General features: G+C 44.4%; 1 protein-coding gene across 1 annotated transcript; it reads left to right on the top strand.

Annotated features, from left to right (window-relative positions):
- Nucleotides 1-13,650: 13,650 nt before the first annotated feature.
- LOC143984233 (uncharacterized) lies at nucleotides 13,651-53,295 on the top strand. The gene is made up of 5 exons (XM_077484517.1): nucleotides 13,651-13,808; nucleotides 21,879-22,214; nucleotides 26,111-26,242; nucleotides 34,524-34,558; nucleotides 52,717-53,295. The coding sequence occupies exons 1-5, from the start codon at nucleotides 13,739-13,741 to the stop codon at nucleotides 52,882-52,884; spliced, it is 741 nt and encodes a 246-aa protein (XP_077340643.1). The 5' UTR covers nucleotides 13,651-13,738; the 3' UTR covers nucleotides 52,885-53,295.
- The last annotated feature ends 18,794 nt before the right edge of the window (nucleotides 53,296-72,089 follow it).

The following is a 72,089-nucleotide window of genomic DNA, read 5'->3' as shown; positions in this document are numbered from 1 at the left end:
CACAGATGGGCATGGGTGGGCATGGATAGGCGGCACAGGTGGGCACTGATAGGCGGCACAGGTGGGCACTGATAGGCGGCACAGGTGGGCACTCATAGGCGGCACAGGTGGGCACTCATAGGCGGCAATGGTGTTATACTATAGTAATGGATGCCAATCAGTGCCAAACAATAATGCATGCCAATCAGTGATGCCCATTGTGGGCACTGATTGGCATCCATTATGGGCACTGATTGTCATCCATTGTGCTGACTGGCATCCCTGGTGGTCTAGGCAGGATTACCTTTTCCCTGGTGGTCTGGTGGCGTCCCTGGTGGTCCAGTGTGGGCATCCTCGGGGGGGCTGTGCTGATAATTGATCAGCACAGACCCCCCCTGTCAGAGGAGCAGCCGATCGGCTCTCCTCTACTTGCGTCTGACAAACGCGAGTGAGGGAAAGCCGATCACCGGCTCTTCCCATTTACACTGTGATCAGCCGTGATTGGACACGGCTGATCACGTGGTAAAGAGTCTCCGTCGGAGACTCTTTACCGAGATCGTAGTTGCCGGGTGTCAGACTGAAACCCCGCAACAACGATCGCCGCGATGCGCGCCCCTGGGGGCGCGGAGCGGCTCATAATCCTGATCACGTCATATGACGTCCGGTCAGGATTATGCAACCACTTTGCAGCCGTCAATTGCCTATAGGGCGGGCGGCAAGTGGTTAAACTACGTAGAGGGTTCTTTACTGTAAGAGTGGCAAAGGTGTGGAATTCCCTTCCACAGGCGGTGGTCTCAGCGGGGGGCATCGATAATTTCAAGAAACTATTAGATAAGCACCTGAACGACCGCAACATACAGGGATATACAATGTAATACTGACATATAATCACACACATAGGTTGGACTTGATGGACTTGTGTCTTTTTTCAACCTCACTATGTAACTATGTTACCATGTACAGTGGAGCCTCGGTTATCGAGCATTTTAAAAGATGAGCAACATTTTTTTTTTATTATTCTGACTGGGTTTGCGAGTGTTGTCTTGCAAAACGAGCAGAATTCAGGCTAATGGGGTGTGCAGTACCGCATTTGGCCAGAGGTGCAGGGGGCGTCGGACACACACGGAACGGTTCGGAGCCATTTGGAAATACTCTGAATACCCAGAAATACTCGGAAATACTCCATTCCCGAGGCTTTCAGAGTTCAGCCGAGCTGTCTCCGAGTATTTCCGAGGCTCTCCGATGCACCCCCAGCTCTGGTCACATGCGGTATTGCATGCAATATGAGTCAATGTGGAACAAATTCTCTTAGTTTCCATTGACTTCTATGGGGAAACTCCCTTTGATATGCGAGTGTTTTGGATTACAAGCTTTCTCCTGGAACGGATTATGCAAATAATCCAAGGTTCCACTGTATTGTGTCGAGTGTGTATCAGAGGTGCAATGGGTTAATGCTGTGCTTTCTTAAATTTTTTCAGTGGTGACACCCTTTAAAGACACGCAAAACCTTGAGAATCCTCAATCCAATCTATATTATTTATCAACAGGAAACCTGAGCCTGCCGCAATGCACACAACCTGAGCCAGCCGCTCCCGCCCCCTCCACAGCCCAGTGCTTCAGAAGACGGGCAGAGCAGAGAGTGGTGACTGATAGTCGCCGGCTCTCTGCTCAAGGAGCTGTGAGAACCAAGCGATCGTGGTGCTTGATCGCTCAGTTCTCAATGTTAGCGCCGGCGGAGGACAGATGCAGCATTGGACTGATAATGCATCCACCAAATATGATTCTGAAAAGAAAAAAAAAATCCATACTTCTCTTTTAATAGAAGCAAATTAACTTTTGCATTGCTACTAGTGACCAGCAGATGTCAGTAGTAAACCACCCCTGAATTTTGATCCTACCGTTTGCAAATATTTTCTGACATCATTAGTAAATATTGCATCCCAGCCAAAATCAACTCACAGTCTAAGACAGCTTTTTTTATTCTTTGTACCACAGAGGAACCTTTGACGTAATTTTCGGATCTCAGTGATCCCCCAATAATATTATTAGACCTACAGCTCATGGTACAATACATTAGTGGGCTCAGTAGGCTGTAGAGAGCTTTGAATAAATTCATGAATAATGGTCATTTGTACAAGTGACTCCTTGTAATGCCCCGTACACACGGTCGGAAATTCCGATGAAAAAAGTCAGATCGGATTATGTTGTCGGAAAATCCGATCGTGTGTGGGCTCTATCTGACTTTTTCTGTCGGATTTTCCGACGCACAAAGTTTGAGAGCTGGATCTAAAATTTTCCGACAACAAAATCCGATCGCATAAATTCCAATCGTGTGTAGACAATTCCGACAGACAAAGTGCCACGCATGCTCAGAATAAACGAAGAGACGAAAGCTATTGGCTACTGGCCTGTTTATAGTCCCCACGTACGTGTTTGACGTCACCTCAGAACGATCGGATTTTCCGCCAACTTTGTGCGACTGTGTGTATGCAACACAAGACAATGGATTTTGTGGTCGGAATGTCCGACCGTGTGTACAAGGCATTAGAAGTGCAGAAGTGACTCCTAACAATCGTGGTCATTGTAGAGGTGGACACATATACGTGGTAATTGTAGAGGTGACATCTTGCATTGGTGGTTAATGTATAAGTAACTCCATACATTAGTGGCCACCATAGAGTGACCTTTTATAATGGTGTCAATGTAGACGTAACCCCTTATATTGGTGGTCACTGTAGATGTGACCCCTTACATTTGTGGTCATTGTAGATGTGACCCTTACATTTGTGGTCATTTTAGATGTGACCCTTACATTGGTGGTCACTGTAGATGTGACCCCTTACATTGGTGGTCACTGTAGATGTGACCCTTACATTGGTGGTCACTGTAGATGTGACCCCTTACATTGGTGGTCACTGTAGATATGACCCCTTACATTGGTGGTCACCGTAGATGTGACCCCTATGCTCTCGGAGCTCACAGCTCCTTCTACTGGCCTTGTCAAATGACGCCCGCAGCAGGGATCTCCCATCCTGGGCGGGCGTCATAAGACATCCTCGGCTTCCTGACCATCTAGGGGGCGTGTGCCCACCACGTCACTCAGGAGCCGTTGCGTGTGGCAGATGGCTGCAATGTCCACCGGGCACCCACGATTGCCGGTTATACAGAGCAGGGACATGTAAACACACAGATCCACGTCCTGTCAGGGGAGTGGAGACCGATCGTTTGTTCCCAGTACAGAGGAACACCGATCAGTCTCCTCTCCTTGTGAGTCCCATCCCCCCAGAGTTAGAACCACTCCCTAGGTAACACATTTAACCCCTTGATCACCCCCTAGTGTTAACCTCTTCCCTGCCAGTGACATCTATACAGTAATCAGTGCATTTTCATAGCATGTGTCCGATATTTCCGCCACAATGTCACAGTCACGATAAAAGTCGCAAATCACTGCCATTACTAGTAAAAAGAAATAATAATAATAAAAATGCCATTAATATATCCCCTATTTTGTAGACGCTATAACCTTTGCGCAAACCAATCATTATACGCTTATTGAGATTTTTTTTACCAAAAATATGTAGAAGAAAATGTATCGGACTAAACTGAGGGAAAAAAAAAATGTGGATATTTATTATAGCAAAAAGTAAAAAATATAGTTTTTTTCAAACTTGTCATTCTTCTTTTGTTCATAGCGCAAGAAATAAAAACCACAGAGGTGACCAAATACCACCAAAAGAAAGCTCTATTTGCGGGGGAAAAAAATATGAAATTCATTTTGGGTACAGTGTTGCATGACCGCGCAATTGTCATTCAAAATGCGACAGCGCTGAAAAATGAAAATTGGCCTGGGCAGGAAGGGGGTGAAAATGCCTTGAATTGAAGTGGTTAATTACTGAAGAGGGCACAACGGCCGTGGGACTATAACAGCCAGCGGACCAACAACATTGCATGATTGAACACAATAATAAAAATACCTAACGATTTTGCAATAAACATGATGGATTTAATAAAGACGTAACTGGAGGACATGCTAAGAGGGAAAAGTGTTATTTATAACAGCCATAAAGGCAAGGTTATAGTTAATGTAGAGGACTAATATAACTTTAGTTTAATTAACAACAAAGGATCAAAAAAAAGGGGGGAGGGGTAAGAGAAGAGGGGAAGGGGAAAAAAGGAGGAGATAGGGAAAAAAAGAGAAAGACATGTACGCAGCCGAATAGCAGAGTAGGCGTAGGACATACATGACAGGGTGTAAGTAGCTTACGATAACAAGGGGTAAAGAAAGGGAAGAAAAAGAAGTTTAGGTCTTACCGGATTGGTAGCCGAGGCAGTAGGGGAGGAGTGTAGTTGGTGACCAAGGAAGGGTCGAGCAAAGGTCAGCAGTTTTGGAAGGAGAAGCGAGGTGAGAAGTTCCCGCCCCCCCGCCAGCCCTAGGGTTTTTTGACGGTACATAAGGGTAGTGGCTATGGGAGGTAAGCGGCGTTGTGGTCTTTGACGACAAGGAATAAAATTTAGGAGGTATTGATTAAATGGTGGGACCCATTTCAGGTGTGGAGTCCTCCCGGTGGTCTGGTTGAAGTATAGACTACTGGGTAACAAAATTTGCTGGGGTCTGTGGTCAGTTAGTGGTCCCCGAGGCAATTTTTGGCGGCTGGGGACAGATACTAACTTAAAGGTATTACAGACCAAAAAAGTTTGAAGATGGGGTCGTCAGGGACTGGCAACAAAAGGTATTGGGATTGGAGCTGGAAAGGTTTGTTGTAAATAAAGTTTTTGGTTTTATTGAGTTTTTTAGTTATTTATTGTTAATAAAAGGCAGAACGGGCCATTTACATCCAGCAGGTGTCAGTGTCATTATTAATAATAAGTGTAAAGTCGGTGAACATGTTTGTTTGGGGTAGTAAGGTATCTGACTGCCCTAGTCAAGGAAAATCAAGTAAATTGCATCCAGGGAATTTGTTATGAGGTAGGTGTGAAAGCATCATCAAAACATACTATTTATATATTACTTACTATACAAGTAAAAGAAACACCCCCAAATGACGTTCAATCCATAACAATGTATGTACCTCAATTTCTTCATGTATCCCCCCCGGCATAAGGGTATTAAACAAGTATATCCAATATGTCTCTTGTTGGCACAATCGTTTGAAACATTCGGCCAAGGGTAGACTGGCAGGGATGACCTCTAGGACCCAGACTGTTAGGCCGACTGTTGAATTATGATGATGTTGTAAGAAATGTCTAGGGACACTGTGGTCGTCCTGACCTTTTTCAATGAACGTTTTATGTTAATGGAAACGTTAACGCTGGGTTCAGGTCATTCAACCTACATACAGTAGCCAGGGCCGTCTTTAATATTGATTGGATCCTGGGCAAAAATTTTCTTAGGGCCCCCCTCCCCCTATGCAATTTCGCTCTCCACCTTCTCTGAGACATACAATAAATAGCAGCTAGACTTAAAATCAGTTTACTGTATCAGATCAGGCAGCGATTGCGATTGGTTGCCAGAGGTTACAGCATATCATTACCGCTCACTGACTGGTGGCTAGAGGTTACAGCACTCCTTAAGGCTCACTGATTAGTTGCTAGAGGTTACAGCACATGATTTCTGCTTTTTGATTGGCTGCTAGAGATTACTGTACAGTAATACTGCTCACTGGTTGCTATAGGTTACAGCACATCATCTCCTCACTGCAGGGGGGCATGATATACATATGAATACTGTAGGGTTGCCACCTGTCCAGGATTCACCCGGACAGTTCGGGTTTGGGTTCATGTGTCCGGGTTTCAGACTGTCTGAAACCCGGACACATTATTTAGACTGGACTATGGCTTTTCAGCAGGATTGCTGGCAGTGGTTGTCTCAGCTGAGAGAGTGTCTGTTACACTCTTTCACAGCCCCTAAAGCCAGCACTAACAAACCTCCCCCCCCCAAACACATACAGATGGGAGAGGAGAGAGGGCTCGATCTGCACCTCTTCCACTCTTTCACCCCACCTCTACCCCTCTGTGTCTGCTCACACACCAATCCCCGGCGATGTGCCTCAGAAAGGGAAAGTGGGAGCTGGAAATTTGAAGTCCAGCAGCCTCAGATCCAGCTGGTGCTGACTGCTAAGGGGTGAGTGGGCTCACCATCCATCCATCCCTGTCTGTGACTGAAGTCTCCCCTCTTCTCTCTCTTGCCTCTGAGTAAGTACAGTAAGGCAAATTAGGGTTCTCAGAGCACCCTTACATCAGAGTTCTCCTTTACACCAGTGGCCTTAGTGTTTCCCCTTACATTAGAGTCCTCTTCGTACATCAGAGTTCTCAGTGTTCACCCTTAAATCAGGGTTCCCAGTGCATCCCTTATGTTAGAAGCCCCAGAGGTCTCCCTTACATCTGAGTCTGCAGAGTCCCCCCTTACAGTGAAAGGGAACTCTGCGAGTTCAGATGTAAAAGGGGAACTCTGTGGACTCCGATGTAAAGGGGGACTCTTGTTATTAACTTCATATGATTAGAAATGTTATTTAGTAGCAAAATATATGTATAATTTATACAAAAAAATTCTGTGCACCACAAAAGTGTTTGGTTTTGACTTGAAGAAAAAGGTGGCAACCCTAGAATACTGCCTTTATTTACATATCAATTCAGTTGGCCTCAGCTATTTACATATGCATGTCACTCCAATTTACATATGAATGTCGCTTATTTACATGTAAACACAGGGTCTGCAGGTGAGTCATCTGTACACAACAATAGGGCAGAGCTGGGCAGCATTAGTAGCAGGACTTCACACTGAGATATCAGGACACAGCACAGGACTAAAACTTCAAGGGACAAGTGAATTTAAACTGGGATAGTTGGCAAGTATGAGGCAGCTGCTTTGGGCCCCACAACAATTACAGGGCCCAGGGCAGCTGCCCCTTTTGTCCTGCCTTAAAGACGGCCCTGACAGTAGCCCACAAGGGCATGTGAGGTAGTACATCACAAATTCACTAGAGCAATTACAGAATTCCCTGAAGGTATATGTTTTCCCTTTTGCAGTAAAACTTTTCTGGCCATGCTCAATGAATGAGCAGATTAGGCACAATCTTTTTTTTTTGCACTGAAACATGCCAATAAGTGGGATTAGAGGGATTTTTTAATTGCTTCAATAACAGGCACTTAGACACTCTCCTGCCCAAGCCAATTTTCAGCTTTCAGCGCTGTAGCAATTTGAATGACAATTGCGCGGTCATGCTACACTGTACCCAAACAAGTTTTTTTTTATCATTTTGTTCCCATAAATAGAGCTTTATTTTGGTGGTATTTGATCACCTCTGAGATTTTTATTTTTTGCGCAACAAATAAAAAAAGGCTGAAAATTTAAAAAAAAAACAAGTCAATGACGGGCACTGATATGGCTGCACTGACGGGCACTGATAAGGCGGTACTAATGGGCACGGATGAGATGGCACCAATGAGGTGGTATTGATGAGGTGGCACTGATGGGCACTGATGATGGGCACTGATAGGCGGCACTGATGGGCACTGATAGGTGGCACTGGTATGCAGCACTGATGGGCACTCATAGGCAGCACTGATGGCACTCATAGGTGGCACTGATGGGTACTTATGGGTGGCACTGATGGGTACTTATAGGTAGCACTGATAGGCGGCATGGATGGGCACTGATAGGTGGGCACTGATAGGTGGCACTGCTGGACACTGGTGGGTGGCACTGATGACACTGATGGGTGACATTGCTGGGCATCACTGTTTTTATTTTGGTACATGATGGTGCCAGTCAGTGCTTCACTGATAAACACTCCCTGTCAGGAGAGCCTCTCTTCTACTCGCGTCTGTCAGACGCGAGTGAGGAAAGCCGATCACCGGCTTTTCCTTTTTACATAGTGATCAGCTGTGATTGGACACGGCTGATCACGTGGTAAAGAGCCTCCGCCGGAGGCTCTTTACCGAGATCGGTGGAGCTGTGTGTCAGACTGCCCCCACGGGCATGGTCATATGACGCCAAGTCAGGATAACAGAACCACTTCCCGGACGTCAATTTGCTATTGACCGGGCAGGAAGTGGTTAACATAGGTGTAAAACTTTTTGATTTTACTGGGTGCAACTTTACTCTTAATATTTATGGCTTTTGGGTGAGTGATTGTTGCAGAAAAGGATCTTTTCGTACTATAGACCTATGTCAGGACAGAATAGTCTCAATTTTTTCATATTGACTATGGTACCGGGTGGTGAACTGGTGGTTGAATAGCACTGGATTTAACAGACTTATGAGAAGGTCTGTTGTTACATTGCTGAAAGGCCTCGGAGACAAGGGATGGGGGATACCTTTTGTACCTTTTTGGTAGGAAGTTCACCCTGTGTTAGGTAGTCAGGGTCTCTGGTGCAGTTGTTACGGATCCTAAGGAATTGTCTTTTTGGGATATTCCTTATCCAACTAGGGTGATGGCAATTGGCAACTATAATAGTAGATAAAGGAATTCCCAGAGGTCGGTTTGACAAAGTCTTTGCCATGTATATGTTGACCATGGTGACATAACTCTGGATCCAAATTGGCTAAGCTGTCTGGATCAGTAAAGGATAATCCTAGGGAATTGAGATTGAAATGTCTGACAAAGGATTCAAAAAAGAACAAAACAAAACAAGTGTTCTGTACAATACAATTCATGTCCCCTTATCTTGCTTATTTACTTTATCGTTCCTCCTATCTTCCCTCCCCACCTCTATCCCAATCTATACCCTAACCCCCCCCCCCCCCCCCCCCAACCTCCCCGGTGTTTGTTGGCCCTTCCTCCCCTATTTATTCTACTAGTGCCTGGATGTAGGTTTCAGTCCTTTTGAATGATCTCCATTTTTTCCATGTTGCCCAATATCTGTTCATTTGGTTATTCTCCATTTTGATTAAATATTCCATATTGTTGATGTGTTCAATTCTCTGTACCCATTCTCTGATAGGAGGTTTTTTAACTTGTAACCAGTTTGTAGGTATCAGAGCTTTTGCCGCATTAAGCAAAAAAGGTACCAACATGTTTATTTTTTTTTGTGGGTTGCTACTTTTTTCTTCTACTCATAGAACAAACATTTCCACGGGCAACATGGTATTTTTTCCCCTGTTATTATTTCTATATAGGCTAAGATCTTCTGCCAGTATAGCTTTATCTCTGGACATTCCCACCATATGTAGAATGTTGTTCCAGGTGATTTACACTCCCTCCAACAGTACATAGATCTAGAGGGATCTATTCTATGCAGTCTATCCGGAGTCAAATGCCATCTCATCATGCACTTGTAATTCCCCTCCCTAGACGTTGTATCTGACACCTGTCTATATACTGTCTCCATCATCTGCCTCTCATCTATTTTGATACCCATATCCAGTTCCCATTTTCCTATAGCTGGTATACCATCTTGTGCCTCGATTTCCGCCAGGATTTCATGTACTCTTGACATACAGTGCTTTACTTTTACTTTAGAATTACATAACTTTTCTATGGGTGTTAATGTGTTCTCATCTCTTATGGGTTTTGGAATTGAATTAACAAAATGTTGAATCTGTAAATACTCCCACTCCTTTAAATTTTGCCAACAGTGCTTCTTAATTATATCTTGTTTTAACATCAAGTCACCGCCTAAGGTGATATATTTTAATTGTATATTTCCAGTTGTTTACCTAATTGTGTGCCCTTTCCTGGAATAAAAAAGTTTGTGCCCTCAAGTGGAATTAGTGGAGAGTTATATATCCATTTATTTCTCCGGTGTAGTGCATCCCATATTTTAATGTTGTTACCGTGATTTCGTGAACTTTATTACTACCTATTCTAAATTTTGGCGGGATCCAGATCATTTTTATTAATTGTGTGCCTGTTAGTGCTTCTTCCATTTTTACCCATTTCTTTTCAGTGTCCACATTTGCCCATTCCACCATTCTCGCCAGCGTGATTGCACTATAGTATCTATAAATGTCTGGTAGTGCCATCCCGCCATTTTTTTTTTCCTAATTAATATATTGTACTTTATCCTTGGTTTTTTATTTTGCCATATAAATTTAAAAAAAAGTGTTTTTATTATTTTAAAGAAGCTATTTGAAATATTAATTGGAAGCATTTGGAGTTTATAGGTGATTTTAATGATGTTAATTCTGCCCGTCCATGAGATTGATCCCTTTCTTATGTTCCTTAACACTGTTTTGATTTCATTTACTAATGGGATGTAATTCGCTTGATATAGGTCCTGGACCGTCTTTGTTATTTTTATACCTAAGTATGTTAATTCTTTTTTTTCCCATGTAAAGGGGTATTCTTGTTGTAATGACATCTCTTCCTCATTATCTAAGCCTATATTCAATATAACTGTTTTTATAGGGTTTATTTTTAAATTTGAGAGAGCACCATATTCTTTTATTTCTTTTATTAAGCTAGGTAAGGACAATCTCGGTTTAGTTATATATAGGAGTATGTCGTCCGCATAAGCTGCCACTTTATGATCTTCTCCCCCCATCTTAACCCCACTTATATTTACATTATTTCGAATCTTTGCCAAAAATGGTTCCAGGGCAATCACGTATAGCAGGGGCGAAAGTGGGCAACCCTGCCTTGTCCCATTTAGCATTTCAAACACGGATGACATACTCCCATTCATCCCCCACTCTGGCTGTTGGTTGTGCATATAGATTATTTATCCACTTCAGCATCCTTGGGCCTAAGCCTATGTTCCCGGAGAGATTCTATTATAAAACACCAATCTATTCTATCGAAAGCCTTTTCGGCATCGATAGAGATCAATACCATTGGGGGTTTATTTTCCCTATCTTTACCTATAAGAAGCAGAGTCCTCAAACTGTTGTCTCGCCCCTCCCTTCCTGGGATGAATCCAACCTGGTCCCTGTTAATTAATTCCGGCATCAGATTTTTTATTCTTGTTGCTAATACCTTCGCGTATAGCTTTGTGTCAGTATTCAACAAAGCTATATGCCGGTAATTGGAGTAGATGGATTCATCCTTACCTGGTTTTGGTATTACTGTTATATTTGCCAGTAAGGCCTCTTTCCTCATACTCTCCTCTTCGCCCCAAGCTATTCCAGTATTTGCATAGCTCAGGGACCAGTTGATGTTTAAATTTCTTGTAATACCTAATTGTGAAGCCATCTGGGCCTGGGCTTTTCCCGTTTGGTGTTTCTTTTATTGCTTTATATATTTCATCTGGCCTAATTGGTTCCTCTAAACTTTTAGCCATTTCTTCTGTTATTTTAGGTAGTTCTATTTCACTTAGATATTCCTGAATTTTAGTTTTCCTATTCTCCTTTTGTGCCCCTGACTCGTTGCTTCTTATTGAATATAAGGCTTTATAGTATGTTTTAAAGGCCTCTGCTATCTCTGACGTTCTAAATTTCACTACCCCGTGTTCGTCCTTAATCTTTTCAATATAATTTAAGGCTTTTTTTTTCCTGTGCTATTCTTGCCAGATGTTTCCCCGTCTTATTCGCCCACAGATATCTTTCTTTAGCTACGTTTTTATACACACTTCTAAGTTTTTGTTCTATCAAATCATTTAGTTGTGTATGTTTTTGAATGATCTCCTTATATATCTTTTTATCTAAATATCTCTTATGTTTTTGTTCTAACTCGTAAAGTGCTTTTTTTAAGAAATAATTGTGTTTTAAGCAAAAATGTGTGGCCTTCAAGATGAACTGGGCCTGCCCCGTATTGATCAAAGGGTCTTCTGTTGAAAATGTTCTACTACCTTGAGGACTACTTTATGGGATATGTAGGTGTACAGAGATGTAACCTCAAGGGACAACCAAGTATATGTGGGTTCCCACTGATATGATGACATTTCCAAAAGGTGTGTGCTGTCCCTGATCTAGGACGGTAGGTTTTGGGCAAGGGGTTGAAGAAATTGATCTAAATACATAGAAAAACTGCTGGTAACACTTTCCATGGAGGCCACAATCAGTCGGCCCAGTGGAGTGGTTTGATCTTTATGGATTTTGGGCAACTGTTAAAAATATGGTGTTTTGCAAAAATCCATTTTGAGAAAGGATAATTCTGCTTGGGATATAATATCTTCATTAAAGGCCCGATCGGCCAGGGAAGCAGCTAGTGGGATATATTTGGGGAGCCACAGTGTCTCTAGACATTTCTTACTAACATTCTGGGTCCTAGAGGCCATCCTTGCCAGTCTACCCTTGGCCGAATGTTTCAAACAATTGTGCCAACAAGAGACATATTGGATATACTTGCTTATGCCGGGGGGGATAAATGAAAAAAAAGGAGGTACATACATTGTTATAATTAGTTTGCTTAAATATCAGTTATATCATATACCTCTGGTATTAATACAATTGTTTTTCATTTTTCAGTGGACCCTTGCGGTCTTCAATTGGAATTGAATTTGGATTGAATGTCATTTGGGGGTGTTTTTTTTTTACTTGTATAGTAAGTAATATATAAATAGTATCTTTTGATGATGCTTTCAGTTACCTCATAACAAATTCCCCTTCCCCTCTTCTCTTCCCCCTCCCCCTTCCCATCCCTCTTTCCTATTTTTTGTTTGTTAATTAAACTAATTTTATATTAGTCCTCTACATTAACTATAACCTTGCTTTTTTGGCTGTTATAAATAACAGTTTTTCTCTTAGCATGTCCTCCGGTTACATGTTTTTATTAATCCATCATGTTTATTGTAAAATTGTTATATATTTTTATCATTGTGTTCAATTATGCAACGTTGTTGGCCCGCTGGCCGTTGTAGTCCCATGGCTGCGGACGTTGTGCTCTCCTTTGTAGAAGTGCCCCCTTACATTGATGCTCATTGTAGAAGTGACTCCTTACATTGATGCTCATTGTAGAAGTGCCCCCTTACATTGATGCTCATTGTAGAAGTGACTCCTTACATTGGTGGTCATTGAAGAGGTTACCCCTTACACTGGTGATCCATGTAGAAGTGACTGATTACATTGATGGTCAAAATAGACATGTCCCTTACATTAATGTGATAATTGTAGAAGTGCCCCCTTATATTGGTGGTCACTATAGAGGTGATCCCTTACACTGTTGGTCCATATAGAAGTGACTTCTTACATTGGTGGTCATTGTAGAGGTTACCGCTTACACGGGTGGTCCATATAAAAGTGACCCTTTGCATTGGTGGTCAATATAGACATGTTCTTTACATTGGTGGTCATTGTAGAAGTCCCCCCTTATATTGGTGGTCATTGTAGAAGTGCCCCCTTATATTGGTGGTCATTGTAGAAGTGCCCCCTTATATTTGTGGGCAATGTAAATGTGACCCCTTACATTGGTGGTTAATGTGGACATGAACCCCTTACATTTGTGGTCAGAGACGTGTCCTCTTACCTTGGTGGTCAATGTTGACTCCTTCAATTGATTTTTTTTTTTGCTATACCAAATGATCCCTGAGCCTTACAGCATTCCAGGCACAGTCTCATTAGAAGCTTTGGGTTCACACTTGTTAGCACCCACCAGAATTACCTACCAGGACCATAGGTGTTTTTTTCATGACGTAGATTAGCTGCAGATGATAAGGTACATAAATAATCCTTATAAGCTGCAGAGAGATGATGGCCTCCTGTTGTCAGTAGAAGCAGAAGTACATTTTAAGTTATATATTTTTAAAGTTACAGAAGTGAAAAGAGAACTTATGTCTGTAGGTTAATTTTCTTTGCAAAAGTCTCAAAGTCTGTCACGGCACCCTGAAGACAAGTCCTCAAATAAGAGATTTAAACATAACGGACACTTGTTGGACATAGGCCATGAACCTGAAAGAAGTTTTCTTCATTTATGCTTTCTCACCTTTGACCTTCGCTATAAGCCATGGGATCAGTAAGTATACATTTGTAAGTCTTGTGTTCACTGTCACTTTTAAAAGACCAGCAAACCATATTTGCGGGCTAGTAATAAAATTCACCAGGCAATTGAAGGACATTACTGAAAAAGAACATAACAACATAACATGAATAACAGTAATGTACACCTATCGTGGTGCAACCTGTGGAGTGGATATACTCCAGACTTGGGCAGCTATGGCTGCTGAGTAGGGTGGGGGGAGAAAACAACTGTGTTATTCTGACCTGAGTTTCCAGGGATTAGGCTAGAAATCAGGCCAATCAGGCTCAGGTTAAGTATGAGATTTAGTATTTTTGCAGTAACTTTTTTCCATTCCCTCTCTATGAGACTTGGGCTACTGGTGGGTTTTCCCTGTCTGGGTCAGGGAGGCTGTCCTACTCTTTTAACAGGGCAATCCCTTTTTCCAGAGAAGTAATGAAGTGGGTATGGTTGTCTTTGGTGATGGTTAGTTTCGTGGGGTAGCCCCATCTGTAGGCAATTTTATGGTTTCTGAGAACTTTTAGTCACTGTGGTCAGGTCTTTCCTTTTTTGGAGCGTGTACTGTGACAGGTCAGCATAGAATTGCAGATGCTGGTACTGTGAAGGAATTTGATTGTGTTTTTACATGAGTGACATTAAACGTTTTTTCACATGGAAAAAGTGTAGTCGGAGGATTATATCCCTTAAAGTGTCATTTGAACATATATTCGTTTTATTCAGCCCTTTTAAAGATACTGAAATGGTCTACACCAAAATTTTTTCTAAATAATTTGTATTTTTTTCCATCATTTTTTAAGGAGCATTCCTGCAGGCCTTACTTTTCTATTTTTCATCTGCACAGCTTACACCTAGGACACACAGAATAGAGGGACATGGGAAAGAATGTTAGATTTGATAAGGTTTTATATACCGTATTTATCTGCGTATAACACACACTTTTTTCCCCTTAAAATTAAGGGGAAAATCATGGGGGCGTGTTATACGCCAATCCTCCAACATTTTGGAGCCTCTGGATGGCTTTCAGCCACCTTCGGCCCTTCTCGGCGGCTTTTGGCCACCTTCGGCCCTTCTCTGCGGTTTTCGGTCGCCTTTGGCACTTTCTCTGCAGCTTTCGGCCGCCTTTGGCCCTTCTCGACCGAAGGAGGCCAAAAGCCGACGAGAACGGCCAACGGCTGAGAACTACCGAGCGCCGCCAAGATACACAGGACATCTCGGCGGCGCCATTTTTAAAAATAAAAGCTGCAAATAAAATTGACAAGGCTGAAATTTACACTGACAAGGGTACAGCGATAGACAGGCTGCATGACAAGGCTGCAATGATGGACAAGGCTGCATGACAAAGCTGCATATGACACTGACAAGGGTGCAATGATGGACAAGGCTGCATGACAAGGCTGCAGATGGACACTGATAAGGCTGCATTGATGGGCATTTAAATGTAAGTTTTTTTTCCTTAATCTTCCCTCCTAAAAGTTTGTTTCCTTAAAATTCTCTCCTAAACTTGGGGTGCGTGTTATACTCCGATAAATATGGTATATATATATATATATATATATATATATATATATATATTATTATATTTATATTTATATTAGGGCTGTTACCGATTAAAATTTTCGTGTTCGATTAATAGTTTTTTTTTTAATCGATTAATCGACTAATTTTGATTAATTATAACGCACATACAGATCCAACTACTTTTAGCTGATCTCCTTGCATTGCAACTTTGCATTAGTCAGTGGTAAATGTGGTATACACTATACATAATCAACCAAAACTGGTTTGTTTCCACAATCCATGACTTCACACAAATACGTTTTAAATTCAAACTGTAGCACTGACGTAAGTAATTTTTTTTTCCACAGTAGCGTGACAATCCCTCCACCTCCAGTCTAACTAATCACTCTCACCTTATGGCATGGACCCCTGTGCAAACAGGTGGTCATGCAAGCGAGTATCAAAAGGGTTAACACTGACCATAAACTTCTCTCACGTCTCCTTAGATCTCAGCAAGGACAGGTAGAAAGAAAGATCTAAGTGCTCACCGCTTATTGTATAAGATTAGTATAAGATTACATTTTTGTGTTCAAACATAAACTACTCACATAAAGATAATAAAAACACAGCATGTAAAGCCAACAATTGTGTTAGTTCCGTAGGGCAGCAGCGGGTGACGTCATGTGTAGCTCCTCCACGTACGTGTTACGTTCAATCAGAACTTCGCAATGTCACCGGACTCCTCCCCCTTCCCCTCGTTAGCAGATGGAGGCACTTGGGGAATGGGGGAGGAGTCCAGTGATATAGATGTCCGTGACTTCACCAGATCTCTGACGGAACTCCCTGAAGACCTGGAAACATATTTATCTATATATCTGTGTGTATATATATATATATATATATATATATATATTTATCTTTATATATAAATTGAAAGGATGTATGACAGTCTATCCCAACGAAGCAGGTAATACAAAAAATATGTGGATGAAAAATAATCAACTTTCCTGCAAAAATTTGTAGAATCACATAGGTGTCAGCTACAGGGATGTGATACATATGGATATACAGTATAATGATGCACGTGTTCTGCATTTATGGTTGCTGTAAACTATTTTTTTAGCCCAGATTAAAAGGAGTTTATTTTTGAACAAATCTGTCATCTATTTTCTCATATAGCACTTCAACATTGAAAATATATACACAGTTAAAAATCCACTTATTCCCAACAAGAGTCACATAGAATTCTGAAAAAATGCTCATTACTACCTAAAATGTAAAACAATCTTCCAGATTTTTTTTTAAATGGTGTTCCTGATGCATTTCCTGGGGTAAAGTCTACTTCTTGCGGGAAAATAATGATACACAAGAATGTTACTATCCTTTAGTTTGATCTCCTTCAAGGCAACACAAATGTTCTACAACAACCATTCTCATCCAGGAATCTGTGGGCCCCAGGTTTTCTAAGAGGTATGGCTGATTGACCTCCCACCTGATGGTGTCTGAATAGTTTTGGGTCAAACTCCACTTGACAGAACTAGCGGCTTGGCCCCAATGATCTTCTTAGCTGTGTGAAAGGGTGGGATTCTTACCACCACTATAAAGGGGGTCCTCTTTCCTCTGACCACCAATGTAGGGGCATTGTTTTAAGGTTTCCTATAGGGGAAACAAGTTGAAAAAGGCTGTTCTCTTTTAAGATATAAGGGCTATCACCCCAAGTACTGGTTGAAAAAATACTTGTGGGTATAGTCAGTGAGTTTCTTTGTATTATTTCTTCATGGTCTACGTAAATTGGGCAATGATAGGCGTGTGTCCTTTGTCTACATAATTTGTATTTAGAGGTGTCCCTTTTCTCATCTTCAATTGGTGGGAAGTATGGACATGCTTCTAGATTGTTTAAAAAAAAGGCCCCATTTCCGCAAATATTGTCTGCTTATAACCTAAGACTGTCTTATATTTGGATGGAAATTTTAGAACCAAATCTCAATGTTCATCTTTTCTACTGAATGGTCCCATTTTTTGATCAGATGAACAGACCCCAATATAAAATGCTTCAACTACCGAAAGTGTCTTAATACATTAAAGTGGAATTACAGTCAAATACTAACTAAGCCTAAACTTACCCCCACCCCCATTCTATGTCTATTCTATCTATTTTGCGAAAGGAAACATCTGTATACTTATTCTGAGGCCGCTCTGGTTCAGTCACATAATCAGGTCTCAATGCTGGCTTCAGTGTAGAGGAGGGACAGACGTCAACAGATGCCCCATAGTAAGCCTATGTATGATGTCATCACCCAGGCTCTGCAGCTGTTGTCTGTGATCTCTTCTCTACCCTGTTGAAGAGCTTATATGACCGTATGGGATCTCCCTCAGCATAGGGAAGTATTGACTCCGTTCTTTTACAGGGTAGTTAGAATAAGCTTAGAATGGGGGTGGGAGTTGGTTTAGGCTTTGTTAGTATTTGACTATACTTCCACTTTAAGGTATATATTTATCAATGTTTTCACCTGACTTTCACCCGAGATTCGTACATTTATTCCCAAAGGATTCAGTCAGAAAAAATGTAAATCTTGAGAGAAAGTGTGTGAACATTGGGTGAAATCCCCAAAACATACCCCTACGTGTTTCATCCAACATCTAAATGACTGTATTTGTTATTTTAACGATTGTCAATATAATGGAAAGGAAGGTGACACAAAAATTGTGGGTTTCACTGATAATTTTTTTGCTAAATAATTCTTCATAGTCCATAGAATTGAGGGCATGGCAAGAGTGTGTTCTTTGTCCACATACTTTGTGCTAATAACTGTCCCCATCTCAGAAATGCAGGGGTTATGTCTGCCCAAAAAAGGCAAAGGCAAAGTGTGTATTTTGGTGACGGGCACACTTTAAATTAAGAGCATGTTCTATTTATTCTATCTACTGTGGGTGATGTGAGTAGCATTGCAAATTTCGAAAAACACCTACATGACAAGGAGTAATGCCCCAAATAGGCCACATATGAAAGGTGTTCCTGTTAAGAAATATATATGAGAATTTCAGATTATTGTAAGTAACCTACATTGACAAGTAATGACGTGACCACAAAGCACAAAGCAGAATCGAGGTCTGGCATTATCTGATGTAGTCTGTACTATCTACAATATAATCAATGAAACCATACAAGTAAAAAAGAACGTGGAAAATCTAGGTGCTTTTAGCATACCCTAAAGCCCTTTTTTTATCATTTTTTACTGAAACTTTTTTTTGTTTTTTTTTATTGAAAACATTATATACAAAAATATAATACCAGGAGAAGTACAGATATGCAATAACAGTCCCAATGGCTACAGAGTGCCCACATGGGCCATCTGCCAATTGTATCATACTAAAGGTTAACATGTGTTCACTGTAACTTACTGTGGTAAGCGAGACAAAAAACAGATCACAGATACAAACAAACAATCTCACATCTCTTTCTCTCTTCCCAATAAGAAAGATACAGATTTCCGCCTATATAGATATGGTCAGGGGCATATAATTGCAAGCTAAATCACCTTTTGGAGGAGCCCAAAAGAAGAATTACAACATTAAATAGATTGCTGATGGGGAAATTCCATATGTCCTAATTATTATTGGCTCACCAATATCTAAGCCTGGTTACCTTAGCTGATTTCATACTATAGGGATGTGATTACTATGACCATTTAGGAACATGTGCTATCTTCCTCAAAAGGTAATACTACTTTTTCTTATATTTGGTCATTACTTACCCACTAGTTCTGTATAAACTACAGCCAAAACTGGAATAAGGTAGTCTTGTCTCGTGGCTGCTTAATGCATGTACCTGGTTTGATCAGCGTGCCAAGCCACAAAGAGACCGGAGACTCCTTGGCCAAAAGGCATCTATAGCTAAGTATTCCTGTTACATTTTACAATATTATTACATTTGTTATCTTTATCTGTTATGATTTAATTAAATGTTATATACAGTTTGATTTTACCTGCAAGTCTTTGCTCATCTCGAAAAACCCCAAAAATGGAAACTATCACCTAACTGTGAAAAAAATATTACTGAGATATACCGTATTTTTCGGACTATAAGACGCACTTTTTCCCCCCAGGAATATGGGGGAAAATGTCCCTGCGTCTTATGGTGCGAATATACGATAAGCACCTCCCCTCACCGCCGCTGGCACTGCCCCCTGCCACTGCTCGTATTGCCTCCCGCTGCCGCCACTGGAAGAGAAGCAGGAGAGCAGGGGACAAACTTCTAAACCCCCCGTGGGCGCCGGGCGTTGCTCCTACGAACGATGGCCAGGGAGGAGGAGGGCGGACCAAGGACAGGAGGAATAAGCAGGCCGCTGGGATAACATGCAAGGCAATGGTCACTCTGCATTTTCTATGGTAATGGTCACTCTGCTTTTTCTATGGTAATGGTCACTCTGCATTTTCTATGATAATGGTCACTCTGCATTTTCTATGATAATGGTCACTCTGCATTTTCTATGATAATGGTCACTCTGCATTTTCTATGGTAATGGTCACTCTGCATTTTCTATGGCAATGGTCACTCTGCATTTCATGGGCACTGGAGAATATTTTAGTACACCATTTGGTTCAGAATATTTTTTTTTTCTGGTTTTCAACCTCTAAAACCTAGGTGCGTCTTATGGTCAGGTGCGTCTTATGGAGCGAAAAATATGGTAGGTAGATAAGCAACCTGAGATAAATAAGCATCCAGCCACGGCTGCCATATCTTAGTAAATGTTTTTGGGCAGGCCCAGCCCATGTAAATTAGTCTATAATTAGGGAGATCAGAGTTGACTAGACAGCAAACGTAGTGCATAGTAGGTTGGATTGACTTCTTCTAGTACAATAAAATGACTTTCTGGGCATAAAAGAAAAGTAAATGAAACAAGGAGTGGCTGTATGTATGGGAAAATTCTTCTGGAGTATTTGGTTTGGGAAATCCAGACAGGATTCTAGTAGGGCGTGGAAGTCAAACCAAAAGTCCAAAATAAGTGTATTAGGTTTGCAGATACTTTTCCACATCTCAGGCAACAACCTTGGGCTATGGAGCTCACTTTAGAAAATGTTGGAGGGGTATGGGAGCATAGAACAGTTAAAACCTCTGTCATGCGTGTCCTATTGAGAACATTTCCCTTTACTTCCTGCTTGTAGATACAACACAAAATCTCTCCAAAATCAAAGAAATCTTGGACATTTGTTACAAAAACAAATGTCCCCGTTGAAAGATCTTCCCTCTATTTCTGTTCTGGTAAAACTCATCATTTTGGACTATTTATCACTCTCAGTCCTGGTGACATTGTTCATCAAGACGAATAGAAGACACATGGCAGTGTTCAGGCTCAGGCATGAGAACAGCATTCTAGGAGTAGGGGGGTAAGGTCACATGCCCCTCAATAGCCAGAACCCCTGGCAATTTCCCAAAGGTTCAGATGGAACAACCGGGCGGTGAGAAAATGAAATAAAGGTGAGTATCAGTGAGTAGGGTAAGGAGACCAGATTTTTAAAATGAAATCCGTGGACATATTTCTTTTTTATTGGCGCATATTTTCCTCAAATTATATATGCAGTCAGAAGTTTAGTGTGGGTTGTCAGCGCCCGGGACAAGGCAAGAAATGTGCTCCCCACCAGACATTTAGCACTCCCTGAGGCCCTTCCACTAGTACAGTAGTACTGAGCAACTTGATTCCTACACTGACCTACCTGCCCACTGAACTAACCTACCTGGTTTCTTACCCTGACCACTACACTGACCTACCTTATCCCTACACTGGCCTACCTTATCCCTACATTGACCGACCTCATTCCTACACTGACCACTACACTAACCTACCTGATTCCTACACTGACCTACCCGATTCCTATACTGACTACTACACTGACCTACATGAGTTCTATACTGACCACTACACTGACCTACCTGATTCCTGCACTACTCACACCCCCCCCTACATGAAAAGCATAGATTGGTTGATTTTGCTCACCTCTCCATGGCCTCCATGATAATCTATCAGAGCAGGGCTCTCCCCAGCACCAGGTACTGTTCCGAACACCCAGCTGCTCCTCAGTATCCCCTGCCAAGAGCTTCTCCAATAGCCACTGTATGCTCTTCACTGCTCCTCCCCTCCGCTGTTCTCACACACACACGGGCCACCCTCACCAGAGGGATCATGGGGGACAGGCTAGACTACAGGAGTCCCTGGGCAGGGGGGGCAACACAGCACACTTGGGGGGGCACAGTAATGATTGTGCACCCCCCCCAAATGTTTCACCCAGGGCGAGAGTAACAGATGTCCCCCCTCCATACCACTGCAATCCGGGGACAAATCCGGGGACAGACTGGCTCCGAGGACAGTGTCCCTCAATCCGGGGACTGTCCCTTGAAACCGGGGATGTCTGGTCACCCTAGAGTAGGGGCTGGTTTTATCAAGACAGCCTGCCCACTATATGGTGGCCCTAGATATGCAGTTATAGCTGGACCTGCATGCATAATCCAACAGTCTTACAATGGCATTTGCTCAGCTTCTCTTAACCTCTATGAACTGCTTTTAATTCCAGGCAATGGAACTTCTTGTATGTCTGCTGTAAACAGCTCAACAACAGTACAATATAATACTACAGCTACACAGCCATTTACACTGAGATGTCCGGTACAGCTTTGCACCAACACACTCCCCAATATCACCTGGTGTAAGGTGAACAAAGAAAACATCTGTGACCCGGTGACAGCTGGGCCAAGGATCTCCCCAGACCAGGAACAGCGAGAAAAAGAAAACTACACTGTTTACATTCTGAAGTTCTACTCCACGCAGATAGATGACTCTGGATTGTACAAATGTTTGGAGGTTCATCAAGAGCAACAAATTGTGAGAGTGATCAAGGTCAGGGTATTCGGTAAGTTCCGTTTTCTAACAAAAATGTTTTACCAGAGTTTCTTTGAAGTAAATCTACATTCTATTTCAATTAGTTTTTTTCATATATATCAGCAAAGCGTGGACATTTATGGAAAAGGATGAATACCGATAGTAGCAGGGAGTGCAAAATGCATGACAGTGTAGTGGTGGTTAGTCTGCATAAGTGCAGTGGTGGGGAGTGCACATGGATGCAGTGGTGGGGAGTACACTGTTGGAAGGACAACAGCATGTAATGTAAAGTTGCTTTATAATGTGAACTATATACTATTAGAGATGGACGAACTTCCGACGGGACGTTTCGCGAACGTGAACCGCGAAAGCGGGCAAAAGTTTGCGAACCGCAAAGTTCGCAGCGGACCCCATTGACTTCAATGGCAGGCAAACTTTAAAAACCTACAGGTCATATTTCCAGGCACAAAATACTTACTAGCTGTGCACACATAGTCCCACCACATGGCCACTGACATAACACATGTATGAAGTGAATCTGGGATCGGCAACTACAAGCATTCTTTTTTTATCCGTGAAATTTTCACAATTCAGGACTCAGGAGCGCATGAAGGCAATGGAGGAGAGGAAAGGTCAGGGTAGGCTATGAAGAGGGTGCAGGAGATGATCACCAGCACCATGATATAGAGCACTGACACCAGCACCGTGATAAAGTGCACTGACACCAGCACCGTGATAGAGTGTACTGACACCAGCACCTTAATAGAGTGCACTGACACCAGCACCGTGATATAGAGCACTGACACCAGCACCGTGATAGAGTGCACTGACACCAGCACCATGATATAGAGCAATGACAACAGCACCGTGATATAGAGCACTGACACCAGCACCGTGATAGAGTGCACTGACACCAGCACCGTGATAGAGTGAACTGACACCAGCACCGTGATATAGAGCACTGACACCAGCACCGTGATAGAGTGCACTGACACCAGCACCGTGATAGAGTACACTGACACCAGCACCGTGATAGAGTGCACTGACACCAGCACCGTGATGGGGTGCACTGACACCAGCACCATGATATAGAGCAATGACAACAGCACCGTGATATAGAGCACTGACACCAGCACCGTGATAGAGTGCACTGACACCAGCACCGTGATAGAGTGAACTGACACCAGCACCGTGATATAGAGCACTGACACCAGCACCGTGATAGAGTGCACTGACACCAGCACCGTGATAGAGTGCACTGACACCAGCACCGTAATAGAGTACACTGACACCAGCACCGTGATAGAGTGCACTGACACCAGCACCGTGAAGGGGTACACTGACACCAGCACCGTGATAGAGTGCACTGACACCAGCACTGTGATATAGAGCACTTACACCAGCACCGTGATAGAGTGCACTGACACCAGCACCGTGATAGAGTGCACTGACACCAGCACCGTGATAGAGTACACTGACACCAGCACCGTGATAGATTGCACTGACACCAGCACCATGATATAGAGCACTGACACCAGCCCTGTGATATAGAGCACTGACACCAGCAGTCAGTCTGATCCAATGCCAAGAGTGGCTGTGCATTGGAAATGTCTTGATATGGATCGGAAAATAATTCCTGTGACTCAAGCGGAAGGTATATTGTGGTGGTGGTGGTGGTAGTGTCTATGGGGGTGCACACAGCAGAGAGTGAAGAAGAGGGTGCAGATTGAGAGAATGAGGAGGGTGCAGAAGAGTAAGGCTGAGTGAGCCACTCAACCAAGTCTGGTGCGTCCTTTGACGTAATCGCACGTACCTTCTGCAAATTGCCACTTTGGCTCAAGCCTGTTGCTCCTGCCCTACCCCTGCCACCCCTGCGGAGGGGCCTGCTTCTTCCTCTGCCTGTCATTTTTTAAATGACCCTGTGACAAAAGTCTCTAGAGAAGTGCAGTATGTATGTGGAAGAAGGTATATAACACCCCGCTTCAATCTGTCGTTTTTGGGGGCCACTGGTCTATCACACCAGTTATAATACTTTTTTTTTATTGCGTTTGTCACTGTTTGTAGTATCGCTGCAGAACCGCTCAGCCGTCACAATGCTGCACAGTGGAAATGCACTATACTATGCTTTCTATATGTGCAAGTATTTTATACATGTATTACACACCTATATACTGCACACCAAATAGTACACCTATACCAGTCCTTAAAAGGACCTTTGTGGACCTAGTAGCTAGTGATTTGCAGACTGTCCCTCAGTCACTACACTGATAAAGGACTGCTGCAAAATAGGGCAGTAATCTGCAGCACAGCCCTGCACCAGCACCCTATATATTGTACACCTATACCAGTCCTTGCAAGGACCTTTGTGGACCTAGTAGCTAGTGATTTGCAGACTATCCCTCAGTCACTACACTGATAAAAGACTGCTGCAGAATAGGGCAGCAGTCAGCAGCAGTGCACAAGCGCCCTATATATTGTACACCTATACCAGTCCTTTCAAGGACCTTTGTGGACCTAGTAGCTAGTGATTTGCAGATTGTCCCTCAGTCACTACACTGATAAAGGACTGCTACAGAATAGGGCAGTAATCTGCAGCACAGCCCTGCATCAGCACCCTATATATTGTACACCTATACCAGTCCTTACAAGGACCTTTGTGGACCTAGTAGCTAGTGATTTTCAGACTGTCCCTCAGTCACTACACTGATAAAGGACTGCTGCAGAATAGGGCAGTAATCTGCAGCACATCCCTGCACCAGCACCCTATATATTGTGCACCTATACCAGTCCTTACAAGGACCTTTGTGGACCTAGTAGCTAGTGATTTGCAGACTGTCCCTCAGTCCCAACACTGATAAAAGACAGCTGCAGAATGGGGCAGCAGTCAAGTATAATATTCTTTCTATATTTGGAAGAAAGTATATTATACGTGTACAACCCTATATACTGTACACCTATACCAGTTCTTAAAAGGACCTTTGTGGACCTAATAGTAATAGCTAGTGATTAAACTGACTGTCCCTGCTCAGCACAGCGTCCTGTCCCTACACTGACAAAAGACAGCTGCAGAATCAGTCAGCAGTGCACTCAGCAATCACCAGCACAGCAGTGCACCAGAACCCTGTATACTGTACACCTATACCAGTCCTTAAAAGGACCTTTGTGGACCTAATAGTAATAGCTAGCTAGTGATTAAACTGACTGTCCCTGCTGCACACAGCATCCTGTCCCTCCCTACCCTGACAAAAGACAGGCTGCTGCAATCACCAGCACAGCAGTGCACTGAATCCTATATACTGTACTACACCTATACCAGTCCTTAAAAGAACTTTTGTGGACCTAATAGCTAGTGATTTGTGTCACTACAGTCTCTCCCTGCTCCACACAGTGTCCTGTCCCTACACTGACATAAGACAGAATATAAAATGGCCGCCAGATCAGGTCTATTTATAAGGTTGGGGGTAAGTCCAATTGTCCATGTGCTGAAATGTCTCAATTGGCTGTTCTGTACCCCATGATGGCTGGTCTGTACCTCACTACTTTACGTTGTAGCAGTGTCATTTCTCCAGTGTTGTCACATGAAAAGATATAATAAAGTATTTACAAAAATGTGAGGGGTGTACTCACTTTTGTGAGATACAGTATATAGGGATGGCCGAACTGTTCGCCCGGCGTTCGGTTTGCCGCGAATTTTGCGTGTTCGCGATTCGCCCGATCGGCGGACTATTGCCGCTGTTCGCCCGGCGAACATATGTGTTTAAAGTGTGAACCCCATCAGGGTTTACTTCCTCTTTAACTAGAGGAATATGGAATATCAAGCGCTCTTTCCTGCAATATAATTGCCTTTAAATAGCTGACATACAACATATGAATCAGGAAAATGTATTATGATACATAATAAAATAATTTTTTCTTACCTCATTTTAGATGGCCCCGGGCCAAAACCCTTCGTTGGAGATACCAGCAAAACCTGGACGACATACTTTTTCATAGCAGTGCGGATAATCATTGTCACGGTGATTTATGCTTTATTATATCGCTACCTATGGGAGGTCAGAGGTAAGATCCAGAATCTGATCTTGGGGCAAATGAGAAAAATTAATTAATGTACAAAAAAAAAGACATTAAAGTAAATAAGGATGCATGAAAGATAAATGTTTTTTTAGGGGAGCTAAAAACAATCAGCTTTTGAGTATATATGGTACACTTTACACTTTTTTTTTTCTTTTGCTGTAACTGCTTAAAAAAATAGCTGGCATTAGACTTCAATACCTTTGTTGCCCACTAAAATATCATTTGAACCACAGGGTGACAACACTGCTGTACTATTTCACTGCAGAACTATGGGTGTTGGCATCATGGTTGCCAAACTGTCAGTAAATTCACAAACAGTTTGTAAAATTCATGCTTTTTACATCTGTCCATTAATATCCATTATGGATATGAAGTCTGCATGTATTGTGTTGGGGAATTGAGGTGAAACTAGTCAACCTGGGCATTTAAAGGGTAAATGACTAGTTAGAACAGGTATTCAAAGGGAGGAGTCTGATGGGAGACAGTTGGGTTTTGCTCACAACTGGGAAAAGTTTTCAATCAGTTGGGGCTGCAGAGGCAGACACGTAGGGACGGGGATACTGATAAGGGAAGGAGGCATAGGTGTCGTTAAGGGGTGGCTATTGAGGCTGGAGCCCCGAATGTGGGGTTAATAGCCCAGAGTGTCTAAGCGGGTCCAGCTTTTTGTGTAAAGAGAAATGGAGAAAGGACTGACAGCATGTCAGAAACCATGAAATCAGCCCGAGACAGAAGTACAGTTAAATCACACTTGTTTAATAATAAAAGTAAAACGAACAAATGTAGTCAAAACATAGCCAAAGTTCAGTAACCAGAACGGATAGTCAGCCAAGCCAGAAGTCAGGGATCAATGTAGTGGGACAGCAAGCAGTATCTGGAGCAGGGAGAGGGGATATCGACAAAGAAAGTCTTGAAACAGGAACGCAGGAGATAGGCTCTGTGATGTTGACCAAGGCGAAGGTAGAGATCCTCTGGACTGGACGGACGCAAGTAGGCAGGACTGACAAGTAGGATATCATCAACAGCTGAGTAACTGTGAAGAGAATGGAGTTGACAATTAGCTGACAGCTGAGTGGCCAACTCTGAGAAGGATGGGCTAAGCCCAGCCCTGGCACAGCAACGGCGGCTGCCGCATTTCACATTCTGTGTGATCCGGCTGTTGTGGCGCCGCCCACTGAACTGTTACCGGTGGAGTGATATGCCGCCTGAGGAATGGAGAAGGAGATCAGGAGAACGACGGCGGTGCTCAATTTCTCCTTCTATGGAGCCGGTGCAGCAATGCCCCTTCTCCCTCTAAGGGCAGCAGCCAGCAGAATAGAATAACAGCCGTGGTGGCTGGGACAGAAGAGAAGATTAAAGGTATTAAGGTGCTTCTGGTGTCTCCCTCTCTCTTCCCCTCTCTCTCTCTCTCCCCTTCTGGTGTCCCCCCTCTCTCTCCCTCTCCCCCTATCTACCTCCCCCTCTCTCTCTCCCTCTGTCTCCCCTCCCACTCCCCCTATACCTCCCCCTCTCTCTCTCCCCTCTCTCTCTCCCCCTCCCTCTCCCCCTCTACCTCTCCCTCCCTCTCTCCCCCCCTCTCTCCCCTCCCTCTTCCCCTCCCCCTCTACCCCTCCTCTCTCTCCCCTCCCTCTCTCACCCCTCTCCCCCTCTCTCTCTCTATCCCCTCCCTCTTCCCCTCTCCCCCTCTCTCTCTCCCCTCCCTCTCTCTCCCCCTCTCCCCCATCTCTCTCTCTCTATCCCCTCCCTCTTCCCCTCTCCCTCTCTCTCTCCCCTCCCTCTCTCTCCCCCTCTCTCTCTCTCCCCTCCCTCTCTCTCCCCTCTCCCCCCTCTCTCTCTATCCCCTCCCTCTTCCCCTCTCCCTCTACCCCTCTCTCTCTCTCCCCTCTCCCTCTCTATCCCCTCCCCCCTCTCTCTCTCACTATCCCCTTCCTCTTCCCCTCTCCCTCTACCCCCCTCTCTCTCTCCCCTCCCTCTCTCTCTCCCCCTTTCACCCCTCTCTCTCTCCCCTCCCTATCTCTCCCCTCTCTCCCTCTCCTCCCTCTACCCCCTCTCTCTCCCCTGCCTCTCTCTCCCCCTCTCCCCCCTCTCTCTCTATCCCCTCCCTCTTCCCCTCTCCCTCTACCCCCCCTCTCCCTTCCCCCTCTCTCTCCCTCTCCCCCCACTCTCTCCCTCTTTCCCCCCACTCTCTCCCCCTCCCCCCTCTCTCACTCTCCACCAAATAAGTAATGTTCAGTTCAAATTACTATTAACTATGCTCTCTAATAGATTTAGAAATATAATGGGTGCTGATTATCTTGCTTTTCATGGGCACAGTGGCTGCATTTGATGGGGCACAGTGGCTCATATTATATATATATATATATCTCTCCCCTCCCTCTTCCCCTCCCCCTCTACCCCTCCTCTCTCTCCCCTCCCTCTCTCACCCCTCTCCCCCTCTCTCTCTCTATCCCCTCCCTCTTCCCCTCTCCCCCTCTCTCTCTCCCCTCCCTCTCTCTCCCCCTCTCCCCCATCTCTCTCTCTCTATCCCCTCCCTCTTCCCCTCTCCCTCTCTCTCTCCCCTCCCTCTCTCTCCCCCTCTCTCTCTCTCCCCTCCCTCTCTCTCCCCTCTCCCCCCTCTCTCTCTATCCCCTCCCTCTTCCCCTCTCCCTCTACCCCTCTCTCTCTCTCCCCTCTCCCTCTCTATCCCCTCCCCCCTCTCTCTCTCACTATCCCCTTCCTCTTCCCCTCTCCCTCTACCCCCCTCTCTCTCTCCCCTCCCTCTCTCTCTCCCCCTTTCACCCCTCTCTCTCTCCCCTCCCTATCTCTCCCCTCTCTCCCTCTCCTCCCTCTACCCCCTCTCTCTCCCCTGCCTCTCTCTCCCCCTCTCCCCCCTCTCTCTCTATCCCCTCCCTCTTCCCCTCTCCCTCTACCCCCCCTCTCCCTTCCCCCTCTCTCTCCCTCTCCCCCCACTCTCTCCCTCTTTCCCCCCACTCTCTCCCCCTCCCCCCTCTCTCACTCTCCACCAAATAAGTAATGTTCAGTTCAAATTACTATTAACTATGCTCTCTAATAGATTTAGAAATATAATGGGTGCTGATTATCTTGCTTTTCATGGGCACAGTGGCTGCATTTGATGGGGCACAGTGGCTCATATTATATATATATATATATATATATATATATATATATATATATATATATATATATATATATATTATACATGTGTATGCCAGCAAAAGCATATGACTTTCTTTATTTCGCTTCTATGGGCCCTAGCCCCAGATCTTTTGTAGAACTAGCAATGCCCCTGGAAGGAGGTACAGGAAGTACTCCTGTACTGGGCCCAGGCCCCATCAGGTCAGCAGAAGACCCCGAGCCCAGAAATACTACATGTAGGCTGTACTTTTAAACAGACTTCCATGTACTCCCCACACTCTGTTAGCTGTCACTTTGCTTTGGCCAAGCATAGCCTTGCTTACTTTCCCACTGGTGACGTCACTCCAAACATCCTGGCAACCAACCACTCCACTGCCCAGAGTCAGACAGGTGGGAGCTGGGGGAGAGACCTTCTGTCAGGAATGATGGACAAAGAAGGTGGGGTCAGACAGGTGGAAGATGGTGGGGTGGCAGAATTCTGCATAGGTACTCCATTTGGCAGGATACAGGTAGACTGCCTCTGACCTGAAGCCTCATTTTCATCATAATACCGAAAGCATCCCATTGTGATGACTCTACCCCCGGCTGGTCCACTGCTGGGCTATGAAGGGGCATAATCAATAGCCTGAGAGCATATCTTCTCTGGGGGTATCTGTTCACAGAGGAGTCCAGTCATATAGCAAGAGAGAGAAAGTTATTTTGCTTCTAAAGCAATCACAATGAGAGCACTGGTGGAAAAGAAGAGTCTAGGGGTGCTTCACTGCCCTGTGTCCTATAAGGAGCAAAAGAAGCATTCTTGACTGAAGAAAATTTGGAATACAAGTTATTAGATGTACAGAGGAGGGAGCAGCCATGTTGGCAGTTCTATTGTTCTTTATTTGTAGCCCCCTTTGTTGATGTAGTGGGTGGTGTTGGTGTCCTTTTTAATTCAAGCTATGTGTGGGACCTGGCAGGTCAGGTATTGGAACAGGTGACCCCTGACCAACACTATGTAGGTCTAGAGCCTGTGCACAAGTGAGAGAGAGCTTCTGCTGGGTTGAACTGCCAGGAGGTTTGCAATCGACACATACTGTAGGGGTTGATTTACTAAAATTGGAGAATGAAAAATCTGGTGCAGCTCTGCTTAGAAACCAATCAGCGTTCAGGTTTTTTGTCAAAGTTTATTTGAACAAGCTGAAGTTAGAACCTGATTTGCTACCATGCGCAGCTGCAACAGATTCTGCACTCAACAGTTTTAGTAACTCAACTCTATTGTGAGAAGATGGAGAAACCTTGCCACCTCTGACCTTCTCTTAGCAGTTCTATGGCTTGGCTCAGGACAGCCTTGGGACCTAAGTTTTAGGAAAACCATATGTGTGTAACCACCTGAGTGGGGAGGTACAGTTTAGTAAGCACACAGAGTTCAATTGTAGAAGTATTTGTTTTAAGGTTGAAGTTCAACAATTCACAACAAGTCCGGCAGGATGACACCCAACCAGGAAAACTCACAGGAAGCAAACAATGTGTAGCAGAGCAGGTCTCAAGAGTGCCGGCAGTATCTGTCTTGTGGAGCAGAATGCAGCCTGGCCAATCTGTGCCCAAAATGGAGAGGCTTTCTAGGAAGGAAGGTGTGTACCTATCCTTACCCTACTCGCCTGGAACCTCTCCCTGACACTAATCACTGTCCCTGCCAAACGGGCAACATCCCTACACTACCCACATTCATAAATGCGTGCCAAGCCCAGAAGCCAGGGCCTTAAACAGGATCTGCCTGAACCAAGATGGCTGTTAGGGTCACATAGGGTGGCAGCATCTAAACAGATCACTTCTCCAGTGACCCAGGAAACCATAGAGGAACCAAGCTCTCCTTGACTTCCTCTCCAACTGCAATGCCACTGCAGTCGAGCACCACCTACAGTGGAGAAAACAGATTCCACCTGCCTACACCAGTGAGAACTGATTGTTAACAACCGGGAAGATGTTTTAATCGGACACTACTGTGAACTCGCACTAATTATTCTGCACTGAGGCAGCGTATTAATAAGATGCATCACTGTGTGTGCTTAAAGAGGAGTTCCCCTTAAAAAAATAAAAATTAAGTCAGCAGCTACAAATACTGCAGCTGCTGACTTTTAATAATCGGACACTTACCTGTCTCAGGGTCCAGTGATGCGGGGGAATGAAGCCCCGTTTATTCCCCCCTCCGTTCGGCGGCACCGGCATTCTAACTGTGGGCACCTGGCTGTGGCTTCACAGCCGGGCACCCACTGAGCATGCGCAAGCGGTGCCGTGCACCGTTATTGGCCGCGCAGTGATCTGGGACCTGTCACGTGTCCCAGATGACTGACAGGAGGGAAGGAGCAGAGCTGAGCCCGTCCTGCGCCAAGGGGAAGTGACATCAAGAGACCAGGCACTGAAGGAGGCAGACTACGAGGGACCCCCTAGCAACATGCATTTAGAGGTGAGTTTAAAAAAAAAATCCAAATATTTTTTTATTTATTTTTTAGGAATTTTGATGATGTTTTTTTTTTTTGTTTTGTTTTTATGTGCAACACCACTTTAAGGTGATGCAATAAATCAGGCCGGGAATATGTAGGAAGGCAGGCCTCAGGCCAGGAGAGTGAGAGACACAAAATCAGGGTGGGACCTCATAACAGCTTGCAGGAAATGCTGTCCATTCCAGGGCCCTTACAGGTGGGGCTGTCAGTAAGGCCCCTTTCACTCATACGGTCCGTATGTCCGTATTTCATCCATCCGTTTGCATTCCTAAGGGATAGCGGGTGTCTGGGGATGAACATCCGCAGACACCCGCTATCATCCGCCTCCGCAATTGTCCGATTCTGCAGACGGAGGAAAATCCGTCTGCAGAGCGGATCGGATGAACACGGACAGCCGGTCCGTGTTCATCCGATCCCCCATAGAGGAGAACGGAGAGCTGACAGGGCGGTCCCGGCACAGTGTGCCGGGACTGCTCTGTTATCCGCCGGCTCAGCGGGGACAACGGAGCGATCCCCGCTGAGCAGGCAGATCATCACGGGGCAGATCATTACTGATCCGTCACGTGTGAAAGGGGCCTTAGGCTGTATGGGGCTCTATGATTTTTAATGGCGGCTCTAAGCAGAGAGGTTGTGTTCAGGCCTGCAGAAGACAGGAACCCAAACCTGAGGAACATTTGAAAGAAAGTGAGTCTGTAACAATGTTGAGAGTTGACTAGACCAGAAAGTGAGATAAGGTAGCCTAGAGACTGGAAATCTTGTATTGATTTGAAATATTTGCAGCATGGGTACAATTTTATGTTGGTTCCACTCTACAGATTAATGAAAGGGAGCAGGAAGCCTTCATAGTTACATGGTTACATACAGTGGTGTGAAAAAGTGTTTGCCCCCTTCCTCATTTCCTGTTCCTTTGCATGTTTGTCACACTTAAGTGTTTCGGAACATCAAACCAATTTAAACAATAGTCAAGGACAACACAAGTAAACACAAAATGCAATTTGTAAATGAAGGTGTTTATTATTAAAGGTGAAAAAAAATCCAAACCATCATGGCCCTGTGTGAAAAAGTGATTGCCCCCTAAACCTAATAACTGGTTGGGCCACCCTTAGCAGCAACAACTGCAACCAAGCGTTTGCGATAACGTGCAATGAGGCTTTTACAGCGTCCTGGAGGAATTTTGGCCCACTCATCTTTGCAGAATTGTCCTAATTCAGTTACATTAGAGGGTTTTCGAGCATGAACGGCCTTTTTAAGGTCATACCACAACATCTCAATAGGATTCAGGTCAGGACTTTGGCTAGGCCACTCCAAAGTCTTCATTTTGTTTTTCTTCAGCCATTCGGTGGTGGACTTGCTGGTGTGTTTAGGATCATTGTCCTGCTGCAGAACCCAAGTTAGTTTCAGCTTGAGTACACGAACAGATGGTCGGACATTCTCCTTCAGGATCTCTTGGTAGACAGCAGAATTCATAGTTCCTTTTATCACGGCAAGTCTTCCAGGTCCTGAAGCAGTAAAACAGCCCCAGACCATCACACTACCACCACCATATTTTACTGTTGGTATAATGTTATTTTTATGAAATGCAGTGTTCCTTCTACGCCAGATATACTTGGACACACACCTTCCAAAGAGTTCCACTTTTGTCTCATCGGTCCACAGAATGTTGTCCCAAAAGTCTTGGGGATCATCAAGATGTGTTGTGGAGAAATTGAGACGAGCTTTGATGTTCTTTTTGCTCAGCAGTGGTTTTCTCCTTGGAACTCTGCCATGCAGGCCATTTTTGCCCAGTCTTTTCCTGATGGTGGAGGCATGAACGCTGACCTTAACTGAGGCAAGTGAGGCCTGCAGTTCCTTGGACGTTGTTGTGGGGTCTTTTGTGACCTCTTGGATGAGTCGTCGCTGCGCTCTTGGGGTAATTTTGGGCGGCCGGCCACTCCTGGGAAGGTTCACCACTGTTCCATGTCTTCGCCATTTGTGGATAATGGCTCTCACTGTGGTTCGCTGGATTCCCAAAGCTTTGGAAATGGCTTTATAACCCTTTCCAGACTGATAGATCTCAATTACTTTCTTTCTCAATTGTTCCTGAATTTCTTTGGGTCTCGGCATGATGTGTAGCTTTTAAGGATCTTCTGGTGGACCTTACTGTGTCAAGCAGCTCCTATTTAAGTGATGCCTTGATTGTGAACAGGTGTGGCAATAATCAGGCCTGGGTGTGGCTAGAGAAATTGAACTCAGGTGTGGACAACCACAGTTATAGTATGTTTTAACAAGGGGGGCAATCACTTTTTCACACAGGGCCATGATGGTTTGGATTTTTTTCACCTTTAATAATAAACACCTTCATTTACAAATTGCATTTTGTGTTTACTTGTGTTGTCCTTGACTATTGTTTAAATTGGTTTGATGTTCCGAAAAACACTTAAGTGTGACAAACATGCAAAGGAACAGGAAATGAGGAAGGGGGCAAACACTTTTTCACACCACTGTAGTTAGTCAGGTTGAAAAAAGACAGAAGTCTGTCCAGTTTAACCACAACAAATAATAATAATAATAATAATAATAATAATAAAGGGGGCAGGAAGCCTTCAACAATACTTTAACAGGTTGACTGACTTGAGGGTTCTCTAATGCTGATCCTTACATGTTGTATTATCTTGCAGCAAATCACAAACTATTCAAGAGGACATTTAGCAAGGTAAGTGGTAATTACTCTGCACCCATTGGCTAAATCAATATATTAAAAATGTAAGATTTAAAAAAATAAAACAACAGTGAATAAAAAAAAAAAAAAAAAGAATATATATATTTATATATATATATATATATATATATATATATATCCTGTTTCCCCGAAAATAAGACCTAGCAAGATTGTTGGTGATGGCTGCAATATAAGCCCTACCCCCCAAATAAGCCCTACAAGGACTTTAACTAGGGCTTATTTGGGGGGTAGGGCTTATATTGCAGCCATCACCGACAATCTCGCTAGGTCTTATTTTCGGGGAAACAGGGTATATACCGTATTTATCGACGTATAACACGTACCGGCGTATAACACGACCGGCATATAACATGCACCCCAAGTTTAGGAGGGAATTTTAAGAAAAAAAACTTTTAGGAGAAAAGTTTAAGGAAAAAAAAACCTTACATTTAAATGCCCATCAATGCAGCCTTATCAGTGTCCATCTGCAGCCTTGTCAGGAAGAGGCCTTTGTCCTCATCAAACATGGGGACAAGGTGCTTTGGAGTGGGGGGGCGCTGCTCCCCCTTCCCCAAAGCACCCTCCATGTCGAGGGCACGCGGCCTGGTATGGCTCAGGAGGGGAGCTCGCTCGTCCCCACCCCCTTTCCTGACCGGCCAGGCTACGTGCTTGGATAAGGGTCTGCTATGGACTTTGGAGGGACCCCCATGCCGTTTTTTCAGCGTAGGGCCTCCCCTTTAAATCCATACCAGGTGACGGAGCTGGTGAGGTGTCAATCTCGCCGATGGAGGCTGAGACATTCACTTCCTTCGCTAGTTCCGGCTACCTGGAGCCACGTTCAAAATTAATGGACCGTGTGGGCAAGTCCGTTCATTTCAAAAGTCCGGCGGACTAGCACACAGATGGGCGGATTGTCCGCCGGACTGCCGAGTCCGACGGACAATTTTGAGTCAAAACTTCTTTCTAAGTCCGCCAGACCTTTGGAAAGAAAAAGTCAGCCGGAGCCCACACACGGGCGGATTGTCCACCGGACCAAGTCCGCCGGATAGTCCGATCATGTGTATGTGACATTAGGAGTTCTTGGATAGCCTCTGTGCCCCAGAAAAATGTGCAATAGGGCTCCGCCATCAGGTAAAATGGACGCTCACCTTATTACATGATCTACAAATGGGCCAACACAGCTTGTAAGAAAATATTGTCTCACACCCCAGATGCTAGTTGTCTCTTAGATTCTCCTTATTAGCTCCAATAGGAATAGCTCCACAAAGTGGAAATAGTGTAGTATCCCGGTTAATGGCACAGATCACACTAGCCCAGACTTAGGAATTTACACTCACATTTTATTAATTAAAAACAGGCATATCAGTATAGTGCAATCCAGCAATATCTCACTTGCTCCAGTAGTAATCACACACCGCCTGGCTCTGCCTCACATGCAAACTTAAAATGTTTTTTAATTTTTTTTCTTACCATATTTCTATAGCGCCTTTCTCTATGGGGACTCAAAGCACATATCAAATTGGTGTGGGGACAGATAGGAGGTGATGACTCAAAGCACTTATAGTTTTGGTTTTGTGGCGCTCATAGAAGGTGAAACAGTCATCTTAGGCATGCTCAGTAAAATATCATACTGGGGCCAATTTTCAGAAAGGAAACAATTAACCTACCATCGTGTCTTTGGAGTGTGGGAGAAAACTAGGGTTGCCACCTCATCCCTTTAAAACCGAAAACAAATTAATTACACAAGTTCTGTGGCCGATTAAGGTGGTCATTAAACGCACTTGGTGCCTTATCTGCATTCAATTAGCCTCAGAACTTGTGTAATTCATATGTGTTTGCTTTTAAAGGGATGAGGTGGCAACCCTAGAGGAAACCCACCCAGAGAGAACATGCAGATAGTGTCCTGCCCAGGCCCAGAGCAATAAAGATATTTTTTTTTTAATGACACTGATTTGGTTGTACCCAAACATGGCTTGTCTGTATTTCCCATGTATTGTATATACAGTAATCTTTCACATGCAGAGATCCTAGAGACATTATCTAACATAGAGAGCCTGTCTCCTGGTTTAAACAGGACCTGTACTGTGGAAGCTGTACCCAAAAATGGCAGGCGGAGGGCAAAGGACTAGTCACTCATCTTGACTCCCTACAGACGATCCCATCCCAATTACTAATACACCATCCCTTGTTCTACACTGTGTCCCTGTGTGGAGGTGGCCATTTTGGTCAAGGCACAGCTTTACTTCATCATATCCAAGCTGTCCTTCAGATCTGGATGAATGAGGAGTTGGGGAAATACTCACAATGTTGGTCTTTGGGTACAATAAAGTAGTAACCAGGGGTGGACTGACCATTGGGCCACTGGGGCACTGCCCGAGGGCCCCGTGCAACTAGGGGGCCCCATCAGGGTTGCCAGCCTCAGTAAAACCAGGGAAAGTATGTAAAAATCAGTGTTTTTTTTTTACATCTGTCTTTGAAATGTCCCGTACCAACATCCTTTTAGTCTAAAAATCCAAAGATTATAGCTGCCCTACCTCTCCAGTACCTTCTCAGCCAATAGAAACATGTCTGTGTATACTGTGTGATTGTATACTGTGTGTGTGTGTGTGTGTATACTGTGTGGCCCCATAATGTCTGATTGCCTGAGGGCCCCATAATCTCCTATTGCCCGGGGGCCCCTGGTAGTAACATCGACAAATCTTACTCTTATTTGGTGAGACTAGCAGTCAGAGACAGCAGTTCCTTAGATGATCTCACACTGTAGATGCACAGTTATGAGGCCGTAGGCACAGCAGTGCCAGGCACACTCATATGCCAGGAAGTGTCCTTCTATTTTAAGAAGCAATTCAAGACAAAGGTGAATATTTGAGTTTTGAGTTTCACTTTCAGTTGCCAGTGCAGAGTCATTCCACTGTGTAAAATAGAATGAAAAAGTATAATAAAGTGGATTGTTTAGTAAACTGATTAGTGTATGTTTTGCTGTCCTAAAATGTCCTTGCCACTAACATTAGTTACTGAAACTGGGACCCGCCTGCAAAAGAGAAAGATGGACACTTACCATTCTAGTAGATGGGCACCATTACATTGACACTTTTGGATATATCAGATAGAGTGCACACTTTTGGGTGCTGTAGTTCCTCCTGCTAATATCTTCATCACTACAGTAGAATGGTAGTAATATGCAGAATTATTAGCATTAGATGGATCACTTAGAACAACTGAGCTATACACGCAATTACTATACGCTTGGCCTAACCATGGGGAAACAAACACATAACTGCATCAATTACATGTGAGATCTAACTTTATCTGGTAGTTAAAAATAAAATGCTTAGTAATGCTGCTTTTTATTTTTACTCTGTCCAATCCGTATCTATGCTCTAGATGTGTTTTTTGATTTGTTCTTTATATTCTTTAATTGGAAACCTTTTCCTGCCACATGCTTGCGTCATAGACTTTTATTTGACTTCGTTTTTTTTTTTCTCAAACAAAAAGGTTTTTATTAAACACATAATAAAAGACATACATTCTCCAGAGCAAAATTGGTCCATAAGGACTGTAGATATTGACACATAAGGAATTAATACATTGTCTGCCACATTAGACATATGAATAGTGATGGCCGAACGGTTCGCCCGGCGGTCGTTTCGCGGCGAATTTCGGTCGTTCGCGGTCCGCTCATTCGCTCGCCTTTTGCCGTCGTTCGCCCCGGCAGACTTACGTGTTTAATGTGTAAAAGAACTTTGACCTATGATGACACCTCTATCATGGGGTACAGGACAGCCAATTGAGACATGACAGCACATGGACACTTGGACATTCCCCCTAACCTATAAATACACCCGATCCGGTGGCCATTTTACATTCTTTCTTCTGTCACTATAGGGAAAGGTTGCTGTGTGGAGTAGGGACAGATAAAACGCTAGCTATTTGGTACACAAAAGTTCTTTTCAGGACTGGTATAGGTGTTAGGTGTATATAGGTTTGCTGTGCTACTGATTGTTGCAGCAGCCTGAGTGTCTTTTGTCAGTTTAGAGAAAGGGAAAGGACGGTGTGTGCTACAGGGACAGCCAGATTAGTCTTTCATCATCATCATCATCATCATCATCATTAGCTGTTACTATCAGGTCCACAAAAGAGCTATTCCAGTAACCACTAATTGTTCCAGGCTCCTCTTTTTTGCCACTTTGTATAGGGACAGGCAGGAAGCAGTGTGTCAGGCAGTGAGGGTCAGTTTAAAGACTTGCTGTTACTATTAGTTCCACAAAGGTTCTTTTCAGGACTGGTATCAGTGGTATGGTAATAGACTTGTACACGTATAATATTCTTTCTTCCAAATATAGAAAGAATATTATACTTGACTGCTGCCCTTCTGCTGCAGTCTGCTAATAATTCACAACTCACTTGTTCCACAAAGCTCTTTATCAGGACTGGTAACTTGGTCTGTGTAGGGTGCTACAGTACATAGGGTTGAGTGCGGTACAGTCTGCTGTTCTGTAAGGACCGCTATCGGTCCACAATAGATAGGGTTGAGGTGCACCACTGCTGACCGCTGCCCTATACTGCAGCAGTCCTTCATTGGTATAGGGACTGAAGTACAGTCTGCTAATCACTAACACACAACCTGCTTGGTCCACAAAAGTTCCTATAATGACTGGTAACTTGGTCTAGGGTGCTACAGTACATAGGGTTGAGTGCGGTACAGTCTGCTGTTCTGTAAGGACCGCTATCGGTCCACAATAGATAGGGTTGAGGTGCACCACTGCTGACCGCTGCCCTATACTGCAGCAGTCCTTCATTGGTATAGGGACTGACGTACAGTCTGCTAATCACTAACACACAACCTGCTTGGTCCACAAAAGTTCCTATAAGGACTGGTAACTTGGTCTAGGGTGCTACAGTACATAGGGTTGAGTGCGGTACAGTCTGCTGTTCTGTAAGGACCGCTATCGGTCCACAATAGATAGGGTTGAGGTGCACTACTGCTGACTGCTGCCCTATACTGCAGCAGTCCTTCATTGGTATAGGGACTGACGTAAAGTCTTCTAATCAGTCACACACAACCTGCTTTGTCCACAAAAGTTCTTATAAGGACTGGTAACTTGGTCTAGGGTGCTACAGTACATAGGGTTGAGTGAGGTACAGTCTGCTGTTCTGTAAGGACCGTTATCGGTCCACAATAGATAGGGTTGAGGTGCACCACTGCTGACCGCTGCCCTATACTGCAGCAGTCCTTCATTGGTATAGGGACTGACGTACAGTCTGCTAATCACTAACACACAACCTGCTTGGTCCACAAAAGTTCTTATAAGGACTGGTAACTTGGTCTAGGGTGCTACAGTACATAGGGTTGAGTGAGGTACAGTCTGCTATTCTATAAGGACTGCTATCGGTCCACAATAGATAGGGTTGAGGTGCACTACTGCTGACCGCTGCCCTATACTGCAGCAGTCCTTCATTGGTATAGGGACTGACGTAAAGTCTTCTAATCAGTCACACACAACCTGCTTGGTCCACAAAAGTTCTTATAAGGACTGGTAACTTGGTCTAGGGTGCTACAGTACATAGGGTTGAGTGAGGTACAGTCTGCTGTTCTGTAAGGACCAGTATCGGTCCACAATAGATAGGGTTGAGGTGCACCACTGCTGACCGCTGCCCTATACTGCAGCAGTCCTTCATTGGTATAGGGACTGACGTACAGTCTGCTAATCACTAACACACAACCTGCTTGGTCCACAAAAGTGTATATATGCCCCTACCCTCCTCTTTGAAGAGGTTGAGCGGTGTCATATTTCTACTGGGGCTGCTTATGAGGGGATCACACCATCCCTGTGCTGTGCTGACTTCCTCCTGGGGGTTCTTATTATGAGGGGATCACACCATCCCTGTGCTGTGCTGACTTACTCCTGGGGCTGCTTACGGTGCTGCTGTCAGTGCTGTATATCACGGTGCTGGTGTGAGTGCTTAATGTCACGGTGCTGCTGTCAGTGCTGTATATCATGGTGCTGATGTCAGTGCTTAATGTCACGCTTCTGATGTCAGTACTCTCTATCACGGTGCTGCTGTCAGTGCTGTATATCACTGTGCTGATGTCAGTGCTGTATGTCACGCTTCTGATGTCAGTGCCCTCTATCACGGTGCTACTGTCAGTGCTGTATATCACGGTGCTGATGTCAGTGCTTAATGTCACGCTTCTGATGTCAGTACTCTCTATCACGGTGTTGCTGTCAATGCTGTATGTCACAGTGCTGGTGTTAATGCTTAATGTCACGCTTCTGATGTCAGTACTCTCTATCACGGTGCTGCTGTCAGTGCTGTATATCACTGTGCTGGTGTCAGTGCTGTATATCACTGTGCTGATGTCAGTGCTGTATGTCACGCTTCTGATGTCAGTGCCCTCTATCACGGTGCTGCTGTCAGTGCTGTATATCACGGTGCTGATGTCAGTGCTGTATGTCACGCTTCTGATGTCAGTGCCCTCTATCACGGTGCTGTTGTCAGATGCCTCTATCACGGTGCATGTGTCATTGCTGTATGTCACGCTGCTGGTGATCATCTCCTGCACCCTCTTCTTTGCCTACCCTGGTCCCTGACCTTCCCTCTCCTCCATTGCCTTCATGCGCTCCACAGTCCTGAATTGTCAGAACAATTTCCCATATAAAAAAAGAATGCTTGTAGTTATCGATCCCAAATTCACCTCATACATGTATTATGTCATTGGCCATGTGGTGGGACTATGTTTTCCCTGCTAATAATTACCTAGTGGCTGCAAATTCGACCTAAAGGTTTGAAACGTTCGCCTCCCATTGAAGTCAATGGGGCCCGCGGCGAACTTTCGGTTTCGCGAACGGTCGGCCTCGTTCGCAGTCCGCGTTTGCGAAACGTCCCGTCGGAGGTTCGGGCCATCACTACATATGAACATAGCCCTTACCCGCACAGTCAAAGAAAGCCTTGTTAAACATCGGAGGGTACTGTTGAGCTAGCACCATTTTGCCCTCTCTAAATTACCCTGTAGATAGTCTATCAATTGTTAGAATATTTGATCCATAACCAAGTCTATCGGGGCCTAAGCCCGGTACCTCTAGCCAGGGGGACCATAGTTTCTCAAACTTGCCTCGTTTCCCCCTATGTTGATATATAAGCTTCTCTAGGCAAATGGTTTCACCCATTTGGGTAATCCATTCTTTCATTGTGGGAGGTTCTGTAGACTTCCAGTGCCTCAGAATCATTTTACGGGCTTAAAAGAGGGCCCTGCCAATAGCCTGTTTAGGAACCTCCTCTATTGGCAGGATATCTAGAATTCCCAGTAAACAATGTTTGGGGTCTTCCAGAATCTGGACCTGAAAGACCTTATTAAGAGTATCTATAACCTGCCTCCAATACAAGTGTAGCTTTGGACATCTCCATAGAAGGTGTATCAAATCTCCATGATCCCTACAGCATCTGGTACAGGTGGGATTCGATCTCACCCCCATGCGGGCCAATCTAGCCGGGGTGTAATGTACTCTCAAAATAATATAAAGCTGACAAGCGTTGAGCCACATCCAAGCACTAGTGTATGCCGACCTGTAGAACATCTTGTTCCCATTGAAACACCACCCTGAGGGGGGAGTCCTGGGGGAAGAGATTGAGAATCATGATGTAGCAACACGATATAAACCCTTTATATGTGGTGACCTCAAATAGGTAATTAAAGACCAGAGTAGACTGAATAGACCATTAATCGGCTCCCCTTTGGGCCCTGACTGCAAATAATAGAAATGCATGGATAAGGGGAGTCTGAAATCCGTGCGGAGCTACGAAAAAGTCCTTAATTTTCCATCACGGAAAATGTGGGACATAAATGAGATACCATATTGTTTCTATTTTTTACCATATTGCAGCTTCGCTAATTCCGGAAAAATAATTATTATCCCAGCTGGGGCTATATTGAGTATACCCCGTAACCCCTTGCATCATTCTAGCCTTGTTACAAATTTTCTGCATAAGGACGTATAAAGGGTACAGTTTGTTAGACTTACTAAAATGTAAGGTTTCCAATCCTTCAGCCACCCCCCTTCCAGTGGTAAAACTAAGAAGCCGAGCGGAGGAGTCTAGTAAGTTCATCTCTTGGTCCTGCAGTGGGTGGAGAACCCTCACTATGTGTAGCAATTGTGAGGCTAAATAATAAAGCCAGGGGTAGGGCAACACCAACCCTCCAGTATTTTACGGGTGCTGTAGTTGCTCCAGGCTTATTCTAGCAGGTTTAGAATGCCATATGAGAGATCTGAAAATTGAGTTGATAATTCGGAATTGTTTTAACAGGACAACCATAGGGGAATTGTGCAGGATATAAAGTAACTGTGGAATCAAAGTAATCTTGATGAGATTTATCCTACCTACTGGAGACAGTTTCATCCTGGTCCATACTTTGACCTTATCTCGGCAGGGATTTATTAAAGGTGACAAATTGAGTCAGAGATAATCGAATGGAGGGGGGGGGGGGGGGTGGCGCGGGTGTGGAGGTGATCTGTATACCCAAATATCTAAAGGAGGTAGCTATCGGTATATCCTGTATAGTCAATATGAGGGGACTTAGCATCCGATCCAATAACATTATAGAGGACTTAGTCCAATTTGTGACTAGGCCTGAATACTCTCTTTAATAACCAACATAGCCTCCTTTAAAGAGATAGATGTATCCCGTAAGAAGAGCAGAGTGTCATTGGTGTACATCATCAATTTTTCATGAAGTTTTCCGTAATGAAATCCCTGTATTAGGATATTAAAACGGACAAGGGCAGCCAGAGGTTCAATGCCAGGGCAAATAAAAGAGGGGACAGGGGGCATCCCTGCCTTGTGCCCCTATGTAAGCTAAAACTTGGTGAAATCCTTTCCTCCTCTCGAATGGCCACTATAGGGGCGGAATACAATAATTGTACCCAAGCAATAAATCGGTCGCCAAACCCAAATTTACACCCAAATTTAACTGCCCATAAATATTCACATTTAATGCTATCAAAAGCCTTATGAGCATCTAGGGATAGCAGTGCTCAATCGCCAATATTATTCGCTGGACACTGGATGTTCAGAAAAAGTCTGCGCAAGTTGATAGCAACAGATTTTTGGGGCATGAATCCTGATTGGTCTGACTAGATAATAGAGGAAATTACCTTGTTGAGACATAACGCTAACACAAGAGGGTCTTTGGTTTCAATATCAGTACAATATTGGCCCTGGTCATAGATGGAGAGAGGGAACTTTGTTCAGCCGTTTCATTGAACACCTTCAAGAGTCTAGATAAAATGCATTCCCTGTATTGCTTATTCACCTCAATGGGTATCCCCTCATCCCCCAGTGCCTTCGAATTGGGGAACAAACTGGTAGCCACCTGCAATTCCTCCAATGTCAGTGGGGCATCCAATTGCCGTCTTAACGAGGCAGACATATTGGGCAAATATACATCTTCTAGGTATTCATTCAGGGATGCCATCAAGTACGTTTTCTGAGAAACCCCTTGGAGGTTGCAGTGAAGAACGTGTAGTGTTCTGGAGAAATTCTGCCAAAGAAACCAGCTCAGTAAGTACAGCGGTGCTTCTAACTGCTTCAGCCTGCCTCAATGCAATAGCCATTTGGGAGTAATAAAGTTAATGACCTGCGCTTGCCATTTAGATATTGTATCCTGGGTATTAGATATAACTAAGCACCAAACTGGCAACATGAAGCCTTGATCAAAATGGTACAACAGGTCCCCTCAACTATCTGTATGACCACTAGCAGCGGTAACAAAGTTGTGGATAAACAATAATAGAAAATGTTCCATGTAATAATACTCAGTTCCGAACTCGCTTTTAAAAAAAAAAAAAAGATCATTGTGTAGAACTGACCCCTGAAGGAGCTGCTGGTTTAATTGGGCTTACCGTTAACTCCTTGTTTGTTTCTCCGTCTAGGGATTCCCATGGTAGATAGCCCAAAGAATGTGGAAACTGACACTGAATCTTCTTTTTGGGTTATTAATTGGTAACAGAAACAGAGTCTTTCAAAAGAGGGTAGAGGGTTAGGAGTAAGTTCAGGTACTTTAGACTGCAAATATCAAAGGAAGTCCTTATAGTAAATCCAGAGAATAAAGACCGTTTCACAGCTGGATTTTACAACCCCCGGATAGACCTCGTCTCACTAGGGTTAGCAGCTGGTAGGGTGCTTCACAAAGTCTCTGCCATAGACTTGTGATGTACACTTGAGCGTTACTGAGGGATGTAGAGAAATTTAAAGAGCTATCATACGGTACCAGGTTCTCTCAGCCGATCCGGCTATATCGTTTGAGTGTAGTTCCGGGATGTGTCCTTCAAATAAGCCTCCAGGCTCCTTCGGAGAAGCCAGCCTTGCGCACGGCCTTCTCCTGAAGAGTCCTCCCCTAGGAGTTTTTCAGTTGCTGGGCTTCTCCCTTCAGATGAGACAGCACCAGACCACCCTTGGATCAATAGGCCCCAAAATCCACTCGGGCCTGTCCCTGCAGTTGCGTTGCCTCGGGCCAGCCGGCCCTGAGACTCAGAATGCATGGTTCAGCGCCCCAGGCCAGGAGTGTCATGGGCTGGGTCAGGAGGACCACCAGAACCGAACAGACAGAAAATCAAAGATGGAACCCGAACCACTTGGCGTCGGTACCTTAAATACCAAACCCCCCAGAATTCACAGCAGGAGAACACTCACACTGGGCTGGTTCCGAGAGAACAGTGGCATTAAATACACCCAGCTAAACTACTCCTACTCTATTGCCGGCGTTGACAGCGACACCTGCGGCCAAGGAGAACCCAGCTGGACTGGTACTGAAACCAGAAATTTCGAGAATAATCCTGAAACCCAACTGTGGTTTCAGGCAAATTAACTTTAGAAAAAAAAACATAGCGCTTCGTCAGGAGCCAGTGCTACAATTGTATGTTTCCAGAAGTTCCTTTACCGCAGGCGAAGAATCAAATGAACAGATTTGTAAAAGTCAGTCTCTGACTACAGTGGAATCAATCTTCTGCAGCCATAGGCCTCCGGGCCTGTCCGAGAGCATTTGCGTTGGCATCGAGCCAATCCGAAGCCTCCACAGCATTCTCAAAAAAGTGTGCCTGCCCCCCAGAGGCGATATAGAGTTTAGCTGGATAAAGCATAGCATAGGAGGCCTGTAGTTGTTGCAGACATTTTTTAACATCGGAAAAGAGCGATCTGCGCTTCTGGACCTCCGCCGAAAAGTCAGGGTAAAACGATATTCTTATACCATTGTACTGTATATTTCTGTGTACTCGGATCAATCTCAGGATGATTTCTCTGTCCCTGTAGTTCAGGAGCCTCGCCAGAAGTGGACGCGGAGGATGTCCTGGTGGCAATGGTCTAGTGGGGACTCTATGAGCCCGTTTCAAGGCATATAATTGGGTGAAGGCCTGCACACCAAAGATTTCCTTCAGCCACTGTTCTACAAATTGAGTGGGGTCACGACCCTCCACCTTCTCGGACAACCCCACAATTTGCACGTTATTGCACCTTAAGCGATTCTCAAAGTCCTCGGTTTGCATATCTGTGGCCTTAGCTAGGCGTGCAGCTGACTGTGACTCCCTGATCATATTGGGAAGCTTGTCTTTTATGTCACTAATCCTGGACTCGGCGGCTGTTGTTCTCTCCCTTATCTTTTGTAAGGCCTGTCTGATTAGACTGACCTCATCTTTTAGCCCACCAAACCATTCTTGCAGGTTATTAACTGATGCTGTGTATTTATTAACAGCTCTTAGAATTGCAGCTAATGTGGGTTTTTCTCCCTCTGCTCCTCCTCAGGTTCCTCAGAGTCCACCAGCACAGTGGCATAGTTAACAGTCTGGTCTAACAGAGCGGAAGCTCCCTGACTGTCATCTCTCGCCTCCATGTCAGGTTTAAGGGGCTCTTTACCAGGTCCTTGGTAAGTTTGGGGGATTTACTCACCCCCTCCTTGTATTTCTCCCCTCCTCGTGCTTTCTGAGCAGAGGCCGCCGCGGCGCCATGTTGGAAATACATCCATGAGCCGTATCCTTTGTTTCCGCGGGACAGCATGTCTCTTGGGCAACAGGTAATGCACGTGGGAGCTGCTGCTAGCATTTCCTGAGGATATGGAGCCAAAACCAGGTGTTACACACTGCTGGAAACCGGATCGGTGAAGGATAATTGCAGGAGCTCCATGAAAAAGCGGCTGCTCACATATTGCGCTGGCCACGCCCCCCTTCGACTTCAGGTTTAGTTTATACGTTTTTCTATATTTCTGATTGCAAGGTTTTTGTTAAGCTACAGTGGATCCGGAAGGTATTCACAGCGCTTCACTTTTTCCACATTTTGTTATGTTACAGCCTTATTCCAAAATTGATTAAATTCATTATTATCAAAATTCTACAAACAATACCCCATACTGACAACATGAAAAATGTTTGTTTCAAATCTTTGCAAATGTATTAAAAATAAAAAACAAAAAAATCCCATATACATAAGTATTCGCAGCCTTTGCCATGACACTCAAAATTGAGCTCAGGTGCCTCCTGTTTCCACTAATCATCCTTGAGATGTTTCTACAACTTTATTGGAGTCCACCTGTGGTAAATCCAGTTGAATGGACATGATTGGGAAAGGCACACACCTGTCTATATAAGGTCCCACAGTTCACAGTGCATGTCAGAGCACAAACCAAGCAATGAAGTCCATGGAATTGTCTGTAGACCTCCGAGACAGGATTGTATAGAGGCACAGATCTGGGGAAGGGTACAGAAATATTTTTACAACATTGAAGGTCCCAATGAGCACAATGGCCACCATCATTCATAAATAGAAGAAATTTGGAGCCCCAAGGACTCTTCCTAGAGCGGGCCACCTAGCGAAACTGAGCGATCGGGGGAGAAGGGCCTTAGTCAGGGAGGTGACCAAGAACCCGATGGTCACTCTGACAGAGCCCCATGATTTCTCTGTAGAGAGAGTACAACCTTCCAGAAGAACAACCATCTCTGCAGCACTCCACCAATCAGGTCTGTATGGTAGAGTGGCCAGAAAGAAGCCACTCCTCAGTATAAGGCATATGACAGTCCGCCTGGAGTTTGCCAAAAGGCACCTGAAGGACTCTCAGACCATGAGAAACAAAATTCTCTGGACTAATGAAACAAAGATTGAACTCTTTGGCCTGAATGGCAAGCGTCATGTCTGGAGGAAACCAGGCACCGCTCATCACCCGGCCAATACCATCGCTACAGTGAAGCATGGTGGTTGCAGCATCATGCTGTGGGAATGTTTTTCAGCAGCAAGAACTGGGGGACTAGTCAGGATTGAGGGAAAGATAAATGCAGCAATGTACAGAGACATCCTTGATAAAAAAAAAACCTGCTTCAGAGTGCTCTAGACCTCAGACTGGGGTAAAGGTTCATCTTCCAACAGGAAAACGATCCTAAGCATGCAGCCAAGATAACAAAGGAGTGGCTATGGGACAACTCTGTGAATGCCCAGACTTGAACCTGATTGAACATCTCTGGAGAGATCTGAAAATGGCTGTGCACAGACACTCCCCATCTAACCTGATGGAGCTTGAGAGGTCCTGCAAAGAAGAATGGGAGAAACTGCCCAAAAATTGGTGTGCCAAGCTTGTAGCATCATACTCAAAAAATCTTGAGGCTGTAATTGGTGCCAAAGGTGCTTCAACAAAGTATTAAGCAAAGGCTGTGAATACTTATGTACATGGGATTTTTTCATTTTATTTTTCTTAAAAATTGCAACGATTTCAAACAAACTTCTTTCACATTGTCATTATGGGGTATTGGGTGAAGAATTTTGAGGAAAATAATTAACTGAATCCATTTTGGAATAAAGCTGTAACATAACAAAATGTGGAAAAAGTAAAGCGCCGTGAATACTTTCTGGATGCACTGTACCTTTAGCTACAGAGCACAGTTCACAAGTCTCCAGTTCTGTATTGTACATGTCCATTCTGCTCCCTGCAGTTGGCTGCCTGGCCTCGCATAGCTTAGCGAAACATATGTATTGGTTGCCTTCTTCTAGCAGTTTGTTATCTCCAGTGATTACATGAGTGCAGTGCAGCACAGAATCATTATGTATGCCTCCTAGCACTGAATTGAACAGGTATGGGAAATCATATGTCTTCCTTAACTCCTTCATGTCGACTGCATGGAAAAATGTGTTCTCATCTTGAAGGGGTTATACCAGGGTACCGTTTGTTAGAGCCAGAGGTTGGCTTTCTAGCGATAACAACTGATGCAGATAAAAGCCATTCAGCTGTTATCCTAAGGAGCGAGAAAGAACGGCCCTCCCCTCTGGCTGCCTTCCACGATTCTCCCAGGCTCTCCCATCCCATCAGTAGGCTGGAGCGATCAGCCGACACATCTTCTCCGGTTGGCGGAAGACCCGAATGAAGCCGGATCGAAGCTGATTCCAGCTTCATTCAGGTCTCCGATCTAGTAACCCAGCAGCGATGTCATGACATTTTTTTTATATATTTTTGTAAAAAATAAAAATAAATAAAAATAAATAAAAACAAAAATTTTTTAAGCGCCCTGTCCCTCCATGCTCACGCATAGGAGTGAACACATGCGTAAGTCGCGCCCGCAAATGTAAACTATGCTCAAACCACACATGTGAGGTATGGCCATGATTGTTAGAGGGAGAGTAATTCTAGCACAAGACCTCCTCTGTAACTCTAAACTGGTACTGTAACCTATAGAATTTTTTTAAAGCATCGCCTATGGAGATTTTTAAGTACCGTAGTTTGTTGCCATTCCACGAGTTTGCACAATTTCAAAGCATGACATGACCCACTTCAGCCCCAGAAGAATTTGCCCCCTTAATGACCACGGCACTGTGTCACTTTAACTGACAATTGCGCGGTTGTTCGACACTGTAGCCAAACAAAATTTATGTCCTTTTTTTTCCCCACAAATAAACTTTTATTTTGGTGGTATTTGCTTATCTCTGCGGTTTTTATTTTTTGCACTATAAACAAAAAAAATAGCGACATTTTGAAAAAAAAAACAATATTTTTTACTTTTGCTATAATAAATATCCCGCCAAAAAAAGGAAAAACACGAATTTCTTCATCAATTTAGGCCAATATGTATTCTACATATTTTTGGTAAAAAAAAATCGCAATAAGCACATATTGATAGGTTTGTGCAAAAGTTATAGCGTCTACAAAATAGGGAATAGATTTATGGCATTTTTATGGCATTTTAATTTTTTTTTTTTTTTTTTACTAGTAATGGCGGCAAGCTGCGATTTTTAGCAGGACTGCGACATTGCGGCGGACAGATCAGACACTTTTGACTTTTTTTTTAGGACCAGTGACATTTATACAGCTATAAAAATGCACTGATTACTGTGTAAATGTCACTGGCAGGGAAGGGGTTAACACTAGGTAGCAATCAAGGGGTTAAGTGTGTTCCCTAGGTGTGTTTCTAACTGCGAGGGGATGGGACTGACTAAAGGAGGAGCAAGATCGCTGTTCCTACTTAGTAGGGACACACGATCTGTCTCTCCTCCCCTGTCAGAACAGGGATTTCTGTGTTTACACACAGAAATCCCTGTTCTGGCTGTCGTGCCCGCAATGCCCACCCGCTGGCCACACGCATCGGGTCCCCCGCTGTGCAGTGGGGGCACGCGTGCCTACTATGGCTCTTAAAGGAGCTACTGTACATATATAGCGATTCGCGCAGGAGAGCCAACCTGCCGCGGTATATGCATGGGAGCCGGTCGTGTGTTCTGGCAGGGATAGGGGCAAGGGCGAACTGACAACACTCAGGACCAAATAAAGCTAGGACCCCCTGTCAGGCCCCATCCACCACCCACCCCTAACCGCGCCCAAGGCCCATCTCTGATCCCGCCCCTACATATTGCACAAAGTACAACTTCTACTTTTTTTTAATAGGACCTGGAGGGGGGTCTCTCTCTAACAGTGTCCATTAGACAGTCTGTTAGAAAGTGTCCCCTCCAAGCCCCATTAAAGTCCACAACAGAGTCTAATGGGACCTAAAGGGGGGGTCTCTCTAAAAGTGTCCATTTGAGATTTTCTGTTAGAGAGAGACCCCTCTCCAGGACCCATTAGAGACTACAAAGAAGTCTAATGGGACCTGTAGGGGGGTCTCTCTAACAGAGGCCCTTTCAGTGTCCATTATAGAGTCTGGTAGATAGAGCTCCCCACAGGTGCCATTAGAGACTACAAAAGGGTCCTCTTTCTAACAGAGTGTACAGTGAACACCTTCATTCACTCTGGTCCTCACGGGACCCCCTCCTTGTGCCATGACTCTCACCCCTGCCCCAACCTCTACAAAGTAGAAATAAAATTGCCACTGTGTATTGCTCCTCTTACCTTAACTATGGGTACTGTAGCTGGGTGGAACTTGGCTTGGCATTGGACGCGAACAGACTACACTACAGCGATCGTTACTGAAGCGCTGGACACTTCAGTTGTTTGCCTGTATGTATCTACTAAAATGTGAGTGGGATTCCTTTCAACAATAAACTGGTGAATGTTTTTTAAATGATCTGCACAATGAGCGATGTTATTTCTTTTTTATTTATATGACTACTGAGCTGCATAAGGATCCTTACACCTGTTTCATGCTTGGAAAAGATCTTGCTCCAGAGTATTGTTTGGGAGGATTTGTAGAGCAGAGAGGTGTCATTATATGTGCATTATCGTTGCACTGATGGTAAGGGTCAGTCGTGTTGGGTGATGGGACCCCTACTGTCTTCATATCTGCTGGATGAGGTAGAGGGAGATCAGCTGTTGATTCGTTGAACTTTTTTTCCCCACTTCTCTGGACTTTCATGTATAATTTATGAAGTATATGTTAATGAATTCCTATGTGCGCCACATTTTTTCCTTTATATTATGTATATTGTTTCCAGCAATATAGTGTGAGCTGCCTTCTATATATATATATTTTTTAGATTTAGCGCAACAATTTTACTTGTATTACTGTAGCTGTGGCTGGTTCCTGCATCCTATGTGGCTGTCTGGCTCCCGCGTTCTCTGTGACTGGTTGGCTCCCTGGTGTTGGTGGGTCACCGTGGGTGGCTGGCTGGCACCCTGACCCTGCTGTGGATCAGGGGTGGGTCACAGTGGGTGGTTGGCTGGCCCCTTGTCCCTGCTGTGGGTGGGTCACTGTGGGTGGCTGGCCGGCACCTTGGCCTTGTTGTGGGTGGCTGACTGGCACTGCTGTGGGTGGCTTGGGGACACCCTGGTCCTGCTGTGGGTTAATGTGGGCAGCTTGGGGGCACCCTGGCCCTGCTGTGGGTCACTGTGGATGGCTTGGGGCCTCCTGGCCCTGCTGTGGGTCACTTGGGGGCCCCCTGGCCATGCTGTGAGTCACTTGGGGCCCCCCTGGCCCTGCCGTGAGTCACTTGGGGGCACCCTAGCTTTGCTATGGCTGGTTGGTGGTGTGTCCTCCTCCTCTCCTGTTCTGGGTACTTTGGCAAACGAGGGACTCGGAGGGAGGCGGCGGCCTATCCGGGTACTACTACAGCCTGGGTTTCAGCAGGTGCGCAGAGCAACGCATAATGATGTCATGTGGGCATGCCCCACGCCTCTGCGCACTGAACCTGCTTCAACGTCTCCTAGTTCCACTTCCTTCCTGGGCTGGTTTCTTCTGCTGGAGCCGATTCAGGTCGGTCAGGGCCCCCTCCCTATGAACATCCTGCGCACTGGGGCCCAGCCCGACCCGAAGAAGATGTTTTCCACGGGCCAGGGAGTTCCAGCTGGTGGTGCCGGCGGGCCCCTCTGTGCGGTCAGGCCCTTGGACCACGTCCAATGTTCCCAATTGGTCAGTCTGCCCCTGGATAGGGGGACTCCACCTATCAGAATACAATAACACAGCAAAAGAGATCACCACACTAACATCAATTGTGTTTGTATGGCGATCTCTCTGTTTTTTTTTTTCCATTAAATGAAAAACACACAGGCAGACCGGGTTTACGTAAAGCAATGATCACACTGTCCAGGGCCTGTGATGGCATATAATGGGCTATATTGTGTTAAAAGTAAAAATTATCTTGTAGAACCTCACGTTCATGAGAAAAGTGAATACAAAGGACACATTTTGAAAAGTTCAGTAATTCTAGTGAATAATAACTTATAATAATAACTACCAAAACTAACCTATTGATTTGTTTTTCAGACTAAATTTGTATCTGCCTCGAGGACCACTTTTAAGATCTCCAACAGAAATACTCTGGACATTGATCCAGATACAGAATCTTTTGAGGTGATTTGTGATGATGATCTACGTGAAGATGAATTGACTGCCGTGTTATCTCAGTCCACCAAGGAGGGAACTGAAGAATAGTCCTTATTTATAGTTTTGTTCTGTTGTAAAAAAATAAATTCTAATAAGATAGGCAAACTTATAGACATATATTTCTAGAGTTCACCAAAACGTGTGAACAAGGCGTTTTTATACCTGTTTTTCTTCATTCTTACTGTTTGTTATTGTTGATAATCAGTTTACTATGAACTTCCCTTGTAAAGCACTATGAAATAAGATGATGCTATAGTAAAAAAAGCTAATAACAATAATTGTTTTTGAAACAAAGTACCGTATTTGTATTTAAGTTTTAACCTTGATAACATATCTTCTGGAAATGTATTTTTCTTTACTCTATGAAGGGTATTAAACAGAACTTAATTTGTGTCTCATATGTACTCCTACGGTCATTTTGAAGTGCTTTATGTATTAGTTTTGCTTTAAAAAGATTGTTTCTCGAACATTTTTTTTTTAGATGTATTTGTTTGATATAAGTGTATTGGTTTGACAAGATATACCTTATAAATAAAGGAATATCTCAAGAAACCTTGAGAATAATGGCTTCCTTTCAGTGTTGGGACTCAAATTTGTGTTGACTTCACATCTGACCCAAATATAATCAGTTCAAATTGCATTGAAGTCAAAATGGACCATTTTTAATGGCCGCTTTTGGCCCTTTGAGGGCTGCTAGACAAGATATTGTCAACCAAATGAAAAGTAAAACTTCTCAAAGCATGATTTGGGTGTACTTTGTTGTTACTTGAGGTTGCGAAGATAATGAAGTCTGAGGACCCCAAAACTAAGTGGTGGAATACAGTACAATTTATCCGGAAAATTCAAAACTCTGTGACACAACATGAAATTAAAAAAATCTTGCATGTAAGGACACATCCAACACAGCAGGCCTCCTAAAAATCCAAGACAACCAATTAAAGCAGATTTAGGCATCCCATAGATAAGTCTCTTTTTTTTTTCAGTTCAACCAGTGGGCTGAACAGAAAAGAAGACTCCATTTCCCCATCCACACACTCAATGTGGATGGGGTAATCCTCCTGGCTAAGGTTTTCAATTCTGACAGCAGGGAGACTTTCTCACCATCAGAAGCCAGTGGTTCTGATCGAGCGGGGAAAATATGACAGGCTGGTTGTATGGAAGTTGATGGTTAGATCGACTTCTGCAAAACCAACCTGCCCATACATGCTTCAAAAATATAGGTGGTCGCTGCTGAACTGGACACATTTGGATCCATGTATGGCTGGCTTAAGTTCAGTATGGGTCCGTAAGCTTCAAAGAGCTTCTATTAAGTCCTCATACCATTGCCATTCATTAATAATCAGCTCTAGCCAGATCATTAATTAGCCAATGCCAATAAACAGTAATAATCAGCTCTAGCCAGATCATTAATTAGCCATTGCAAATGTCATTAGGGCAGAGCCTAGAAAACCAGATACATTTTATTGAAACTTTCGTAAATACCATTGCCAGAACATAAACAGGACCTTAATGTGGGTTGTAACTACTTTATCTGACAATGAAGGAAGCAAACATTCCAAAGCCTGGTGTTTTTGTAAAGGACTATAATTGGCTGTCATAAAGGCATTTAGCAGCTCTACATTTGAAATTTTACTAGACGAGGCCTGAAAGTGTCCCCTCCCAAACTCCTAGCTATCAAAATCTACAGATAATTCATAAATACTGATATGATGAAATTATGTTAATAATGGGCATCTACCCAAATATGGAAAAGGATAACAACCACATTAAGATGAAATGTTAATCTAGAAGAGGCTGATCTGATGAAGAAGCTGTAGCTTTGAAATGCATTACCATTCATTGCCACTGTGAATAATCACCTTTCCTGTTCCTGTGAAGTCACTACCAGCTGCTTTTCGTTTCCTGCTTCCTTGTCCACAGCCTCCTCTGGATCCTCAGCCTCCTCTGGATCCTCAGCCTCCTCTGGATCCCTGTATAATCACACCAGTGCCCCAGGCTGCAAAGGGAAAACAGGACGCCAAATAGGATGTTTATGAGACTTGAGGACTGTCGATTTTCACCACATATTGAACTCATCTAATTTAACCTGTGAGTTACAACTTGTTTTTATTAACCACTTAACAACCGCCCTATAGCCGAATGACGGCTACAGGGCGGTTTCTTAACTCTGGGAGGCCGTCATATGACGTCCTCCCAGAATTCTGCTCTCGCGCGCCCCCTGGGCCGCGCACTCGAGAGCTTCCGTGACCGCTCATAGCGGGCGTTTACTACGTGATCGCTCCGTCAAATGACGGAGTGATCACTTGTAAACAAACCGGCGTCATGTTATGACGCCGGTTCCTCCCTCCCCCTCTCTGTACCGATCTGAACAGCGGAGGGGGAAGAGATCGGTGTCAGCAGCGATGTGGGCTGCATCTGCAGTGCCCACATTGCTGCTCACCGAAAATGAACCCCTCAATTCCCTGCAAATACTCTGCAATACCCTGCAATACTCTGCATTACCCTGCAATACACTGCAATACACTGCATTACACTGCAATACTCTGCAATACTCTGCAATACTCTGCATTACACTGCATTACACTGCAATACTCTGCGTTACACTGCAATACTCTGCAATACTCTGCAATACTCTGCAATACCCTGCATTACTCTGCAATACCCTGCATTACTCTGCAATACTCTGCAACACTCTGCAATACCCTGCAACGCTCTGCAACACTCGCCAATACCATGCAACACTCTGCAATGCTCTGCAACACTCTGCAATGCTCTGCAACACCCACCAATACCCTGCAACACTCTGCAATGCTCTGCAACACCCGCCAATACCGTGCAACACTCTGCAATGCTCTGCAACACCCTCCAATATCCTGCAATGCTCTGCAACGCAATACTCTGCAACGCCATACTCTGAGATACCCAGCCATACTCTGAGATACCCAGCCATACCCAGCCATAGTCGGTGATACCCTGCAATACCCAGCCATAGACACCCCCCCGCTGCCCTCCGGTGCTTCTACCGACTCGCCAATACGATCAAATCCAGAATCTTTTTTTTTTTTTCAGGCTTCCCAGCTTAGAGGTGAGATGCGGGGTCTTATTGACCCCATATCTCACTGTAAAGAGGACCTGTCATGCCATATTCCTATTACAAGGGATGTTTACATTCCTTGTAATAGGAATAAAAGTGATCAAAAAATGTATTTTTGGGGAACAAAATGTCAAACTAAAATAAATAAAGTAAAATGAACAATAAAATTATTATTTTTTTTAAAGCGCCCCTGTCCCCATATGCAGAAGCGAACGCATACGTAAGTCCCGCCCACATATGAAAACGGTGTTCAAACCACACATGTGAGGTATCGCTGCGAACGTTAGAGCGAGAGCAATAATTCTAGCCCTAAACCTCCTCTGTAACTCAAAACATATAACCAGTAAAAAAAAAAAAATCGTCGCCTATGGGGATTTTTAAGTAGCGACGTTTGACATGTTAGGTATCGATTTACTCGGTGTAACTTCATCTTTCACATTATGCAAAAATTGGGCTAACTTTACTGTGTTTTTCTTTTTTTTTTTTTAAGCACAAAACTGTTTTTTTTCCAAAAAAAAGCATTCGAAAAATTGCTGCGCAAATACCGTGCGAGATAAAAAGTTGCAATGACCACCATTGTATTCTCCAGGGTGTTTGCTAAAAAAACATATATAATGTTTTGGGATTTGATGTAATTTTCTAGCAAATAAATGATGATTTTTACATGTAGGAGAGAAATGTCAGAATTGTCCTGGGTGGTCCAGAACGCCTGATGGCGCTCCCTGCATGTTGGGCCTCTGTATGTGGCCACACTGTGTAAAAGTCTCACACATGTGGTATCGCCGTACTCGGGAGTAATAGCAGAATGTGTTTTGGGGTGTAATTTGTGGTATGCATATACTGTGTGAGAAATAAACTGATAATATGACAATTTTGTGAAAAAAAAAAAAAAAAAAAGTAAAAAAAATCTTGATTTTGCAAAGAATTGTGGGAAAAAATGACAACTTCAAAAAACTCATCATGCCTCTTACTAAATACCTTGGAATGTCTTCTTTCCAAAAAGGGGTCATTTGGGGGGTATTTGTACTTTTCTGGCATGTTAAGGTCTCAAGAATGGAAATAGGCCATCAATACTTCAGGTGTGATCAATTTTCAGATATTGGCACCATAGCTTGTGGACTCTCTAACTTTCACAAAGACCAAATAATATCCACCAATTTGTACTTATTTTTACCAAAGATATGTAGTGGTATAAATTTTGGCCAAAATTTATGAAGAAAAAATTACTAATCTGCTAAATTTTATAACAGAAACGAAGAAAAATTCATTGTTTTACAGAATTTTCTGTATTTTTTCTTTTATAGCACAAAAAATAAAAAACCCAGCGGTGATTAAATACCACCAAAAGAAAGCTCCATTTGTGTGAAAAAAAGGACAACAATTTCATATAGGTCCAGTGTTGCATGACTGAGTAATTGTCATTCAAAATGTCAGAGCACCGAAAGCTGAAAATTGGTCTGGTTATTAAGGGTGTTTAAGTGCCCAGTGGTCAAGTGGTTAAATATATGATTTATACTGCATTCAGTCTGGTGCCCCCCTGTTCCCATTGAAATAAGCAGTGACATTAGACAATAGGTTTGAAAAGTTGTAAAAATAGCATCTTGAAATACAAGAGAGAGTGCACTTTAGTTTTTTTGCTGTTTTTCATTTATTTTGCATATTTTACTGCTATTTGATGCTTCCTATAGGAAAAAAAACCCCACTAAGATAAATACACCAGAAAAGAATGAATAAAGAAACAATAATTGTCCTTAGGCTACGTTGGTAAACGTTCACATCTATGCGTTTTTTAGCCGCTGCGTTTTTGGAAAGGGTCAGGGACGTTTTTCCTGCAGCAGATTGCATTGACCTCAATGGAGCTGCACTAAAAACAAGTGTTGCTTTTTTGATGAAATTTTTGTTTTGTTTTTTTCACTTTAAAACACTGTGTATAGCGGGTAGCTAAGGAGAGGGCCGGACGCCATGTTTTTAACAATTGATGAGTCATCAGCTGTCAGCGAGCTTCCTTGCTGACATCTGAATGCAGTGGCGTAACTAGAACCTTCAGGGCCCCGATGCAAGAAACCATGAAGGGCCCCCCTGACAGGGCCCTTTACTCCAAGTTTGGTAGCGGAACAACAGGACCCGGTTGCAAGTGGGTGGCTGCATGTAAAGGAACCAATTTCTCCATTTGCCACCGCTTCTCCACCTCTCCCTTCCACAGGCATTCAGCGACTGCAGGAGGAAAATGGAGAGACCGGTTCCTCTATGTCGGTGATTCTCAATCTTTTTCCAGTCAGGGCACCCTTTAAGTACATCCCTATGTGAATGGGGCTGCACTGCAACCCCCCCTGCAACTGTTCCAGTTGCAGCATAGTGATGATGCATTTAAGGGGTTGTGAACTCTCGTGTTTTTTCACCTTAATCCATCCTATGCATTAAGGTGAAAAAACACCTGGCAGTCACCGGAACCCCAGCCCCCCCCCCCCCCCGGTGTTTACTTACCTGAGCCCTGGAACTTTACCAGGTGGAGATGCGCTCTTCCTTTGCCCAGGGTTCTCGGCTCCTGATTGGATAGATTGATAGCAGCTCAGCCATTGGCTCCCACTGCTGTTAATAAAATCCAATGACGCGGACATCGGGGGCGCCTGCAAGGTAACTCCCCCCCGGGAGAGCGCTTCTCCTAGGGCAGCCGTCATTAAATGGCAGCCCGCGGTCTGAGTCCGGACCGAGCAGCACTTCTGCCCAGACCACCATGCCGCCAGTGTAGTAAATGACAGCAGCAATCACTGGTTTGCTGGGACCGCGGGTTTCCCCAGCAACCAGTGACGCTGCGCGCATGCGCCCGCCCCCTGCTCCTGGCCGCGTCTCTCGGAGCTGAAGAGACACTCACGGGCAGTAGGGGTGTGACGTCACGTGCGTGCCCCGCCCCCCTGCTGCCCGCGGTTTCCGATTCCCGGGTCCTGTATCTCATTGCGAGGCAGCTTCAGTTGTGCCCACCCTCCTGCAGTTAAGGTATGTGGCACATTAGTCATCTATAAATACGAATGTTTTTACTGTGCACACTGTTGGGCATATTTTAAGGGGCACACTAGTATACTGTTGGGCATATTTTAAGGGCACACTGGTATATTTTTAATATGCACAATGCTGGGCTTTTTTTTTGTAAGGGGCACGCTGATGGGTATATTTTTTATGTGCACACTGATGGACATGTTTTGTTAAGGTGCCTCTTAACAAAATATGCCCATCGGTGTGCATATTAAAAATATACCCATCAGCGTGCCCCTTAAAATAAAATGTGCCCATCAGAGTGCCCTTTAACATAAAATTTTCCCATCAGCGTGCCCCTTAACATAAAATAAGGGTCACGCTGATGGGCACCTTTTATGTTAAGAGGTAATCCGATGGACACATTTTATTTTACGGGGCACGCTGATGGGTATATTTTTAATGTGCACATCGATGGGCATATTTTGTTAAGGGGCACGCAGATGGGTACAGCAAAATGTGCCCTACAAAATATGCCCATCAATGTGCACATTAAAAATATACCCATCAGCATGCCCCTTAAAATAAAATTTGTCCATCAGAATGCCTCCTAACATAATAGGTGCCCATCAGTGTGACCCTTATTTTATGTTAAGGGGCACGCTGATGGGCAGATTTTATTTTAAGAGCAACACTGATGGGTACATTTTATATTAAAAGGGGCAGATTGATGGGCACATTTTAAGTTAAGGGGCATGTTTTGTTGTGTCCATCAGAGTGCCCCTTAATATAAAATGTGCCCATCAGCATGACACTTATTTTATGTTAAGGGAAATCCTGATGTGCACATTTTATGTTAAGGGGCGCTGTGATGGGGACACCTGATGTAAAGGGGCACTGTGATGGGGACACCTGATGTAAAGGTCCACTATGATGGGGACACCTGATGTAAAGGGGCACTGTGGTGGGGACACTTGATGTAAAGGGGCACTGTGGTGGTGACACCTGATGTAAAGGGGCACTGTGATGGGGACACCTGATGTAAAGGGGCACTATGATGGGGACACCTGATGTAAAGGGGCACTGTGGTGGGGACACTTGATGTAAAGGGGCACTGTGGTGGTGACACCTGATGTAAAGGGGCACTGTGTTGGGGACACCTGATGTAAAGGCGCACTGTGATGGAGGAACCTGATGTAAAGGGGCACTGTGATGGAGGAACCTGATGTAAAGGGGCACTGTGATGGAGGAACCTGATGTAAAGGGGCACTGTGATGGAGGCACCTGATGTAAAGGGGCACTGTGATGGGGACGCCTGATGTAAAGGAGCACTGTGATGGGGACACCTGATGTAAAGGAGCACTGTGGTGGGGACACCTGATGTAAAGGGGCACTGTGATGGGGACACCTGATGTAAAGGAGCACTGTGGTGGGGACACCTGATGTAAAGGGGCACTGTGATGGGGACACCTGATGTAAAGGTGCGCTGTGATGGGGGTACGCTGATGGGCATATTTTATTTTAAAAGCAACACTGATGGGCACATTTTATATTAAAGGGGCACTCTGATGGGCAAATTTTAAGTTAAGAGGCACGTTTGGTTGTGTCCATCAGAGTGCCCCTTTATATAAAATGTGCCCATCAGCGTGACCCTTAACATAAAATTTACCCATCAGTGTGACCCTGATTTTATGTTAAGGTACACCCTGATGTGCACATTTTATGTTAAGGGGGACTCTGATGGGGACATCTGATGTAAGGGGACACTCTGACAGGAATGTCTTATGTAAAGGGGCACTGTGATGGGGACACCCGATGTAAAGGGGCACTGTGATGGGGACACCCGATGTAAAGGGGCACTGTGATGGGGACACCTGATGTAAAGGGGCACTGTAATGGGGACACCTGATGTAAAGGGGCACTGTGATAGGTACACCTGATGTAAAGGGGCACTGTGATGGGGACACCTGATGTAAAGGGGCACTTTGATGGGGACATCTGATTTAAAGAAGCACTGTGATGGGGACACCTGATGTAAAGGGGCACTGTAATGGGGACACATGATGTAAAGGGGCACTGTAATGGGGACACCTGATGTAAAGGGGCACTGTGATGGGGACACCTGATTTAAAGAAGCACTGTGATGGGGACACCTGATGTAAAGGGGCACTGTGATGGGGACACCTGATGTAAAGGGGCACTGTGATGGGTACACCTGATGTAAAGGGGCACTGTGATGGGGACACCTGATGTAAAGGGGCACTTTGATGGGGACACCTGATTTAAAGAAGGACTGTGATGGGGACACCTGATGTAAAGGGGCACTGTAATGGGGACACCTGATGTAAAGGGGCACTGTGATGGGGACACCTGATTTAACTTTATCTGGGGACACTAGATGTAACTTGACAATAAATATTGTTGAAATGCTAAGGAAATTGTACATTTCTCATGTTTTTGATAGATATACAGTTACTACAATATTTCTGAGTCATAGCACAGACTTGAGATTCGGACCGCGGCCCAAAGAAAATTTTGGCGATCGGACCTCCTTGAATTTTAATTCATTACCCCTGTCCTAGGGGGTTGTCTGATAAGCGGAGGAGCCACGAGAGCCACCGAGGGACCCCAGAATACAAGGTTCGGGGCCACTCTGTGCAAAATGAGCTGCACAGTGAAGGTAAGTATAACATGTTTGTTATTAAAAAAAAAAGCAGCAAACCTTTACAATCACATTAAGGGATTAAAACAGGTGGTCAGGAGGCAACATATTGCCCCTTTACCAGCTGTCAAATGCCTCTGAAAAGTGATCTGAGCACATATCGCTTTTCAGAGGAATAGCATTTTTTTGCTGCTACTTTGAACAAGCAAGAAAAAAAAACAGTTCTGATTGTACACATATGGAGTAGGGCTGGGGAAAAAAATTGATTTGAATCTTGAATTGAGTTGAGAGGTCAAATCGATTCAAATTTTCATCAAATAGTTTTTTTTAGATATTTATTTTTTCACCAGGATCAGTGCCGACACCGCACCGGTCCTGAGGAGCTGCATGCAGGAGTTTTTAGGTGAGGCTGTGGCTTCGGCCTAGTCCACGAGGCCGGACCTGCGGACTAGGACGAAGCCACGACCTCACCTAAAAACTCCTGCCCGCAGCTCCTCAGGACTGGCACGGTGTCCATAAACAAAAAACTGGATTCGAATTGTGAATCAAGTTTTTTTTTTTTTAATGACAAATTTTTTTTTATAGAAAATCGCCAAGCTCTAATATGGGAAGGGGGGGGGGGGGGGCAGGATTAAACACAGATACATAAAATGTGCATACATACATCTAAACAGTGGCGGCTGGTGCTCAAAATTTTTGGGGGGCACAAAAATTTTTATAAACCAAATCATCAAATGCAGCGGCCACTGTGCCGTCAAACGCTGCCACTGTACCCTCAAATGCAGCCACTGTGCAATCAATCGCAGCCACTGTACCCAAACCCTGCTACTGTGCCCAACAAACGCTGCCACTGTGCCATCAAACGCTGTCATTGTGCGATCAATTGCAGCCACTGTGCCATCAAACGCTGCCACCGTGCCATCAAACACTGCCACCGTGCCAATTTAACACTGCCACTGTGCCCATTTAACGCTGCCACTGTGCCCTCAAATGCTGCCACTGTGCCATCAAACGCTGCCACTGTGCCATCAATTGCAGCCACTGTGCCAAATGGTGCCACTGTGCCCTCAAATGCTACAACTGTGCCATCAATTGCAGCCACTGTGCCATCAAACGCTGCCACTGTGCCCTCAAATACTGCCACTGTCCCATCAAACGCTGCCACTGTGCCATCAATTGCAGCCACTGTGCCAAACGCTGCCACTGTGCCAAACGCTGCCACTGTGCCCTCAAATGCTACAACTGTGCCATCAATTGCAGCCACTGTGCCATTAAACGCTGCCAGCGTGCCATAAAATGCTGCTAGTGTGCCCTTGAATGCCCCCAGTGTGCCCCCCCGCCCGCTCGCCATCTACACACATGCACATACACATGCACACACATGCACACACATGCACACACATACACACACACATATACACACACATGCACATACACACAAAAATGCACACACACATAAAGTCTTTTCAAAAACGTCAGTGCTTTATCTTACCTCTTCCTGCCGGGTACTGCACTGTAGGGTGAGACAAAGAGCACACACTGCTTTCACTTTAGTTATAAGCAGTGTGATGACTCTGAGCTCCCCGCACAGTGCCGATTACACTTCGGCTGAAGATCGGGGAGCTCGGTCTCAGCCGCCCGCTCCTTCAGATATACAGGGGGGCCCTCAAGGCCCCCCTGCAGCACGGGGCCCGGTCGCCTTGGCGATCTCAGCGACCCCTATAATTCCGCCACTGTCTGAATGTTAAAAAGTAATTGCCCGGAGGGCCTTGTATGAATCTGGGGGGGACCCCATGTTTTTTAACAGATTTTTTTCCCCGGCAATTCTTTATTTTACATTCAGCTGTCAGCGGTGGAATCCCACTGACAGCTGAGGACTCATCGGTTGTTGAAGCGGAGTTCCCCCCTAAAGTTGAACTTCCACTCATCGGAAACCCCCCCTCCGGTGCCACAATTGGCACCTTTTAGGAGGGAGGGGGATGCAGATTCCTGTATAATACAGGAATCTGCACCCACTTCTGGGCATAGATATCCGCAGAATCTGCGGGTATTTACGCCACTTCCTGCCCTCCCCGCTGTCTGCTGGGAAGCACACGGATCCCAGAAACAGTAGGGACCATCCTTATTGTGCAGCGTGTCTTGCGCATGTGCAGTAGGGAACTGAGAAGTGAAGCCGCAACGCTTCACTTCCTGATTCCCATACCGAAGATGGGGGCAGCAGCACCCGAGAGCCGATTGACAGCTCAGCTTCAGGTGCCAACATCGCGAGCGAGCTGGACGGGTAAGTGTCCATGTTTTAAAAGTCAGCAGCTGCAGTATTTGTAGCTGCTGATTTAAAAAAAAAAAAAACAATGGCGAAAATCCCGCTTTAAGGATGGGACAGTCAGCTTCCCAGCCCGCTCCTTGGCAACCAGCTATATGCAGTGTGTTTAAAGAGGAAAAACCGCATAGATGTGAACCCAGTTGATATTTTAAATCTATTTTTCCTATTGTCTAAAAAAAACATCAAAAAACAACAATATAAACATAAAACAATCAGAACACACAAAAGGCAAAACAAATTTTTAATGTAAGAAAAAAAGTTTGCCCTTTGCCTTTTTCTTATCGAAGAAGCAGAGCATCAGTGAATGGGATGAATCTGCGATGGGTGGCTCCAAGGAGAATGTAAGGGCCATTGTCGATGGTCTATGCACTGTGTCGATAATATCTGTCTGCGATCATTCACAATTCATTAACAGGTGCATTTGACTCGCCGTTGACCTTCTGACCTGCTTTAAACTACCTTTCTATTCCCATATTCCCTTTTCTTTTCAATATTTTTATATATTGAGAGTTTTGCTAAATATAGAAATTATAGTTTATTCACAGTACACAAGAAAATATCAGCAGGATGTTGTATTCAAAGAAATAGAATAAGTAAAATATAGTCTGTATTGAGGTCTCCAAAATACACCAGAAAGGACGGCCCCAGCAAGGGCAAGTCTCAGGGGCAGAAGTGGGTTGTGCACAAAGAATTCCACGAAACCACCTCCAGGGTAGGTGAACCAAGAAGCAAAACAAGCATAGGAAAGTCTTTAGAAAAGACAGAAAATAGCTTGGAAAAAGGAGAGAAAAAAAAGGGGGGAAAAGAGAAGGATGGGGGATGAAGCAGGGGGGGGGGGGGGCATAGTGGTGGTGGTGGTGAGAGGGGGGTCGATGCTCATCTAGGCAGCATCCCAGGCTCAGGTAGGACCTAATATTCAGAACTAGAGGTCTTCTGTTTGGGACCTAGATACTTAGTAGAGAGTAGTCAAAGTCCGCCAGCATATAGTGTGAAATTAAGGGCTCCTATATTTTCAGAAATTTGGATCTTATCATCCAGTTTGGCTGCCATTTCTCATGCCCAAGTTAATATGGAATTTGGAATAGTTGGCTTTTTCTAAGAACTAGCAACAGTTTTGCTGCAGGGAAAATATAATAAAGTTGATGGAATTCCGACCTGGAACTGTTGTTTTACCTAAAATTGCCTTTACCAGGTGTTTCCATAAGGGTCTGCCCAAGGTGCGAGACCAGAAACAGGGACTTTTTTGTCAGTCCCTCCAGATATGCCTAAATATGCCAGCCACCGAGCAATCCCTAAAGCAGCCCTTCTCAGTCAGGGTTCTGTGAAACCCCAAGGTACCTCCAGCGTTGGCCAGGGGTTCCTTGAGCTGTGGCTACATTTGATGGTGCCCGCATAGTTCCAGGTCCAATGCCACCTGGCAGAGTCAGTAGCATGGCTGCAAGGGTGTCATTCTGGAAAACACTCTAAAGGCTGCATTCTTCAGATTTACCAATGCCAATGTAAAGGGCATTTTCCCAATGATCTGTGATACACTAATCTTACCAAGGGTTCCCTGAGATCTGAAAATTATTTCAAGGGTTCCTCTGGGGTAAAAAGGCCAAGAAAGGTTGCCCTCAAGCAAGCAGAAGGATATCCCAAGATTACAGGAGAGAGACAATAAGGCATCAAATACCATAACATTAACACTTTATAATTCTTTTCAATAGCAAGACATGGATGGAATCCCATAAACTTCTATGAGAAGAGAAGCAGTTCTGACTAAAAGCTCATTGCACAAGACCCAAGGCAGCGAGATCTGTTTTGTTTTTTCACTGGTGCAGAGCAATGTAGAAAAACATAGACAGGAAATGCGCTTTATTGCTTTAATGCAACTATGCATTTCCTCTTCTCCATGCTCAATCCAGTATGTATCCCTTTAATTCGGGGGGGGGGGGGGGGGGCTTGTATGTCTGCATGCTTGTCTGTATCTTGTTGGTCTTTCTGAGTGCATACAAGGTTTTTCTAGAAAAACAACTTACACTCAAAGCTGAAGTGGTCACAATTTTCTCACACATAACGTCTCTTCCCTCAGAAATAGCACCTCTACGCCAGTGAGTGACAACTTTGCTTGTTCAGCTTCCTCTTCTAATTACACCTGAAAAATGAATCTATTTTTGACTCTGACGTGGAAAATATTACCTAAGAAGCCACAAATTAGTTCTGTTTAAATGTCTTTTTGGGACTCAAATTTGTGTTGACTTCATATCTGACCCAAAGTTAATCAGTTCAAATTGCATTGAAGTCAAAATGGACCATTTTTAATGGCCGCTTTTGGCCCTTTGAGGGCTGCTAGACAAGATATTTTCAACCAAATGGAAAGTAAAACTTCTCAAAGCATGATTTGGGTGTACTTTGTTGTTACTTGAGGTTGTTGCGAAGATAATGAAGCCTGAGGACCCCAAAACAAGTGGTGAAATACAGTAAAAATCACCCTGAAAATTCGAAACTCTGTGACACAACATGAAATTGAAAAATCTTGCATGTAAGGACTCCAACACAGCGGGCCTCCTAAAAGTCCAAGACAACCAATTAAAGCAGATTTAGGCATCCCATAGATAAGTCTCTTTTTTTTCAGTTCAACCAGTGGGTTGAACAGAAAAGAAGACTCCATTTCCCCATCCACACACTCAATGTGGATGGGGTAATCCTCCTGGCTGAGGTTTTCTATTCTGACAGCAAGGGGACTTTCCCACCATCAGAAGCCAGTGGTTCTGATCGAGCGGGGAAAATATGACAGGCTGGTTGTATGGAAGTTGATGGTTAGATCGACTTTTGCAAAACCAACCTGCCCATACATGCTTCGAAAATATAGGTGGTCGCTGCTGAACTGGACACATTTGGATCCATGTATGGCTGGCTTAAGTTCAGTATGGGTCCGTAAGCTTCAAAGAGCTTCTATTAAGTCCTCATACCATTGCCATTCAGTAATAATCAGCTCTAGCCAGATCATTAATTAGCCATTGCAAATGTCATTAGGGCAGAGCCTAGAAAACCAGATACATTTTATTGAGACTTTCGTAAATCCCATTGCCAGAACATAAACAGGACCTAAATGTGTGTTGTAACTACTTTATCTGACAATGAAGGAAGCAAACATTCCAAAGCCTGGTGTTTTTGTAAAGGACTATAATTGGCTGTCATAAAGGCATTTAGCAGCTCTACATTTGAAATTTTACTAGACGAGGCCTGAACGTGTCCCCTCCCAAACTCCTAGCTATCAAAATCTACAGATAATTCATAAATACTGATATGATGAAATTATGTTAATAATGGGCATCTACCCAAATATGGAAAAGAATAACAACCACATTAAGATGAAATGTTAATCTAGAAGAGGCTGATCTGATGAAGAAGCTGTAGCTTTGAAATGCATTACCATTCATTGCCACTGTGAATAATCACCTTTCCTGTTCCTGTGAAGTCACTACCAGCTGCTTTTCGTTTCCTGCTTCCTTGTCCACAGCCTCCTCTGGATCCTCAGCCTCCTCTGGATCCTCAGCCTCCTCAGCCTCCTCTGGATCCTCAGCCTCCTCTGGATCCCTGTATAATCACACCAGTGCCCCAGGCTGCAAAGGGAAAACAGGACGCCAAACAGGATGTTTATGAGACTTGAGGACTGTCGATTTTCACCACATATTGAACTCATCTAATTTAACCTGTGAGTTACAACTTGTTTTTATTAACCACTTAACAACCGCCCTATAGCCGAATGACGGCTACAGGGCGGTTTCTTAACTCTGGGAGGCCGTCATATGACGTCCTCCCAGAATTCTGCTCTTGCGCGCCCCCTGGGGCGCGCACTCGAGAGCATCCGTGACCGCTCATAGCGGGCGTTTACCACGTGATCGCTCCGTCAAATGACGGAGTGATCACTTGTAAACAAACCGGCGTCCTCCCTCCCCCTCTCTGTACCGATCGGAACAGCGGAGGGGGAAGAGATCGGTGTCAACAGCGATGTGGGCTGCATCTGCAGTGCCCACATCGCTGCTCACCGAAAATTAACCCCTCAATTCCCTGCAAATACTCTGCAATACCCTGCCATTACTCTGCATTACTGTGCAATACCCTGCAATACTCTGCATTACCCTGCAATACTCTGCATTACCCTGCAATACCCTGCAATACCCTGCAATACCCTGCAATACTCTGCAATACTCTGCATTACACTGCAATACTCTGCATTACACTGCAATACTCTGCATTACACTCCAATACTCTGCATTACTCTGCAATACTCTGCAATACCCTGCATTACTCTGCAATACCCTGAATTACTCTGCAATACTCTGCAATACTCTGCAACACTCTGCAATGCCCTGCAACGCTCTGCAACACCCGCCAATACCATGCAACACTCTGCATTGCTCTGCAACACTCTGCAATGCTCTGCAACACCCACCAATGCCCTGAAGCACTCTGCAATGCTCTGCAACACCCGCCAATACCGTGCAACACTCTGCAATGCTCTGCAACACCCTCCAATATCCTGCAATGCTCTGCAACGCAATACTCTGCAACGCCATACACTGAGATACCCAGCCATACTCTGAGATACCCAGCCATACCCAGCCATAGTCGGTGATACCCTGCAATACCCAGCCATAGACACCCCCCCCCTCCCGCCGCCCTCCGGTGCTTCTACCGACTCGCCAATACGATCAAATCCAGAATCTTTTTTTTTTTTCAGGCTTCCCAGCTTAGAGATGAGATGCGGGGTCTTATTGACCCCATATCTCACTGTAAAGAGGACCTGTCATGCCATATTCCTATTACAAGGGATGTTTACATTCCTTGTAATAGGAATAAAAGTGATCAAAAAATTAATTTTTGGGGAACAAAATGTCAAACTAAAATAAATAAAGTAAAATGAACAATAAAATTTTTTTTTTTTTTAAAGCGCCCCTGTCCCCATGTGCTCGCATGCAGAAACGAACGCATACGTAAGTCCCGCCCACATATGAAAACGGTGTTCAAACCACACATGTGAGGTATCGCTGCGAACGTTAGAGCGAGAGCAATAATTCTAGCCCTAAACCTCCTCTGTAACTCAAAACATATAACCAGTAAAAAAAAAAAAATTAAATCGTCGCCTATGGGGATTTTTAAGTAGCGACGTTTGGCGCCATTCCACGAGCCTGTGCAATTTTGAAGAGTGACATGTTAGGTATCGATTTACTCGGTGTAACTTCATCTTTCACATTATGCAAAAATTGGGCTAACTTTACTGTGTTTTTCTTTTTTTTTTAAGCACAAAACATTTTTTTTTCCAAAAAAAAGCATTCGAAAAATTGCTGCGCAAATACCGTGCGAGATAAAAAGTTGCAATGACCACCATTGTATTCTCCAGGGTGTTTGCTAAAAAAACATATATAATGTTTTGGGATTTGATGTAATTTTCTAGCAAATAAATGATGATTTTTACATGTAGGAGAGAAATGTCAGAATTGTCCTGGGTGCTCCAGAACGCCTGATGGCGCTCCCTGCATGTTGGGCCTCTGTATGTGGCCACACTGTGTAAAAGTCTCACACATGTGGTATCGCCGTACTCAGGAGTAATAGCAGAATGTGTTTTGGGGTGTAATTTGTGGTATGCATATGCTGTGTGAGAAATAAACTGATAATATGACAATTTTGTGAAAAAAAAAAAAGTAAAAAAAATCTTGATTTGCAAAGAATTGTGGGAAAAAATTACAACTTCAAAAAACTCATCATGCCTCTTACTAAATACCTTGGAATGTCTTCTTTCCAAAAAGGGGTCATTTGGGGGGTATTTGTACTTTTCTGGCATGTTAGGGTCTCAAGAATTGAAATAGGCCGTCAATACTTCAGGTGTGATCAATTTTCAGATATTGGCACCATAGCTTGTGGACTCTATAACTTTCACAAAGACCAAATAATATCCACCAATTTGTACTTATTTTTACCAAAGATATGTAGTGGTATAAATTTTGGCCAAAATTTATGAAGAAAAAATTACTAATCTGCTAAATTTTATAACAGAAACGAAGAAAAAACGGAAAATTGTATACTCACTTTTCCGTAATTTTCCTTTCCTGACGCATCCCATGGCAGCACACACAATGGGTTGTGACTCCGCCTCCACAACCTGATAGGACTGGTTAGCTATAAGATTTGAAGAGGAGTCCACCGTTGCATTCTCAGTAACTATCACCTTAGAGGGTTGGGAACCTGTGTGCTGCCATGGGATCCGTCAGGAAAGAAAAATTACGGAAAGGTGAGTATACAATTTTCCGTTTTCCTGACGCATCATGGCAGCACACACAATGGGAAATAACTCGCTAAATGGGAGGGTGCCTTTCAGAAGTTTTTATTTACTCAAGTACAAGGTATGGATGAATTTGATTGAATAATTGATCTCCCGAACTCAACCGTAGTTAGTTGAGTCGGGTCTATTCTGTAGTGCGACATGAATGTGGTTTTTGACGCCCAAGTTGCTGCCTTGCATATAGTCTCTGGTGATACTCTACAGTACGCTGCCCATGAGGCCATCATCGCCCTCGTTAAATGCGCTTTCAGGTTTTCCAGTATTGAAAGACGTTGAACTAGATATGCTTTCTTGATAATTTTAATTAACCATGAAGCTATTGTCCTTGAAGAAGCCGCTTGACCTTTTTTAGCGCCATGCGGAATGACCAGGAGGTTTTCTGACTCTCTAAATGGAGCGGTGACTTCCAGATAGGTAGAGATTGCAGACTTCACGTCCAGAGGATGCGGATTTCCGTCTGTGTTGATAAAAACAGGAAGATTGATCTCCGGATTGAAGTGGAAGCTAGATGCTACCTTCGGCACGAACCGGTCCGAAGGTTTGAGTACGACCCTGTCTGGGTAAAAAAACTAGGTGTGGTTCTTTGATTAACAGAGCTTGCAGCTCGGAGACCCTCTTGGCCGGTGTGATTGCAACTAGAAATGATAGTTTTAGTGTCAAGTCCCATAGGGATATTGATCCCGCCGGCGTGAAAGGTTCTTTTGTTAAAGCTTCCAGAACGATCGATAGATCCCAGGTCGGAAAAGTTGGTTTTCTGGGAGGCCTTATTTTTAGGCATTCCTTCTGAAACTGAATGATGAGGGGATTTAAAGCCTATTTGATTCCTGTCATTGCAGGTATGGCAGAGACGTGAACTTTTAAGGTGCTTGGCCTTAATCCTTTCTCTAGGCCTAGTTGTAGGAATTCTAACATCTGAGAGACTGATGGAGAAGGAAGGGTTCCAGGACTGCTGTTGGGCTATTGCGGAAAATTCTTCCCAAATCTTATTGTATATGTTGTTTGTCGATTTCTTCCTTGCTTGTTGTAAGGTAGATACTACTCTTAATGAACAACCCTGTTCTAGCAACCTTTCCCTTTCAGTTTCCAAGCCGTCAGGTGTAATCGCTCTGGTGATGGGTGTAGGAATTGCCCTTGCGAGAGCAGGTCTGGGAACAGCGGAAGTGGGAGAGGCTCCTCTGTGTTCAATTGCAGGATGGTCGGAAACCACGGTTTTCTGGACTCAAAGGGCAACACTGCTATTACTGTGGAAGACAAACTCCTCAGTCTGGCCAGAAATCTGGCTAAACCGGGGCACCGGAGGGAATATGTAACCTAGGCGAAATACCCAAGGATGGTGAAGACAGTCGATCCCCGTTGCTGGATAGGCTGTCCTTGCTAAGAAGCGAGTGCATTTGCGGTTCGCTGGGGTTGCTGCCAGATCTATATCGGGAACGCCCCATTTGCGCGTCAGAAGAGTAAAGGCCTTGTGACTAAAAGATCACTCGTTGTTTGATATAAACATTCGACTTAGGTCGTCCGCGAGTTGGTTGTGAATCGCGGGTACATATACTGTCCTCAAAACCGTCAGGTGAACTTGAGCCCACTCGATTATAGGTCGAACTTCCCGCATTAGGACTTTGCTTCTGGTGCCCCCTTGCTTGTGGACATAATTCACAGCCGCTGTATTGTCCATGCGTAGTAGGACACTCTTCCCTGAAAGAAGGGGACTGAAAGTTAGGAGTGCTTCCCATGCGGCTCTGAGCTCCAGAACGTTTGAGACTATCCCTTGTGGACAGAAGGGCCAGCGGCCCTGTGCTCCCCGGTCTAGATGATACGCTCCCCACCCCAGATGACTGGCGTCTGACGTTACTATTTCTGGGAGTGGGTGAACGATAGGACG

This window comes from Lithobates pipiens, unplaced genomic scaffold (assembly GCF_037356315.1).
Source record: "Lithobates pipiens isolate NorthernLeopardFrog02 unplaced genomic scaffold, aLitPip1_a1.2 Scaffold_16, whole genome shotgun sequence".
NCBI classification, from domain to species: domain Eukaryota; kingdom Metazoa; phylum Chordata; class Amphibia; order Anura; family Ranidae; genus Lithobates; species Lithobates pipiens.
Note: the sequence above shows the minus strand (reverse complement) of the source record. Positions and strands in the feature narration are given on the sequence as shown.

Coding starts and splice junctions, on each gene's coding strand:
- LOC143984233 (XM_077484517.1), top strand. CDS start 13,739: ATGAACCTGAAAGAAGTTTTCTTCATTTATGCTTTCTCACCTTTGACC. Junction 13,809..21,878: donor CGCTATAAGCCATGGGATCA/GTAAGTATACAT, acceptor TTTTAATTCCAG/GCAATGGAACTTCTTGTATG. Junction 34,559..52,716: donor TCAAGAGGACATTTAGCAAG/GTAAGTGGTAAT, acceptor TTTGTTTTTCAG/ACTAAATTTGTATCTGCCTC.